The sequence below is a fragment of the Hibiscus syriacus genome, unplaced genomic scaffold (assembly GCF_006381635.1).
Source record: "Hibiscus syriacus cultivar Baekdansim isolate YM2019G1 unplaced genomic scaffold, ASM638163v2 tig00111022_pilon, whole genome shotgun sequence".
NCBI classification, from domain to species: Eukaryota; Viridiplantae; Streptophyta; class Magnoliopsida; order Malvales; family Malvaceae; genus Hibiscus; species Hibiscus syriacus.
The window spans coordinates 3,440,399-3,512,487 of NW_024062956.1; the positions used below are offsets into that span (position 1 = coordinate 3,440,399).

Genomic DNA, 72,089 nt, shown 5'->3' on the forward strand with positions numbered 1-72,089 from the left:
GTTTTAATCCATTTTAATACTTAAACTATATTTTTTTCTTTAAAATACTACTTAAAGTTTAGTTTTTTATTTAATTTTAGTATCCATCATTAAAAACTTAACAGACGAACTAACGTGACATAAATCCGGTGGACGGACTACTAGGGAAGTATTTCTAACAAGTAAGAGGTGATGGGTGTTGACTGCAGCGGAGTGGGCACGTTAGTTCGGTTCTGTCGGTGGGATGCACATGATGTGAGGCAGACACTGGGTTTAATGACCAAGGTCACGCGACCACTCCAAAGGTGGTTGGTGAGCATGTGTGGAAAGAATGATGTGGTTGGAGTTAGAACTTGGCATGGGTGCGAAACTTGGCTGTCGGATTATGCTTCCGTTCAAAGACATGAGTGGCCGCACGGGTTATGAGGAGAATGATGTGGTTGTTGGATTAACACATTTCAGCATTAGTCATTAAAGTCCATATATTTTTAGTTTTTTTAGAAAAAAGCATGCCTTTGATGTTCAATATCAGAGAGTAAATTGTTAGAACTAAAACCTAGTTGATATAAAATCAAGAATTCAATATTTATCCTACTAAATCATCAAAAATAATAAATTAAAAGCATAAGCGTGTCCAAATTAATTGATAGATTAAAATATTTGAATCTTCTTTAAATGTAAACTCTCTGACATAATAAGAGTTATAAAAATCCACCTATTTCTTATAGACCACTACCTCTTTCTATTGAATGAATATTAGGTGAATCTATTAAGTATTTATAATTTTGTCCCTCATCAAACTATAAATACAATTTATGATATCTACACTTTAATTTCATGATACTTTAATATCTATGACACATGTAACATAATTGGTCACTTAATTTTTTATGTCATACTTTATGATAATATTGTACATTATACATGTGTGCCCACAATTATGGATTTTAATCCAACGTCAATTTCTTTGAACATAGACCAATTAAGGCATGTTTTTGTGTGTGTGTGGAAATAGAAGGAGTTAATTTTATTAATAAAGAAAAAAGTATATAAAATTATAATGAGTGTTTACAACTAGAATCATAAACCAAACACATAATTAAGATATTTTTTTATTATCATTAACACAAAAAATTAGTAACTGAGGATCATATAATGACCATATAAGGAAAAGGTGAAAAACTCATCTTAAAAACTCGAACAATGGATAGATACGAACATATCTGATTGTTACAACAAATGAACCACAAAAGGAGATTAAACTAATGAAATACCATAAAAAATTGCAAATCAAAGCCAAACATCATTAGAAAATTATCTATGAATGCATGTTACGTATTTAAATTCAATTCGAGGTTGCAAAAATACGAAAGATCAGCAAGATAATAAATAAACGTTATTTTTATCAATTATAGTGACGTCAAATCCAATCATGAGAAAAACAAAAGATAAAAACAGCTCAACGACTAAAAAATTCAAACAATATATCAAAATTTTTAAAAAAAAGTATGACATAAATACATATAGAATAACAAATCAGTCAAAGAAAGAGATGTTATAAAAAACGAAATTGTATTCTGTTCATCACATAAAATCTTAAAACTACTGTTACGGGTCAAATTAGGTAATTGACCCTTAATGGTAGTTTAGTAAATAGATTTCTAAATTTACTATATAAGTGTAGATCGGCATATATGTAAATGAAGTCTCTCACTTGCTTCTCTAAATACTCTCTCCCTCATCTCTTCTCTTCTGCCTCCTACCTTCTTCTTCTTCTTCTCTTACAGACTTTAAGTTTTGGGATCATATCTACTACACACCATCTTATAATCGCCGTCATCACCACCGCCACCGTTCTCCATTTCTTGAATTGTTTGTGTTCATGTTAGTTGATCGAAGATTTAATGAGAAATAATTGTTTTTGAAATATTTGTTCATTACAGAGAAGAGAAGAAGGGATAAAGTTCTGCAAGAAATACAAATAATACATGCAGAGACGAGAGAGGACACTACTTGGAATTGGTTCAAGAAGCTCAAGATTCAATAAACTTTTGAAAACTGTGAGAGGGATACTAAATCCAAGAAAGGCCTTCAAGGGGACCTATTACTATGTCGTTCAGTGCAGGTAGTTTCTTCTCTTGTCCCTGTCAAGAAACTACTGGGACACCTTTCTTGGACTGAGTATCTCCCCGACAGTTCTTCAAAATTTTCGAGCTTCTTGAAACCAACCTCAGGTAGTTTCTTCTCTTGTCCATGCATTTGTATTCTTTGATATTTCTCGCAGAACTTCATCACTCCCTCTCTAACATGAACAAATATGTGAAAATAATTAGTTCCCATTAAATCTTTTAATCTACTAACATGGTCACAGAAGACAATTCAAAAAAACAATATGGTATGTCAGAAAGCTGCAAGTGTTCTTACACGCACCGTTTATCAGCTAGAGAAACTTCAGAATGCATGCAATTATGGAATGTGCATATGACAGGTGTATCATTATCTCTCCGTTAAGCTTTTATTGATGGACATTGATTTTTCCTTATTATAGAGGATTTCTTGGACAGAAGGGGCGGGGGGGGGGGGTCTTCATGAAAGACACAGATGGCGGGGGGGGGGGCTTCATGAAAGACACAGATGGTTCCATTGGATTAGCATTAGACTTGGCAAGACTGTCAGCAGCTGAGTTTACTTTGCGTTTCATCAGTTTCAAATCCTGCTTAAACGATATCAAAATATTTACCACTTGAACCATCCCATTAATAATTAAATTTTAACTTTTTAGCATCCGCGGGGTGACTTGAATAATTGAAAACAATTAGTTGCAATTAGTTGAATGATAAAAAATATAACTTCTCCTAATAAAATCACCAAAATGTAAACTTATTAATGGTAAGATGACTGTAAGTGTATTTTGTAAAGTGGATTATAAGATATATATACTATTCCGGCATCAAAGAATAACATAATTTGATAACACTATACTTTATTAGAAGAATTACATAATTTGGTAACAATTACCATATATTTCAATAAGCTTTCTTAAGACAATAAACTTGCAGAGGATGTCACACCATCTTCGTCCTGAAAATCGACTCAAACTTAAAAATAGATGTAAATCAACCAATATATTTACATATATACTATATATATAGAGATGTATATATTACGTTACACACATATATGTATGTATATATGTAGTAATTGACATAATCTTCCAGTTCTTACAAGAAAAAGGTGTTTCCTCTGTATTCACAATCCTTGTCTGCTACGTTGCCGATGTACCAATTTCTTTCCTCATTTTCTGCATTATTAAAACATAGTCATATTTCAACGAATTAATCCTACATTAACAGATAGGATTTATATAAACAATGGAGGGATTGAATGTAGAAGTGATCAAACCATTTCAGCTTCGGTGTTTTTCCAAGCTTTATCTAACTCATCGAAAACAACATCGATAGGCGGTCGGCCTCGACTTGATTTCGCAACACAAAGTACTGCAATATGCAAAATGGATTCGAAATCCTTCCTGTTGAGATCCCCATGAAGCCTCGGATCTTCAAAATCTGTAAGTGGACGTTTTCCCATGCTCACATCCGTTGCCTACATCAAATTCGTATTGGTTAACATTTCCGGATTCGAATGACCATTACTATCACAATCAAATATCGGACTGCATACTTTTCGTGTAAGTTGTTCGCTGGCATCGAGATCCAACTCGATAACTTTCTGTCCAGATAGAATTTGCAAGGCTACAATGCCAAAGCTGTATATGTCACTGGCACAGGTTAGCTTTGCATTGGTCATGTATTCTGGATCCATATAACCTATAGTTCCTCTCACATCTGTGAATACTTTGCTTTCCTCCATTCCAAGCATCTTTGCCAGCCCGAAATCCGAGAGTTTGGGATCCAAATCTTCAGTTAAGAGGATGTTTGTGAGCTACAACACATGCATTCAGAATTAGGAATAATTATATGAATAATCAGTTGCTTGCAGAGATGGATCACTAGGTTATGATCAATGTTACCTTAATATCTCTATGAACAATGCATCCATCAATGTAACTATGGAGATACCTCAGCCCAAGTGCACAATCTCTTAGGATCTTAACTCTTCTATCCCATGTTAAGACGCGGTCTTTCCCTGAAAATAGAACATAGTAAGGTTAGTTCATAAATCCTCGATCTTAAAAGGCGAAATTGAATAGATTTTTGACTCGAAACCAAGCATATGTAATACCACAACCCTTCTTAAAGCTTGGACGCTGCAATTTGGGGTGGAAAAATAGCACATTACTGAAAGAACAAGCAACATGTAATGGTTTCAAGAAAAAATTACTTAGGAGATGCTGAGCAAGATTCCCCGCATGACAATACTCCAAGACCAAGTACTGCTTATCACCTTCGATACAGCAACCAAGCAAAGAAACGAGGTTCGGATGTCGAATCCGGGAAAGACTTGCAACTTCCCTAGCGAAAGTATCCAAAGAGTTACCTTTATTTATCTGCTTAATGGCCACAATTTGACCGCTAGGCAACCTGCCTTCGTAAACTTCACCGGCACTCCCTTGGCCTAAACTCTTCCTTACATTGTTAATGATTATAGCTTTCTCAATCTCAGACTTTGAAAATCTGTAGAGACCAGACCAGGCATTGCTGTCCTTTGGTGGCATTGGTTTTGGAAGCTTTCTTTCGCTCTTTCCCTTCTTCAAGGCCACAAATTTTACCAAGAATAGGATCAAAAACAGCACCATGACTGCTACAGAGAGCGCAATAAGTGCTTTTTCCAGGGACCCTAAACATGATTTCAGTGAGCATTTTATAAGTTTTTCAATGCAGCTCAAACCAGGGGTTGAAAGTAGACACAATTTTACGATTTCAGCTTTCTCCAGTGACATTCATTGTGGATATTCACTGAAACCGCGACCAAAATTTAAATCTCCGGCTCAAACAGCAGAAAGACATGGAGATAAGCAATTCAACTTACTTTTGAGTTTGATGTAGCCAGGATCTGTTAGACAAACAAAGGCTCAAAGTCAGGATTAGTGAAACTTGAAGTTATATTTACTCAAACTAGGGTGTGAGTGTCGGATACGGGTATGTATCCGAAACATGTATGTTTCAGAGTTTTTTCATGTATTTGGTGAGTCATTGGAGGATTTCTCTCCGTACACATGTCCAAAAATGTTTCTCACAGATGATGGACGAGGAAACTTCAAGAAAAATGAAAAGTCGGAGTAACATAGACCTGAACTAGGCAAAAAAAGACTTCTAAGTTATGGTTCTTACCAAAAACATCTAAAGAAGACATGCAGCTAAACAAATTTGCACCAAAAGAGCTCTCAGTGGCATTTGAAGCAGCAACAGACAGAACAGCAGCTAAATTACATAATGCACTTTCAGTACCATTAGTCTGCGCTTGAAATATTTGCAATAGAAACGAAGCTACCCTTGCTATGGCATCAGTGCAGTTTCTGCAGGAGCTTTGAAATGAAGAACTCAAGTTAGAACATAATTTTACTGCTTCCAGGTAAGGTGGACTGCCTTGAATTTGTGACAGAGATAAACTTGTACACTTGGAACTGCCAGAGTAAAAATTGCTGAATCCACAAGATTCTATGGAAACCAACTGTTGTGTTGGAAAGGGAGAATTGCATTGTTTCCATGAATCTTGCCCAATGAAGATGGTACTGTCTGGTGTTTGAATGGCTCGAACTGATAGAACTTGAGCGAAGGCATTCAGGGCATTTCGACAGCAAAGGTGTGAAGATATCATACCCCACAAGATAACTTTCTCATTGTCACCAATGCAGTCACCACTTGGTAGGTAAGGGTGTGAAGTGAAATTCAAGGTACAGTCTGCATACCATAGCAAAAATTGTTAAGCTGCAGCCACAGACGTGTTTTCAATCGCATCTACCATGGTCGATTACGATTAATATAGACAGTTGAAAAGGAATAGAAAAAAGGTTTCTAAAATGTCCAATTCAAAGCCGAACTGTTATCTAGAAACATAGTTAACATAGAGTTCACTGTATAACTCCAAGAGAAAAACAAGGTGATCTTTGAGGTTTCATTAATTAGCATAATTGGGTTTTAATTCAAGTGTATCTGCAACTCTTTTCCTATCCCCTGGCAACTATTTCCTTTATAAAAACAAGTGATCCAAGTGGACTTAAATTGTTATCTAATTATTAATATTATGTTGATAATTTCATACTCAAAATCACTTTTTCCAATAGTCAAGAACACTTTTTTAACTTTTGTATTTGGGTTGAAAAGTACATTTCTTAAAAGCACCTCCTCCTTTTTTGTTTACCGTAACAAAAGTACTTTTAAGAGATGTTATCCAATCAATCTAGCTTTGAATTCCAAATTCTACAATTTGCGGCGAGTTTTAACCTAAAAAATTATATAATAGGTAATGTTTTCAGTTACAATTGAAAATGTTACATTACGATGAGTTTTAACCTAAAGTATTATATGTCTACTCTAAAAAGTTACACAATCGATAATAATTTTGGTTACAACCGAACATGTCTTAACAGTAACCTTTTAGATTCTAATCGGAGTAGTTGTGTAATTTACATGGATTGTTATGAAAAACACAATATTTTCAGTTTCAACCTAAAATATTACACATTTTACTCTAAAAAGTTACGCTATTAATAAATTTTTCGGTTACAATCGATTTTTGTCATTTTTTAATTTTATATTAACCGGTTGTATTTTGGACTTATCTTATATTACTATGCACGAACCAAGTTACCTTAGTTTGTTATTCCTTGAGGTTCCGGTTCGAGCACCATATATACAAGAATATGAACATTCAAATGGTTGAGAGTATTTGAACATATACTACTTTGTATTTACTAAAAGATTTACCCCGAATAGTGTTAAACCCAGCACCAAACCAAAAGGTGAACATTGTCGTTCAAACAAAAAAACAAATACATGGATTACATCAAATAGAAAAGAGAAGTTAACCTGCCAGTGAAGGAGTAGAAGCAAAGGCCATGAAAAGGAAGCAATTAGTGCAGCAGAAGGTGGCAAGTTTTAGCCATGGATGAAGTGTTCTCATCTCCTTTTTCCTTCTATGGTATACCCTTTAAAGCTTTACACCATGGAGAAAGAGGAAATTCAAATATTTACAATATGAAAGAGAGCCAAGAGCTGAAAATTTTCCATCGGAGAACACCCGATTCTTCATTTATACGCATATTGTTGTCCTAGTGATTATCATTTAAAAAGCTGGATATTCTTTAAGGTAGCTGGATTCATTCGGCTAACTTTACAAACCTTGAAATTTTCACCATTTAAGCATCTTATCAGTATCCCTTCCTTGCAAATTTCAATACAGTTCAAATCCCTATAAATTTGTGTTTAAGGTGAAGTGATAACTAAATTTTCATTGAAATTAACTCCCATTTAAAGATTATATATATATATATATATATATATATATATATATATATTCAACACAGTAAATCCAAGCATAGAATCTTAAATTATATCGCCGCATTTGTTGATGCAATGGCTATATGGTTTTGTTAACAGATTCCGGGGTTACTATCGTATACAAAATTATTATGGGATAAACTATAAAACATTAGTACCTAAATTATCACTTTTGTTCCGTTTAGTATCTATGATTTATATTTTTTTCAAAACATACCTAATGTTTAGTTTAAGTTTCAATTTGGTGCTCCATCGTTAAAAACTTAACGGCGTCTATGATGTTTATTGTAAGACGCGTGGAATATCAAAAAAGGGAAAATAATTTCACGCCATCGTTGCCGCTAAGTTTTTAAGGGTGGGTACCAAATTGAATTATAAACTAAACATTAAGTATGGTTTTTAAAAAATTAAATTAGGTTCTAAAATGGAACAAAAATCATAACTTAGGCAGTAAAAGTATAATTTACTAATAGTTATGATAGGTAGGGTGAGTAAAAATCGATTGGGTTAAAAAAATCGTTTTTCTTTTAATTTTAAACTATTGGAGTGAAGTTGTTAAAATCAACTTAAATTAATGAATTGATTTTTGAGTTCAGATTTTATCAATTTCGAAAATTGAAATATATATATGTATATATATATATATAATGTTTTATGATTATTAAAAGTAGTATTTGTTCAACATATATTTTAACTATTAATAATACACACATACACTATAGAAATTATTGCTCGAACTCGAAACTTCAAAGAAGAATAACAATACTTTAATCACTTAGATCATTTAATATGATATCGGAATATTTTAACATATAAAACTAAAATAAAATAATACTAAAATATTTTAGAGAATAAAAACTCACATTGCATTACCTTATTTATTTCATTTAGTTTGAATGTTTCTTTAAGGGGTCGTTTGGTTCATGGAATATAAGATTATCATTAGGGGATATTGGATCAAGGAAGAGATTATTAGTAGGGGAACGATCTTTTCCGGAATCACATTATCATATTTGGTTCAAGAATATTCCTTTAAGGGGGTAATGAAACATTACCTACAATAGCTATTTTGACTTGGATTCCAGGAATCTATTCCCTCCAATATTTTATGCATTTGTCAATTCCCGTCTGGTTGGACAAAATTATCCCTAAACGAATTAACTATTTCAAAACTATCATCTCCTTTATTCCTTTGAATCGTATAATAATCCGTAGTTTTATATTTTACTTTCTCCTTAAGTCGTTGATTTAGGTTAAATATTATATAATTTTAAATATTATAAAGTAAAAATATTTTTATTTTGGTATAATTTTTTATTTTTTACTGTGATTCTAATTTTTTTAATATTTATTATAAAATAATATGATGTACATGATAAAAGGTTTTTCTATATTATATTTTTTATGTTTTCTATTATTTTTATCAAATAATTTATTATGATATTTCGATGTACAACTCATACATGTTGCATGAATAAAATAAAAAAGTGGAGCACTTAACATATATTTACATCAAGCTAAGTATGTACATATCTCAATATCTTAGTACTTAAAATTAAACACATAATTATATTGGTGTGAGTATGTTTCTCTATTTTTGAAGAACAAAAAGTTATATATATATATATATATATATTGATCCCCAAATTTTTTTAAACATTATAATTTCATCTCAAACTACATGCATACACTAATCTCATCCTTATTAATAAAATTGTTAGACCAAGTTATATTATTATATATTTGGAAAAAATTAGTTTAAATTATAATTGAAACTAATTACGTACTTGGATGAATTTGAGAATGAAATTAGAATATTCAAAAGTTTAGGGACCAATTTAAAAAGAAGGTCATAATTCGGGAATGAAATTAGAATGATAAAAAGTTTAAGGACCAAATTAAAATGAGGGTGGATGCAATTAACTCCACAAAACATCATTCCAGTGATGTAAAGCTTATTTCTACGACACTTGCAAGTTACAAACAACAGTTTTAAAGTAAAGCTTACATTTAGAGTGATGTATGAAAGTAGTTATGTTCCTCCTAAAAGAAAAGTAACATACACAAAAGGTAAACACAGATGTTCTCAGATTTACATGGCGGTTAGTTTTTCTCCAATGAAAAATACCAAAAATACCCCAACCCAACAGCTTTAGGTATATCAAGACTAGCAATACAAGCATAACACCAGTGAGATAGAAGGGATTGTGTGTCCGAAAGCATCATCGCGGGTTGTAATACATAAACTGATAGATGAGTTTTCCTACGGTATAGCTCAGTTCTGTAATACCCCGACCTAGGACGATGACAACGATCTAGCAGAAGAATATTCTCCCAAAGAGACAGATGCTAGTGAAGAAGCCCAAACATGGGCACTCTTCGCACCTTGCTGAAAATTACAGGTCTTGCATAGCCTCAGTTTGGCCCAAACTCTCCGAACATCGACCATGTGAAGGGCTCTCACAAACAGTTGACTCGTCTCACCGAATATTTCCAAGTTTAACTGTGGAGCGTAGGAAACCCACACAGCCTTGAGACGAGAAAGTACTTCCGGGAGTACAAGTAAAAATACTCTTAGACAGAGAAATAACAAAGCAAAAGCCAAGTAGGGCTCCTGTTTTACCATCTCCATTGCTGACGACTCATTCCGGGACATTATTATATATTTATCCTGGTCTCCAGATACATTGGGTTCTTTTTCAGCAACATATTGAACGGGTTCAAATCCTGAAATCCAGACACTAGTGTTAGCAGAAATGTGATAATGCTCAACTCACAAATTCAGGCTAGTTTTATCAAGCAGAAGTGGATATATATTCGGCATCAGGGAATGAATACCTGTAGTTTTCTCGTAAAATTGAGCAATTAAGAGGAGATCTTTTGGTCCACTGTATTGTGCCCTTGATGTTCGGTTCACAATTAAAATTGAAGGCAAGCTATGAATTCCGTACCTTGAAAATATACTGTGATACAACATGTATAAAAGGTATTAGTTTAAAAGGTGTCACAAATGTCTCATTCCATCATGGATAGAATAAAACAACAGCAGAACTATATAATCGATAGGAAATTACTTCAAAAGGCATAACTACTTTGTAAGTAATGGAATTAGGACATAGATGTGTTTCCTTGACTAACTGATTCGCCAAATGTCATTAGCAGCTATGTTGCTCCGACTCATCATTTTTCGTCAACTACCCATATCCAACATTTATGTCTGATAACATGGATATAGTGCTATAACCTCCAAAGACTCCAATTACACATGAAAAACCTTAGACAGAATGATACATACCCGAGTCCGAGTAACAAAGATAAACAGACTAAGCAATTCAAAACCGTGAAACTGAGTTTGACCATAAGGATGCAATATAAAAGAGATCAATTAATAGCATATTTAAAGTCGTGTCAAACACTGTAAGTAGCACAAACCAACACTTCAAAAACTTCTCTCTCTCCTTGTACAATTCATATAAGAATATCACCGCTTTTTCTTAAGTTGAAACAGTCATTTTAGTAGAGAACAAAAGAAAAGAAAAGAAAAGAAAAAGCCAGATAAGTAGCTACACACCTTGGTGAAGCCAAAGACTGTTCAACTGCCAGATGCTCTAATTGAGGGAACATGAAACTCAGAATGTCGAATTTTGGTTGCAAACTACGAGAAAATGGGCACCACGAAGCATAAAAGAGCACAGAAGTGTAACCATTTTGCTGTTTGGAAGACAACGCTCTGTCAAGGAAATCTCCATTAACCTGCAAATAGGTTGAGAAACATAAACAACATGTTATCAGAATGTTTGTCTCCAAGAAATTGCAAGTCATGCAAAATTGGTAATACTAAAAACATATCTTACAATCACATGAAACAGTGATGTAAGCTAAATAACGGGAAGAATGGCAAATTTACTAAACATAAATGTGATGACTAGGGAGAAACATCAAGAAAACAGCATGAACCCTAATTGTTGACGATTTGGAAATATAAGTTGAATGATGCTCAAGATAATGGTATTTAAAAAAAATTATTTTAAACTCTCGTGGAGAATGGATAAGTAGAAAATAAAGAATGCCCTTCAAGAAAGAAAGGGAACAGGTACAGAATGAAGAGGTAGGTATATCTTATCCCTCATTCGGCTTGAGTTTCTAGCCACATCAACAACATTTAGAGCATCTTTGTCTTATAAAATCAGTCCCATTTGAAAATGAAAAATCATCATAGCATCACAAAGTAGACAAGCCTACAATCAAACACTTCAAGTTAAGAAACATAAGGCTATGACTTCGTGCATAGATTACTCAAATTGCAAAAACACCAGCTGCATCATTTAAGAAGGTTCAACTTAAGAAACTTGGATCAAATCAATACATGCTTGGCTGTAATATTTTACGGATATTAATTATCATTGATCAGGTGAAGGACATCAAGTACCAGCCTCTCCCATACATCCTAAAAAGGTACTTGGGAAAGAAAAATTGTTCTGTTACTTGCTTACTATTGCATTGGACAGAGGAAAAAAGTGGATATATACTATGATTTCAGCTATGGACATCGACATACACCTCTTTCAAACCAACTTATAGAGAAAAGAGGCCTAACCTAAGGATTCTTATGATTCGTAAACCAACTGATATGGGAATCTTCTACGAACAAATTCAATGTCATATCTTCAATAAAGCTTTGCAATACAGATGACATATTTCACTAATCCCGCTTATACTACTGTTGAATTGCAGAAGGCTTAAATCCCAGAATATAAGCGTATGTAGTACAACATGGCTCAAATAGCCTATGTTTCTATAACTCTCCATTTTGCTTTAAGTACTCGAGTCTAATACATATCTGGACATGGATATGGGAATATGATCCTCTAAGGACCCTCCAAATATATGAACAAACATAGAAGGAAATGTTTCAAATAACTAGGTGCTCTTGGTTTCAAATGCATACAATAGCATTTCAATTCAAAATCTTCAAGAAGATAATAGATATATTCAAATTCCTTAAGCAATCTAAATTTTGTAGCTTCCTTTCTATTTTCTCTCCTTTATTTAATTTCTGCATATTAAATAACACCATTAAAACCCAATACCCCTAACCATTTTAAAAGTCAACCGTAAACCTTTCTTCTGATTCTTCAAATTTTTACTACTACGAAAATTTCCACAATAATACCCTAACATTTCAGGCTAAAAATCCAAAAATTTAATAAAAAAAATCTCTTCTTTTAGCAGAATTAGGCAAAATCACAAACAATTAGAATCAGATTTTAAAAATAAATAAATATATAATAAAACTCATCCAATGAAAATTTGAATAAAATGCCAAGGACCCGTTGTTCCTATACCAATTAACAAATCAATAAATACATAAAAAGTATAAATTCCACCAAAACTGAGCTGAAAATTACCTTAAGAGGGGGAATTGGAGAGATCGAAGGAGAGCATTGAAAGTTAATATTTTGAATGAACACGTCAGCTCCATGTGAGCAAATAGAAGAGCCCAGAACGCAGCGTATAGAACAGAGGGCTGTTATATAGAAGAACAGAAGAAGAGAGGAAGAATATGAAGAACCCGTTTTGGATTTCATTTATAAAAGAACAAAAAAAAGAGCAATCACAAGAAGAAGAAGATGAAGCAGAAGAAATGGGAAAATTGAAACCCGAAAAAGAAATTAAAATCAAAAGACAATAATACAAATTTTGTGAGAAAGGAATGGGAAGGTGGTAGCTGTGGGCTATTTTTCCGGTTGTGGGTAACAAAATCTGATCTTCGGCCAGCCTTGGTTGGCTGTTAATTTTTTTTATAAAAAAAAAACAATGTAAAATTTCTTCTTTTTTTGGGACATTGGAAACTAAGAAATTTGAGCAGTTTTATTACTAATAACAGATAGGGTTAATTACTGGAATGCTCATTTTTATTCAGTTTTATTCACTTTTGATCACTAATTTTCAAATAATTACATTTCAGTCATTTATGTTATGATTTATTAAATTTTGGTCACTAACGATTTTACAACCTTTTCTAATTAAAAAATAAATCAAAGAACCCTAATGAAACCATATTTGAATTTACAAATCAGAGCATATGAAAGTCTCTTTGACAACCATGACTTTACAACCCTTGTCATTTCGGATTTGATTTTAGATCTCTGTATTTTTCGAACTCGATTCTCTTGTAATAGACTTAACATGTGCTCAAGAAAACCCTTAATCCCTTATTAATGAAAGATCCCTAAAGGCTGAAGCTAAGCCGTAGCAAAAGACCTTTTCATTTCTTTAGAGATGGGCTACACTGTTTAGATTAAACATAAAATTAGGATGAGTAAAATTTGATTTAAAATTACTTTTTTAATTGAAATTATTCGAATCATCAAGTCTATTTTTGAGTTTGGATTTATTTGAAACTTCAAATTTTTGAGTCAACCGAAAATGTAGTTTAAATATTCTGATAATTTTACGATTTAGTCTCTAATTTGTTTATTTCTATCATTATTCCTTCATTTTAAGTTTATTTTTTTTATCAAATTTGAACCACATGCTCTTAAATTATTATAGAATACATATGTATCTTCAATTCCTCTATTTGATAGTAAATTTTCTATTTTTTTCAATTTATCCCTCAATATTCCTTAAATTCATCATTTTAAATCCATGTTTTATTGCATTTAAACCACGTACTCCAATACCACTACAAAATATTTATCTAACTTCAATTCCTATTTCTAAATACAAATTTACTTTTTTACAATTTAATCTCTTAACATCATATTTTATTTAATTATAATTTATTTTTACAAATTCTTTCTTTTCATCAATTCATTAACTCCTTTATACTTATTTTGATATTTTATCTTTTAAAAACAATACTACAAATATATTTTATAATTTTAGATTGTATTTGATTTATTAAATAATATTACAATATAAAAAAAATATGAAAAAATATGAGCATATCTTATATGATTATAAAAAGTCAATAAATTGAAATCAATTTGTCTCATGATATTATAAATATTTTATAGTTAAATTTGTATAGAAATTCAAACAACTCAACTAAAAATAACATCAAATAAAATTTGAATCATAAAATATGATTTGTCAATTCGAATAATTCAAAAAAATTTTGACTCAACTTGATCGAATGATCAACCCCTAGCAAAGTCCCTCTCAAAGTGTGGTCCAAGACCGAGACTCCTCAAACCCCTTCACACTCGTTTTACCTAACAACACCTTAGTTAGCCTGATCTACAAGCCACCGTTAAATACCTAATCCATCTCTGTTGCAAGTACCACAACTTAATAAACAAAACACATAAATTAACACGCTCTAAGATACGGAAGATCCAAATTTGTCAATTGAAATTCAACGTTTGATTTACATTAAAAATGAATATTGAAACCAAGCTGTATAAACATCAGCCAAGTCCTTATTAAGTTCTTTTTTTTTTGGTTATCGAAAGAACATAATCTTTTCAAACTTCAATCATAACAGCATTCAAACCAAACAAAGACGAGCAGCAATAAGACGGGAGTTTGTAATATAGACGTCAAATTATTCACACCAAGAGCCGACAAAGGATCGGTGGAATTCCTATAATGCGAGTGTGTATATATTGATTATATATAACAAATTAAAGACAGAATCTAAGCACCTTTGTTGTTGCTCCACGGTTTGATCACGGCAACGACGATAATTACAACGATTAGGAGAAGGATGATGATAGCAATGCACATCCACTTCCTGGAGTTCTTCTGTAAACTTTTCGCTCTTTGGAGGGCTGTATTCCCAGACTGCACATGATCCACTGCACTTGAAACCTGAGGTTTTGAAATGATAAGTGGAACGGCTTTGCTGCTTGTCAGATATAGAGTCGATTAAGCATTCATTTACCTGAGATTCTATGTTGTCAAGCATGTCTCCTTGCGCATCAACCAGCACCGCCATGTCCAAAAATATCTGCATTACTTGCATTATTAATTATTGATTCTAATAATGTCCTCTGCATATGATCTTCAATGCAATTTCATTCATGTTTCTGCTTGTATTTGCATAAATGCACATAAGTGGGATGATTCTTTGTTCACAACATTTATGAATGGGACTCGATCCAAAAGCATTTAACGATTCAATTAGTTATTAAAGTTCGTATGGTAGTAATGAAGCTTAGGAATAAGCTTTAAGAAGTTTGAAAAGGAGACAGGGCAAAGCCCTGAATTAAATTTTTCATATTTTGATTATCTTGATCAAAATGGTGAAACCTCAAGGCAACAAACTGATTCGGTACCTGTTGTAGATCAAGAAGCTTTTTCTCCAAGTCTCTAACAGCTTCATGGCGCTCATGAATTTCAGAAACGGTATCCATTATCTACAAGCACACCAAACATTAATTTAATCATAGCAAATTTCTAATAACATATCCTCCACCAAATCAAAGTACCACTATTAACAAATATCACTGGCTTAAAATGGAGTAGAAGAAAATAATGAAAATCAAAACTCAAGCAATTCAACAAAATTTCAATTTTGAAAATTGAAATAGCTTATATCATATTCTTAGAATAAATTCTATCAAAAAAAAAATTCTACCAAAAAAAAAAGTAGGTCCTAGGTATGAATGGCAAATATAAGATTCCTGAAATTACAGAAGAAAATTCTATTAATTAAGGGGGAAAAAAGGAAATTTAAGACAAACCCGGCCTCGTCCCTGCTCCTGAATTGCTTTCTCGAATATTTGTTCACTATCTCCAGTATCAATCAAATTTTCAATTGTCTGTACATTGCTGAACAATCAGATATGTGCCACATATGATGGAGAATTATTCATAATATCAGGAGTGAAGTAAATCATACCTCTTCATCCGGCCTTGTGCCTGTCACTGGAAATCATAATAACCAGTAAAGAAGAATATTAGCTCCCTATAATACCATATCATATCAATTAACAAAGAAGTATAGAGTGAGACCTCAACCTGTGAAAACACGTCTCTCGACAACATCCCGATACTCTTGATGGATGGTTTCCCTCAGAGTCTGCAATAATTAATACAAATAACATAGTGGGGTTATGAAGTTATGAGAGTACATACTGAGCAACCATGTAACATCTTAAAATATCTATATCTGACCTACCAGAAATTCAGCCATTTTGTCTTTCAACTTCTTTTTCAGGGAACTGCAACAAAAAGGTTGTTACAAGAAGAATAACAAAAATATGATAAGATACCATCATGCCAAAAAGCTTGAAAAGGATTTCAATAGAGGTGGATCAAAATCAGCCACATAAAATTAAGATCATTCCTAAACTTACATTTTCTTTAGGGGCTGGGGAGGGACGGGTGGTGCATTTCAATCATTAACACATTGGATAACACAACGCTAAACCATGGGTTAAGAATTAAATACTGTCCTAATCATGAACCAAAACCACAACCAATGTGATCTTCAAGAAATATAGTACAAAAACAAGCTTTATAAACTTGTAGCCAGCATTCAACCATATGCCCCTTGCAAGCAAAGATATAAAAACACTTTTAGATATAAAATGCTAAACACATGCTCCAATACTGTAGAAAGGAAGAATATACAATTTTTTTGAAGTATCAAGGGAAAAAAAGGTAGCATCCCTGGATCCTTAAAACCTATCAGATTTTGTCAAACTAAATACAGCAAGGAAAATAAAATATAGCTGACTTCTGCCAAGTTTAGTTTAGACTTCAGATCGACATCAAATAGTAATCAATTATAACAGCTTAGTTGTATTTTAAAACGGAATATGGAACAATAGAAAAGGATGGTAATATTACAGAGTAGTTGAAGTCCTTGACCGGTCTACACCTGTTCCTTTTCCGCACCCAGGCTTCTGCCTATTGGCTAAATTCTACGCAGCATCAAGAAAAAGAAATAAGAAACCTATGAGCTACAAATAACCAAAATAAAAGCATTAAGTAGCTTACCTCTCTATCCAATTCCTCAATTTTCCCCTTTATAAAACGAGAGATTTTTCCAACTTCATCGACATCTTTTTCCATTCGCTGTTTAATAGCTACAGACATTAATAAAATCCATCATAAAAACTAATTTCAAAACAATGTACCCAAATTGAAGCACATAAAGAATAGGATGTATATAAACTTCAATAGCAAAGTCATTAAAAAAGATACTAAAGCAGGCTTCATCATGCTTTTCCTTTTCCTACATGCTGCATCTTTAGTGAAACTAAGAATGTAAGAAACATATGAAAAACTATTGCTTACATTTCATGGCAGGAGCCTTGGTCACTGCCTTTGACTCCTCATGTGCATCCTGCATAGAAAATGCATCATAAGGACTTCTTAATCAAATACTCATTAATGTTACTTACAAGATTCATCATTACCAAATCATCTGTCGAATTATGTTATGCAAGTTTCAACTGATAACATCAACCACAACTTCATAATATGAGATGAAAATACTATGCAAAATTGCACCAGAATTCAACCAGCTAGCATAGACTCCTTCACAATCTCATGCTTTAGGTCTTATGCCTAGAGAGAGAGAGAGTACGATCCTAGTGCTTCTGAATGAAGACTTTGAAAATCAAGGAAACAAAACAAAAGCTGAACAACTTTAAAATCTGGAGGGAATAAGACTAACTCTGTTAATATTCTAAAAAGGTCCAACAGAAAACTAGCTTTTCTTTCTTTTAGTCTAGAGCTTCCATAAGGAGGAGTAAAAAGGTAAGAAATTGTCAAAGTTTTCAGTCAGATTAGTGAACAAAACAGTAAAGATAGAAAACCCGAAGATTCATGCAGCATTGGTGTTACAAGGAGTAGGAAAAGGTATTTGATCAGATACCTGAAGCTTTTTGAGTAGCTTATCAAGCTTCTCATATTGTTTATCTATCTCTTGAACCTGGTCAATACAAAGGATTGTATGAGAATAGTTATTCAAGCTGCATTATACCAAAACAAAGATTTTAAATCCACCCACAGAAAAAATATTATGAGAAGAAACAGGAGGGACAAATAAAAGTCGAAATTATGTTTATATACTTGGCATACAAAGAACAATTACACTTTACATCAAGAAATCTAGAGCACCTTTTTAAAGAAGTTTTGAAGGCCTAGTTCATCTGCATTCGTTTGAGCTCCTAATTCGATATCCCCACCTTGAGATCCTTGACCTCGAGGGATCTCAAATGATTCCTGCAACAATTGCACATCAAGTAAGAAAAACTAAATTCAACCAAGCTAATCCAAATTCTAATTGATACTATGCATAATTCAAGAAAGATTAAATTATTTGGTCATTCCAAACAAACCAAGAAAGCACAGAGATAGCCATCTTAAAATACCCTAATTATAACTAAAAGCAAATTTATAGACAGCGAAGTAAAATTACATAGGGACTGAAAGTAGGTTTAAATATAATAGGAGTCCCTATACTATTTCAAATTCAAAATTTAGTCCCTATACTTTATTTTTGCAAAATTGAGTCAATGTACTATTTTTTTACTTGAATATCTTCGTCTCACCCCTAATTTCTATTCAATTTTACCGTATCTGTTGACCTGGTAGCTATAACAGGTACAATAACCTTTTTAGTCCCATGCATTTACAGTTTTTATCATTTAGACCCTTAATCATTAAAAATAAATAAAAATTATCATTTGTTGAACAATACAGTTTTTCAATCTTCCAAGTTTAAAACTTTTAAAGGGTCGGTTTGATATGTAAATGTAGAGGATTAAAAAAGTTATTTTTCAATTTTTATAGTTGTCAGGTTAGCTATTAACAGTAAAATTGAACATAAGTTAGAGAGGGAACAATATTTTAAAATAAAAAATAGTAAAAGGACTAAATATGAAAAATTAATATTGGGACTAAAATTTAAAAATTCAAATAGTTCAATGACCTTTGGCATGTTTAAGCCCTGAAAGTTTATTTAAAAAAAAAAGATAAAATACTTTCTTTTTTACAACCTTAAGCTATAAGTTATAGTAATCTAGTCTTACAATCCTACAACTAATTTTTAAATAATTTAAAAACATTTCTAAATAGATCTGAATTCTTATTGATTAAATTACTAGAGTAATAAGCTCACCAGTATCCTAAATAATAAGATTCAACATTCAAAAATTCTAAATCTGCTTAATTTTCCTCCAATTTCACATTATCCAAACAGAAGAAACAAAACTAAAATCCCCAAATTATAATTTCGTTATCCACATTAATCACGATCCAAACAAAGCTTTGCAAAATGCAGCAATCGTAGCAATCATTACAATAATAATAAAACTTAGATCCAAACAAAAACAAATACAGCCAAAATAAACAAATAAACTCCGATATCAAAGCAGAAAAAAACATAGATGAAAGGGATGAAAACGTTACCGATAGTAGGTCGTTCATTGCGTAAAGATGAATGAGGCTTAACGAAGCTTCAAGGAGAAGAAACCAAAAACCGAAAGAATTTTTTTTTAAAAAAAAAAAGAGAAGGAAACTAAAGAAAGCAGATAATGAAGAGATCTAACATAAAATGTGAATAATTGATACAACAAATTTCACTATAAAAAAGACCTGGTTTCAAATTAAAACCAGGTCTTTTCTAGGGTTTCAGGAATATCTTCAGTGATTGTTTTGGCAGAGAGGAAACGAAGAAAACTAGAGGGAGATCTGTTGGGGAGTTGGGAAAGTGTGAAAAGCAGCTATACACAGAAACGTGAAAGGGGAGTTATTGAGTGTAGTGAGTTGTAGGGAATTTGTTTAATCATGGGCGATGGATTTGTGGGTCCCGGTTGATAACGGTAACTATTGTTGCTGCCTTTACCTTATGCTGTCTTTGTCTTTTGGCTTCTTTAGGCGGAAACTGGAAACCTTTACCTTACCTTTACTTGTCTGAAAATTTACAAATCTGCCCTTATCTCTAAGGGTGCTCGCGGTCGGTTTGGATCGGTTTTTGGCTAAAAATTCATCCGATCCAAAAGTATAAATGTTTATTGGATAGGTTTGGATGTTTCTAAAAAAAATTTGATATGATCCGATCCAATTAAACGCGGCTTAATTCGGTTTGGATTTGTGCGGTTTTTGGATTCTAATTTTTCAAAATAATTTAAAACAATAACACTGCCTAAGGGGCCAAACAGTTTCACCATTTCACATCCTAAGCTAACATCGATCGAATAAACAACATTGATGAACATAAAAGAAACAATATCAGCTCCCAACCAGAATGCAACTCATCAAAATTACTAAATCCATCAAATTTCAATTCAATTCTCAACTAATCTACATAGATCAACAAAACAAATAGTAGAAAAAAACAAAAAACAAAAAACAAAAAGTAACAAGAACCTATATTCAAATTGATGACATCAACTCAAATTCATTCCAATAGCACATTGTTCAAATTATAAACTCTAAATACACTACTAAAAGTTGTGCAATTATTCAAATTTAAAGCATTCCAGAACAACAACCCCAGCCACAAGCACACTAAATCGGTTCGGTTCGATTTGGATCGGTTCTGAATTTTTAAACTGAAACCGAACCGAACCGATCGGTTTAAACAAATCAAACATACTAAATCAGTTTCGGTTTTTTTCGGTTATCGGTTTTTTTATCGGATTGGATCTGAACACTCATACTTACCTCAAAGACAAGGATTTAATATAGGGTAAACAACATTGGTGCTTCCTTATGTTTTTGATCTACTTGTTTTGGTCACTAGTTTACAAAAAGTAATGATTTGGTCACTTCCGATATTGGTTCAATACAATTTGATCCCAATAATGGAAGTTTTGGGATTAAAAGTCTTAACACTCATTTGCTAAAGGCTTGATATAAAAAAGTGATCAAACTATATATTTTTTTTTCATTTGGGTACTTAAACTTTTTTCGGTCAATGTAGGTGTCTAACGTTATAATTGTTACCATTTTAAGTGTCAATCCGTCATTGCCTTTAAAAAATTAGTTATCTAACATGTGTTACGTTTTTAAAATTTAAAAATTTTACATTTTTAGAAAAAATTAAAAATATTTTATTTAAAAAACCCCATTCTTTACTAAAATGTCAAAAAAAATCAAACTCCTTAAATCTCTAATTCCACCCCATATTGATATCAAGGAGCTTTTTGGTTGTCTGAAGTCATTCTCGAAGAGTATGACAGCGACGAAAAAAGTAGTGAGGGAGATTTCTTCAGCAAATGGATTTTCTAAGATTTGTATCTAACTTTATTAGCGACATCACGATTTCCTTAAAGACGGGTAGTTCTGTTGTGCGGCGCTTAAAAAACAGTTAATATATGGCGTGATCGGTTAAACAAGTGACCGGTTAAAATTTAGATCGGTTATGTTATATTATTTAACCAGAAATATTATCAAGTATAATAACATATTAGGTAACGCTTATATAATGTAATAGATAGCGCTTATATAATAAAATAAGTATTTAACCAGAAATATTATCAAGTACAATAACATATTAGGTAGCGCTTATATAATGTAATAGGTAGCGCTTATATTGACCTATTTTATAAGTAAATCGGTATATTTATACCGGTAACATTGCAAATTTACCTATTACATTATAATTATCGGTTTCGATATTTTTTGGATCGATACTTTTTATAAATGTATCGACACTATATGCGTTCACCTTTTGTCATTTATAGACCGCTTTTATCATATTTTTACATGTTATATTATTATGGATCGATACATTTTTATAAAGTATCGACACTTTATTGGCGCTATAACTTCTTCTCTTTTAAATTCCAAAAAGTGTCGATACTTATAATAAATTATCGACACTTTCAACATATCCGGTAGCGCTTTACCTGTTTGGTCATTTTGAGACCGGTTTTGTCATATTTTTACCTGTTATATTGTTATGGATTGATACATTTTTATAAAATATCGACACTTTATTGGCGCTATAACTTCTTCTCTTTTAAATTCCAAAAGTGTCGATACTTATAATAAATTATCGACACTTTCAACATAACCGGTAGCGCTTTACCTGTTTTGTCATTTCGAGACCGGTTTTGTCATATTTTTACATGTTATATTGTTATGGATCGATACATTTTTATAAAGTATCGACACGTTATTGGCGCTATAACTTCTTCTCTTATTAATTCCAAAAGTCGATACTTATAATAAATTATCGACACTTTCAACATAACTGGTAGCGCTTTACATGTTTTGTCATTTCGAGACCGGTATATGTCATATTTTTACATGTTATATTGTTATGGATCGATACATTTTTATAATGTATCGACACTTTATTGGCGCTATAACACTTCTCTTTTAAATTCCAAAAGTGTCGATACCTATAATAAATTATCGACACTTTCAACATAACCGGTAGCGCTTTACCTGTTTTGTCATTTCGAGACCAGTTTTGTCATATTTTTACCTGTTATATTGTTATGGATCGATACATTTTTATAAAGTATCGACACTTTATTGACGATATAACTTCTTCTCTTTTAAAAAAGGTAAAATTTACCTGATATGTTGAAAGTGTCCATACTTTTTATAAAAAGGATCCATACTTTTTTTAAAGTTATGTAATTTATGTTTCAATTTTTTTAATAGTGTTTCATATTTTCCACCAACAATATTAATTTAATAATTTCATTTACACAAAAAATTATTTGATTGTTTTGATATTTTATAAAATATTATTTAGAATTTAAATTTAACAATATGTTTAGGTAGAAAATGTATTGACACATATTTAGGTAGTTATTGTACATACCTAAATATGTACTGCGAATTTAATGTTGTACTCACCCTTTAACTACCATTACCAATATCACATCCTATTGAAAGCAGCACGACTGAAACATGTTCAAAATGAACCTTTGCTTACATCTCTATCAACTCCGGGACCACTGAACTTGTACAACAAAATTTTTGCCATGGATCATATTGATGTAGACAATGTTAAGCCAACAGAGAAATGCCATGAAGTACATAATGTTGATGAATCTGACAGATTGGTTGGTCAGCTCTTCTGTTCACGTGATCAAGCTTGGTACTTTTACAAGGGATTCACACGGGAACATAGGTTTAGTGCACGTAAGGGAACAACACGGCTTGACGTGGAAGGGAATGTGAAGACACAAGAATTTTGTTGTTCCAAAGAAGGGTTTCGAGGATCAAAAGTCAATACTGTTGATCGTCAACGTGCTCATACGCCACTCACAAGAACAGGATGTAAGGCTAGAGTCTTAGTTACAACAACAAATACAAACGATCAGTGGGTTATAAGTAAGTCTGATCAGAAACATAATCATGCATTGTGCACACCTGCTATGACACCATTTATGCGTTCTAATAGAGCTGTAAGTAAGGCTGATATCGATGAGGCAACAACATTGAAAGAGGTCGGTGTTGGCACATCACAAGTAATAAACTATTTAACGCAGCAGGCAGGGGGCTATCATAATGTTGGATTTACACTTAAAGACCTCTACAATGCACTTCAAAGAGGTAAAGCAAAGGAAATCGTCGATGGGGATGTGAATACGCTTATTTCCTACTTTGATTATAAGAAACATGATGATCCTGGGTTTTTTATGACATACTCGGTAGACGAATCGGGGGCATTGTATAATCTTATTTGGTCGGATTCTACATCGAGATCGGATTACACATGCTTCAGTGATGTAATTGCGTTCGACACAACGTACAAAGATAACCATAACACAATTGTGTTTGCCACTGCCATAATCGCTGACGAGACGTCTCAATCTTTCGAGTGGGTGCTACAGAATTTTTTAGAAGCCATGATGAATAAATCACCTATTTCAGTTGTCACCGATGAGGATAGGGCAATGCAGAGGGCTATCAGATCTGTTATCCCTTATGCTAAGCACATATTATGTTCTTGGCATCTTTCTCGCAATACACAAGCTAACATTGGTGACCCAAAGTTTACAGCAGCATTCATAAAATGCATGGCTTCCTGGTGGACAATCGAGGAATTTGATATTCAATGGCGTTCGGTTGTTTCAGAATTCAACGTCCAAAAGCATCCATGGGTGATTGAGAAGGGAAATACACGACACTTATGGGCACAAGCATACCTATCTGGTCATTTTTTTGCCAATATTCGCTCAGCACAAAGGTGCGAGTCTATGAATGCTTCACTAGCGATTACATTGAAACACAAGAAGACATATTTAGATGTTGTTTGTGCAATTGAAGATGGAATTAGTAGAATGCGTATGAACGAGTTGAAAGCGGATTACTTAAGTTCCCATACGAAGCCCTTCCAGATCACAAAACTGGTCGACCTTGAAAGCCATGCCACTGCGATTTTTACCCGCGAATCTTTTCGTGCGTTCCAAGATGAACTTATACGGGAGATATTGTACCGAATTGAGGCAGAGATTAAGTCCTTATCAGATGAATGTCAACATTATATTTTGTCAAAGTACGCAGAAAAAAATAGGAAATTTGAAATTAGTTTTGATTCTCGTACGAAAACTCTAATTTGCTCCTGCAAAAAATTCGAGACCGTTGGACTTCTGTGTCGCCGTCAACTTCACATTTTGAAGCACTTGGATTATACATATTTGCCCGGGACTTTGATTCAAAGTAGGTGAACTAATGATGCGAAGGCTTCTACACCCAGTTATGTTGACATGAATGTTTCTCCAGAAGTGATGCAGATGGCAAGATTCGCTGCTCTACGTTCAACGTCAAGTAGGTTATGCTACATTGCATCAAAGACAGACGAGTCTTTCAAAACGCAAGAGATGAGATGAAAAAACTAATAGAAGAATTAGAAAACTCTTTTGGTTTGAATGATTTAGTCAACCAGAGCATTGTAGTAAACAATGTTTGTGACCCTCAACGAAAACAACGCAAGCGAAAAGAAGTGCCGAAGAACAAGGTCGAGAAGACAATTAGGCGATGTGGGTACTGCAACGGTGAGGGACATAACAAACTAACATGTCCTCAAGTCAAGCTCAGTTTGAGTACAGGCACACAGCCTACATCAACTGATTTTTTCGAAGACGGAATGGAATGACAACGATCTCCATATATCGTAAGTATCAACATGACTCATCTCCTATTGTGTATAAGTTGTACATATAAATATTGAATGAAGGAAGAAAAGCCGCGTTACTTAAACGTATGGACACAATATTAAAAAGTGTCGATATAGGTTGTAGACCTATTCTCTCATAAAACCGGTATATTTATATCGATTATATTAAAAAATTACCTATTACATTATAATTGTGGGTTTCGATGTTTTTTCAATCAACACTTTTTGAAAAGGTATCGACATTTTTTTCATCCATTCTGGACATAAAATTGCGACACAATATTAAAAAATGTCGATATAGGTTTTATACCTATTCTCTCATAAAACCGGTATATTTATACCGGTTATATTACAAAATTACCTATTACATTATAATTATGGGTTCCGATGTTTTTTCAATCGGCACTTTTTGAAAAGGTATCGACACTTTATGTTGATATTTTTTTTGGGTATAATGAAAATTTACCCATTACAATATAATTATCGGTTTCGATGTTTTTGGGGTCGTTACTTTTTATATATTGATCGACACTTTATGGGAGACTTTAAGTTTGGATACATTTGTAAGCAGATGTAAAATACATTAATAACTAGTATTGATATTTCAACAATCCTCAAATGTATATGTATACAGAGAAGTAAATATGGAATAATTAATGAAAATATACATACAATATAATCAAACCAAAAGATACATACACAACAATGTTCAAATAATGTATCGACAAATGAAATTAATCCGATAAAAAAGGGTTATTTCTAACGAAGTCCGGAACATTAGGGGTCTTCAACAAATTTTCCAAATACTCTCATATGTTTCCGCCTTTTTCTGAGGACATACATAAATAATTTCAATTATCAAACTAATGAGGTGCAATTTTACTAACAATTAACTAAATTCGCATAAGCATGAATAAATTGAATGTCATACCTAGAGCATTGTCGTTCGAATGGGAAGCAGCGTGAAAGGTATGTGGACATATGTAATTGTATTTCTATATAAACACATAAGTTGTTAAAATAATCAATGTCTGAACACCTGTTCAACTGGAAAAACATATTGCTTAAATGCAACTTACCGGATTATAAATCATTTTTTCTGCTGAATCATCGACCAAAAGTGTATTTAGCTCGTTAAAATCAAGACACGCATTCCAAACATCATTGAGATCTTTACAGTAGGTAACATTATCGTATGTTTTGCATTTTGCTTGATCCTGTTCACAAACAGTCGCACATAAATATGTAGGAATCATAGACAACGAAAAGTCCGTAAACTGTAATGACATTCATCTTACCCAAACGAATAGAAAATGCTCAGAAAATAAAGGTAGTTTCTCAAGTACACGGTCGACGTTATGCCTGAGATTGTAATCAAGTTTGAATGTTAACATTCAAATGTATATTAACGATTTTGACTACAGTAATTCAATTGATCCAAACATGTTCTAACCTCATCTTTGAAGACCAAAAAGCAACAACAAAATTGTCGACACAAAATTGCATAAATTCAAATAATCCTGTTCTGAGGACAACATCTACAACATGAAGAAAATGAGATTAAAGTTATACGCTTATATGTTAAAATAATGGATACAAAAGAATAGAATTAAAACCTGCAGGAAGTCTTGGGATGTAGGCAAGGACACCATTGAGATCAAAAATTAAAAGTTTTCTTGAAGGCGGCGTTGCAGACACGATATAATTGTTTGGATCATCATCATCATCGTCGTCATCTTCATCGTCATCTTCATCGTCAGCTTCATTGTCAGCTTCATCTTCATTGACAGCTTGGTTGTCCACACCTGTTAAAAGAAAATACAATACAGTTCAGAATGTGTAAATGCTTAGAAACATAAATAATGAATTAGGGTTGAATCACCTAACTCGTTTGATGTCGTTGACGTAATTCGTCACGCAACATGGAGACTTCATCGCGCAATGATGAAATATCAGCTCGCATTCCACTCACAAGGGAATCAATATGCTCCCGAAAATTGACCATGTATTCTATCACGGTTTTAATTGTGACATCCTCTGCAACTGGAGCTTCTTCCATTATTGCGTCTCCAATTGGTTGCTCTTCTTCATGGCCAATGGGGTCCATTTCCTCCCTCTCTTGATCTAATCTGTCCTCCTTGACACGCTTCTAACCGAGTTTTTCAACAAAATCATATTCCACTTTTTTAATAAATAACATGTCAATCTTGCGGGTTAATCGAACAGGGGCGTCATGCGAAAAATCAACTTCTTTCTTCTTCAATAGATGGGTGATGACACATCCATATGGTAGTGAAGTTGAAATTATTGCTCCCTTTGTGACCATATATACAATTGTATTAAATATGAGTTTAGCAATGTTTGGAGCCATTTTGGATTTGGATTTATACTTTGTTATCCACCAATAATCGCTGTCTCGAAGCGTTGAATGTTTTCCCCCACTAGGCCGGATACACCATGTGAGCATTTTGTGAAACACTCTCGCCTCTACATCTAGGTGAATTGGGCTATTTCTAGCAACCCGTTTAATTGTAAACCAATCTACATCATTTTCATCTGAATCCCCTTTATTCGCTACACCTAAACCCTCCGCAATAGTTTCCGGATATATATATATATCCTTCCCCATGACATGTGTATTAATTCCTATTATATTAGTCTTATTAGGCTCGTGCTGTAAGGAAGCATTGTTGTAGAAGACTCTAACTAGGTTGGGGTAATATTTTGGTTCTACACCAAGGAATTCAAGCCAACCCCAAGATTTAAATGTGGATTTAAAACTAAATGCATATTTATCATCAAACAAGAATCCCAGGTCAATGACACGTTCGGGACGAATCTTCTTTACTTTAAAACTCGTCTGCCATCTTTGTTTCTCCATATTGGATCTAAAGTTCAGAGTTTCAAAGGACCTGATTTCCTCAGAAGAATCGTTTGTTTCAGGAGGAGGTTGTGGTTGAGAAGAACTGGGTTGAGAAGAGCTTTGAGAAAGACCGCGCTTCTGACGCTGACGTTTTGGAGCCATTTTGGTTGGTTGTTATTACAATTGGAACACAAACATTCAGGAAAAAAACTCCAATATAGAAATCAATCAAACCCATAAAATATCGATACATTTACCTGAATATATGATCGTCACTGTTATGATAACGCTAGTATTCTTCAGATAGGAAGAGTTTTCTTCTGCATGCTTGCCTTTAGTAAAAGTTTAGGGTTTGTCGATTTAGAGTTTGTATACTATATATAATATAATGAACGGGGGAAAAACACTCGATATTTAAAAATAGTATCGACACAAAATTAAAAAGTGTCGATACATATATTACACCTATTCTCTCATAAATCCAGTATACTTATACCGGTTAGATTGAAAAATTACATATTACATTATACTTATGGGTTTCGATGTTTCTGGGATCAACATCTTTTATATATGGATCAACACTTTATGGTTGCACCCTGTTTGCCATTCATTCTGGACCAATAGTATCGACACAAAATTAAAAAGTGTTGATACATATATTACACCTATTCTCTCATAAATCCGGTATACTTATACCAGTTAGATTGAAAAATTACCTATTACATTATACTTACGGGTTTCTATGTTTCTGGGATCGACACTTTATGGTTGCACCCTATTTGCCATATTGTAAATTTACCTTTTGCTTTAAAGTTAATTTTGTAGTTATTGTACATACCCTCAATATGTAATGGCCATTCAGTCTCGCACATGATGACAATTATGATGACATTTGGTATAATACAGACAACAACCGCCATATATAGTAAGTATCAACATGACTCTTAATGTGTATAAGAAACATGTCCTGTACAATAACCTACTGCTAACTTTTCTCATCTCATTCATAATTACATTCATATACAAAATTATAAATCTAATACAAAATTAACCCTACATTTACATCATTGCATCCTTTTGTTATTCTTATGTCTCATGGCAGCTTTTGTTATCACATGTCTTCGTTGAATTTGATTGTGGCTTACTAGATCATTTAATATTCGCGATCGATCCCACTCTCCAACAACCTATATTCAAATTGTCAGAACGTTAAGTATTGTAAACTACAACATTCAATCTACGACATTTAACAATTTTACTACAAACGAATTTTTTCTTTCCACTTACAAAATCACCAGTTGCCCCTGTAGAACCGATCGATTCCATCCACATCATCATATACATGCCGCAATCATGTCTGTTACAAAATTTGAAAACCACACATGTCAATTATGATGAATCCTGCATAAATTAAGCTTTCTATTTATGATAACATCTCATACCTATTCAATTGCTTATTCTTCTTATGCTCCACAAATTTGAAATTTTTCAAGGGAAACTTTCATAGAGATCCACAGTATTCAACCCAAATGCGTTTCTTATTATAAAAATCTAATATTTTAATCTGCATTAAAAAAGAAGAAGTTATGATCCAAAAAAGTTATGCATTATAATTTACATAATGTCCTTTCATACATACATACATACCAATCTCTTAGCATCCTTCACTCTCTGTTTAGCTGCTTCAGATGTAAACATACTATCATATATTGTTGCAACACGATCTACCATATCCAACACCAACAGATACCAATGTGAATTATGGTAGTTTATTGTGATCATGATCTGCAACAAATTTCACACCCAATTTGACAAAATTCAACATTCTATATCCGAAAACAACATTTACAATTGGTATGGTGTCTTACCTTCTCACAGTCGGTGAATTTCACATAGTTATCCAATATGGGACCCCAGAAGGTAGCAATACTCTCAACACTTTCTTTCCTGTTGGCATCCAACGCCTGATGCTGCAATTACGCAACAAACATTATTAATTTACCGTCTATAACACTACTTATCTCCATTTATTAATTTAACTCACCGCTAAGTGGTATGGAAGGTAACCAATCCTCCGGAGTGACTTTTGAGAATCGTAGCATACTGTCCTGGCGAGCAAATCAATAACCTAACAAAATTAATTACACAATCAGAACATATTCAATAAGTTTTAACATTTTATACTTTCTACTTACCACACCGCCAACCCATTCCGTAGGCTTCAACGTTGCAACGTCGTATACAGTAGTGAATTGATTTCCCATTGAGATTATAGAATATCTGTATGAATCATTAGGATTAATATGTTGTCATGAAATATTTAAATATCACTCACAAAGCAATATATTTCACTTACCCCAATTCTAACTCACTATTCCATAAATAATCACAAATTGCAGCTTCGATGTCATCAATTCCGCTTGGAATATCCGCTTTTTCAACCTACAATTTTGCATACAAATTTTTGTCACAACAACATAATAAATATCAAATTAAGTTTTATTTTATTCAACTTACCTTCTGCTTCTTCTTCTGGGGTGCAGGACATTCCGAATCCAAATCTGCTGCCATAACACTCTCCGGTGTATAAATGACATCGACTTCCTTCCTCCTCATTTCTTCCATCTCTTCTTCTTCCTCCTCCCTCTTTTCTTCTTAATATTTTTTCAGTTCATCGTATTTTTTCTCTACATAGCTCTTCATCTCTTTTATTTCACCCTTCAATTGATCTCCTTCATCCAAGTATTTATCAACCACCCCCTTCACCCCCGTAAGTTCACTCCTCAATTCCACAACCTCCTTCACTACTCCCTCAAATTTTTCACCCGTCACCATCTTAAGATCACCCCTTAACACCTCAACTTCTTTCACGACTTCACCCCTCAACACCTCTACTTCTTTCACCACTCCATCTATTTTTCCTTCCACTACCCCCTTATGCCTCTCAAGTGTATCTTCGACTCTATCAAGTTTCTCTTCGACTCTTGATTGTCTTTGCATGATACAAAATTGGATTTTTTTGATATCAGCCAATTCAGACATCAAAATGTCGAAGTTACTCTGTTTTCCCTCACCGTCGTCCCCCTCACCGTCATCCCCCAATACAACCATCTCTCTTTTCTTCTCCTCTACCTCCACTAGCTCCTCTACATTCTTGCCAATAACCTTCAAAATTAAATTACAATATTAAGACATTGATTATATTCTTAATATTATTTAATTACATTTATTACCCTTTCTTGCTTCTTCGCTTTATCCAACTTCAACTTCACCATCACTCTAACCACCTCTTCCTTCCCCCATGCACGGATGTGTGCCACTCCGGTTCTTTCATAAGCCGGCACTGCCTCACAGCCCAACCAAAAATCGAACAGTGCAACCTGCATTTATAATAAAATTTATATTTTTATATAATAACTATACTATCATTTTATATAAAAACACAAAAAAATTATTCAACTCATTTACCTCTAAGATTTCTATGCACCCTTTGAGGTATCTCTGGCTGCCCTTTTTAAAGGTGATTATTGATTCAATCAATCTCGAATGGATATATTCAGCCCAATTGAATTCACCCTTCAAGCCTTCATCGCAAATGAGCTTCATATATTCCTTGTTCGTTGACGCATCACCCGTTGGACAAAGAAAGATACCGACAAGGTATAATAGAACTCTGGCCTTCAACTCATCCCCCCATAAGATCCACTTTTTATTTCCTCTTCAATTTCAGCATATGTCACCTTCTGCTTCAAACCATATTTGGAGGCAAGTGCTTTCCAGTCCTTACTCTTACAGACTTCTACAACACTTTTGCCTTTATTTTCTACTCCCAATACGGCTGCAGCACATGGGATCCCGAGAGGAAATGAAAAATCACCATACTTAGTAATACATTGTCTGACATCAAATTGCGCCATCAAGGATCAACACAATTCCCTCCGAATAGGTCGATCCCTTACTCCTACCAACGATCCAAAACCTATTTCTCCCAGCACATTCAACTGACCCTTCTCCTTAAGATGTTTAATTAATGAATTCACCCTTTTAATGCTGCATATTGTCGACACTTCCTACATTTTTTAACAATATATAATGTTATAGTTCTTATGTATTTTGTATCAACGTATTTACAAGTTTAATGAATACCTTATTTTCATGTGCTTTCCTCCGTTCTTTGTATTATTTACTATCATTCCTTGATTGTGTGATGTAAGGTTCCTTTTCAGCATCACTCATCGAATTCCATTTGGACCTCACATCTTTTGTCACCTAATATTAAACATAAACGTTTCTTAATCAATACATTAACACTAAATAATACTCAATGTCAATTTCATTTTACATACCGAACCGCTCTGTGTGCCATCTTCCTTCATCCTTTTGCATTCGGCCATACTGTCAACATTTAAAATTTGTAATCAATTTAAAGTTTATCGATACTTTAATCCAATTACCATTTCAACAATAATAACAAAAAGACATTGATACTTACTAGAAGTACATATATCCAGCCTTTGGTTGCTTTCGAGTCTCGGCCTCAATTTCAAAGTCATATGCGCCACCAACAATTTTCCAACCCATCGACTCCATTTTTCCTGGCCTATATATATCAGTTTACGTAAATCAAATTATTTTGTTACATACACTTTATTCAATATACAAATATAGATAACTACTCTTGTGGTAAAATGGTTTTCTTCAAAAGAATTTGAATGGCCACTACAAAATGTGTCGGCACATTTATACAACCTATAATATCATTTTCTACCTATAATATTTAATAAAAGTATCGACATTTATATTTTTCTTTGAATATCACTTTCTACCTGCAATCGGTCCCAAATGCTTCTTTACTCCAAAACCCTAAACAACACATAAAAACCCTATCGCGATTACTGTAATAATAAAAATTAGGGATTCGACGACATACTTTTCGATTCGACTGCAGCAACAAATAAACAAACTTTGCTTTAGAAACGCCTTCTAAAATGCAGCAACAATTACGCTTCGATTTCAAAAACTCGTCCGTTCTATCTATTTTCAGAGGATATTTAGCTATGACCTTTATATTTTCATCGGATATGTTATTTATATTTAATCGATACAAATACAAAAGTGTCGATACTTTTATGTCAGGTGTCGATACTTTCGAAAGGATAATTACGTATTTCTTTGAAAGTATCAATAATTTATTACACGTACTTACGAAAGTATCGACATTTTTAATATATCCGGTATCATTTTACCGGTTTTATCATATTTTTACCTGTTATATCGTTGTTTGATCGATACATTTTTTTAAAGTATCGACACTTTATAGGCACTAAAACTGCTTCTCTTTTAAATTCACAAAGTGTCGATCCTTATATAAAGTTTCGACACTTTCAATATATCCGGTAGCATTTTATCGGTTTCATCATTTTGATACCAGTTTTATCATATTTTTACCTGTTATATCGTTGTTGATCGATATAATTTTTGAAAGTATCGACACTTTATAGGCGCTAAAACTGCTTCTCTTTTAAATTAACGAAGTGTCGATCCTTATACTAAAGTACTGACACTTTAAATATATTCGGTACCAATTTACCGGTTTTATCATTTCAATACTGGTTTTGTCATAGTTTTACCTGTTATATCGTTGTGGATCGATACATTTTTAATTTGGATCGACACGAGCCGACAAGTTAAGTTTGCCGGTTGCACAATTTTTTAATATTTCTTCATGACTTAGACCTACTACATTATTATTAGTCAACATTTCCGGTAGCGCTAAATCAAATTTGTTAAATATCTTTTAATATATCCGGTAACACCGTATATTAGCCGTATATTAACCCGCCGTTCCTGAGACATTCCCCTTAAAGACAAATGCGAGATACAACGGAAAACTTGTCATCACATTATTCCATTGGTTGTCATTATCATTTTCGTCATCAAAACTCATCCATCAGTCGTCAGGTTTTACTGTCGGTCACCCCTTTGTCACCGATTAAATAGGAAATTATAATTTAGAGATTTGGAAATTAAGGTATTATGAATTGTGGAGTATTTTGTGTATAATAGAAAAGTTTACAATTTTTTTATTTATTTATGAAATTTATGTTTTAAAAAATAAAGAAAATAAAAAATTTAACCTATGTGTCAAACACTGATTGGATGATTAATTTTTAAAAGATATTTTTAACTTCTATTATGACCAGGAACGGACATAGAATTTTATGTCAGGAGTTGCAACCTTTTATATTTAATAAAACTATAGTGACATAAGTTAATATAAACTAACAACTATAGTAACTAGTAAAAGAAATATGCACACCAAATAATATTCTTCCTCATTCCCCTTTTTTTCCTTTAAAAAAACAATTTACAATTTGTATTAATATACTAGAGTTTTACCTGTTAGAGATGAAAAAAATTACTAACTATAAAAACTAGAGTTATAATATAACTCCTAAAACAACTTCGAGCTTCCACGATACGTAATAATTAGAAAGCTACATAATATCGCAAAGAGTATCTTTTTACGAGTTTATCTAGTAGGATGAAACATTATTTTTCTTAAGCAATGTCAAGAGTTCAAACATCGATGTTTACGAATTAAGAAAACAAGATTAGAAGGGTCACCCTTACCTCTGTAACATCTGACCCGGAATTGTCGATTAATAAATCGGATACGGGTGGTTATACAAAAAAATAATTTAAAATTTGATTAAATTACCATCTATCGGTCTAACCGGATATAATATTAAATATTTTAATAATATTTGAAGTTCGAATTATAATATTATAAACAAATTACACTAAATTGAAAGACAACTGTATAAAAGATCTAATTTAATTATTGCATATATCAACTTCTATTAGTTCATGTCTTGCAACCTTACCACAATTTACCCCAACTCCCCGACTCAGAATCTCTCAAAGAGTACTCATGCTAGTAGTAAAGGCTTAAGAAGGAACCCAATCTTTCGAAAGCCAAAAAGGAATCATTCTCATATATACTTTTATATATATATATATATTTAAAATATGTTGGTAAAATAAACTGCTGCAAAACGAGGTATTAGCATTGACTGGAAAAATATATATTGAAAAGTATAAATAAAGAACCGATTAACCGTGTCGTGGTATTAACTACTGCCTTAGCAACGAATTCGCCCCGATGTGTGTAATCGCTGCAGTAGGAGGACTGTCCCCCGAGGTTAACACGGTCGCTCCAAATTTCGTACACCTGAAATCAGAGTGGACTGCTGGTGGTATTGCACTTCTGATCGGAAAGCACACAGAGAACAAGTTTAGAAAGCACTTGGAGAGTGAATTCAGAATGTTGAGAGTGAGTTGAGAAGCTGAATTTAGCTCTCTATTTATAGGCTAGAAGTAAAGGTAAATTCGTCCAACAATAAAATCAAATTAAATTTGATTTTAATTCTGAATTTAAACCCTTTTGTAACTCCTAAAATATCTTTATGAATCCATCTCAAAAAGAGTCCAGGTTCATTGCATAAAAACTCAACAATTATAACTCCTGAAATTAAATCATATAACTCCTGTAACTCCTGATATTAACAGCTTGTCTCTCCCATGAACAAAGCTAAAAATCAGTCCAGATACATCTTAAGTTCTGATTTAATTTAGGAAAATAACTTTAAAATTCTCAGTAGCCTATAAATATCAGATGAATCTTTCACATTTTTTCATTTAATCTTTCAGAGAAAAATTCCTTACGAATTTTCTCTAAAAATATATTATTCGTGTGGACGTGTCAAAGACACGAATTACCACGCCTTGTTATCTATCACTCAACAAGGGAATGGAGAATGTAAACCTTAAATACCATTCCCACTAGTATTTCCAACTTTATGTGGGATTGAGCATTACCAACAATCCCCCACTAATGCGAAAGAATTCTTCTAAAACTTGAAAACAATCTTTCCAGAAGAGCAATAGCGAGATTAGTTGCTTAAGCACTAGTGAACGTATCTGGAACTAGTACATAGTGATGATGAGCATTCCTTCTCTTAGATAAGTGAAACTAGTCTAGAACTTTCTAAGATGGGGGTAAACTCATAACACACAACTAACCCCTTCATCCACCTGAGTCCTCGATGTGTAAGATATATAAATATATACAAAAGTATATATTTGGCCATCTTACCTCAGGATTCTAGTAAGTGTGCTAGAAAACTGGCCCAACATTTTTCATAGAAGGCGGCTAACCCTTCTCACTTACATAGGTTATTTCATCAAGTTTATCTCAACATAAACCACCCTTAAAATGGATATGAAATAATTAAGAGCTTTTATAATAGCTCAACCTCATAAAGGGTATGATGACTTTTTTCAAGTTCATTATTAATGAACCACCCAAACTCTGGGCTAAGAAGTCATTAAGAATAAATATTCATCCTCAATTATCAGTAAATTCAATAAGTCCTTCTCACTAGAACCATCCAAATACTTGGATTTGAATTTATTAAGAGTTTAACAAACTCAACCTTTCTGTCGGTAAGTTCATCATTTCCTTTTCATTTAGGACTACCCACTCACTTTGGGTTATGAACTTATTAAGAATATATATTCAGCCAAAATCAGTAAATTCATCAAGTCTTTCTCACTAAGACCACCCAAAGCCTGGGCTATGAATTTATTAAAAGCACTTAAGCTCATCCTGGGCATGCATATTATTTGTCATAGGGATAGGCAGTAGGAATGTGCACTATGAGTCTTTCCATGGTTTCGTTTGACCACATGGAACATAGATAACTAAGTTGGGTATCCACCATGAATTTCTCAACCAATGAGCTTTAGACCCATCCCCCTCGACGAATCTAGGACCAGCTTCCAACTTAACCCTTTGGTAAGTGGATCTGCTAGGTTCCTTTCCGACTTTACATACTCTAAAGAGAGCACTCCATTCTTTATTAAGTGTCTAACTGATTCATGTCTTATGTGAATGTGTCTGTTCTTACCATTGTAAGCTTGGTTCTTAACCACACATATCGCAGCTTGTGAATCACACAACAATGAAACTGGAGGAGTCGCTCTTCCCCACAACAGAATATTTGCTAACAAGCTTCTAAGTCACTCGACTTCTTGCCCAGCTAGGTCAAGAGCTATAAACTCTGACTCCATGGTAGAACGAGCAATACATGTCTGCTTTGATGATTTTTCACAAGATTGCTGCTCCATCTAAAGTAAAAACATACCCACTCGTAGAGCTTACCTCATCATTATCAGAAACCCAGTTGGCATCATAATATCCTTTCAGTACCGCAGGATAGCCAACAAACTCAAGTTTCCAATCCAAAGTACACTTAAGATACTTCAGTAAGCGTCTAAGAGTAATCCAATGTTCACTACTCGGATTATGAGTATATCTACTTAGTCTACTCACAGCATAAGCAATATCAGGACGAGTATAGTTCTTTAAGAACATTAAAATTCTGATTAATTTAGCATATTCTGTTTGGGAAACGTTACTTCTTTTATTCTTAAAGAGATATATGCTAGTGTCACAAGAGTTCGAACAGGGACGACATCAAAACTGTCAAATTTCTTTAACACTTTCTCAAGATAGTGTGCTTGACATAAAGAAAATCCATTTCCAGTAATTTTGACTCTTAAGTTTACATCAACTTCTCCCATATCCATCATCTCAAATTTAGTGGACAAGAAACCGTTTGTTGTGTTAATGGACTCAATGTTAGAACTGAAAATCAACATGTCATCAACATACAAAACTTATGATGACGCAATCAGTATCAAACATCCTCGAATACACACAAGCATCCAAACCATTCACAACAAAACCAAAACTAAGTATAGTTTTATGAAATTTTTTGTACCATTGTTCTCATATAGATCTCCTCATCTAGATCTCCTTTCAAAAATGCAGTCTTAACATCTATTTGATGTACTTGCAACTTATGAATGGAGACTAGTGCAAATAATGCACGGATCATTGAGATGTTCATAACGAGAGAGTAAGGATCAAAGTAGTCTAAAACAAACTTTTGAGTGAACCCTTTGACAACTAGTCTTGCCTTATACCACTGGATCAAACCATCTGGTCTCATTTTCTTCCAGAAGATTCATTTGTTACATATTGGTTTAAATCCTCTAGGCAAGTCAACTAATTCTCAAGTATGATTAGACATTATCGATTCTAGTTCATCATTAATAGCGCTTTTCTAGAACTAGTATCGATAGATCTTATAACCTTTTAGGATCCTCTTATAATATTTAAGTTATATGATCACAAAGAGAGTCTAAATCATTTATCTCAGAAATAAAGGAAGTGATAAAATTTGGTCCAAATAGCCTTTTACTTCTTCTAGTCTCGAAATCAATTTCTTGAGAAGACCTAGCAGGAATACTAGAAGAAGTTGATAGAATATTTTCTATTTAAGTTTATGCATTTAATCTACATTTTAAGACACTCCCACATTTCTAACATTTTAGGATATCCATAAGTGTCTTGTAAAACGTGTAAACAAATACTCACTCATACTAGAGTAAAGTTTGTTATGAGTTTTAGCCATAAAACTATATTTTAACAAACTCAAGTTTTGTTTACACATAATTCTCAAAGTTTTGAGAAGTTACAAATCATTAAGATTAAAATGCATAAACCATTATGAATTAGATAATCTCTTTTCTTTCCTCTACTTAGGAAAATCACTTAGAGATTTAATAGCTACAACACACTTTTAGTAGCAATAGAGTCTATCGTCATTCATGATATTCAACATATTAGCCTTAAAGAGATCATCATATATTTTATTTACTATGACTAAATTTAGTATTCCACTCAACCAAATTAATCTCTACTCTTTTAACTTCTGCACTAAGTTTTAAGAGTTTTTATCTTGTCATAGTATTTTATAAATTGGAATAGTGAGCATAGTAATGAACAATGCACCAGGTAGGTTTCTATGAAAGAGAGGTGGTGCACTAGGCACGCTTAAGTACCAAGTCTTCATAGAACCAATCCTAGACATGCACTTTCATACTCATCACACTATTTTCCAATAAATTATTTATAGATTTTCTCTTTCTTAAGGCTTTCTTAAAGAATTATGCTTGATACTTTTACTCACAATAGTATCTTATTAAGCATATATATTTTTGGCCTCACACTAGCACCTGAGCCTTAGTAGTACTACCTTAGCCTTTACTAGTGGTTTTATCTCATTTCATAGCATCCACTGAGTTTTAAAGAATATCTTAAAGGCTCATGCAATCTAATTTATGCATCATTATAAACATACATTAATAAGTAACAAATTTAAATAGTCTGACCTCGCAGGTAGAATCATAATTTCCAAATAGACTTGTTCATTCTCACCATGCATGCAACTTCATTCTTTGCATCATCATTTGAAGATTTTTCTCGTTCAAAAATCATCATCTTCATGATTCTTCAAAATTGCTACCGTTTTGTTATCTTTATAAATTTCTCAAAAGAAATTATTAGTATGACAAGAGAGTTGACATTTATTTCAACTTAGTTTTCAGGAACAATATAATATTACCCCACGCGGGAATAAATAATTTCATATTTCCACATGAAACAAATATCATACATGCATTATCTCTCATATCAAAATGTCAATGTTCATAACATTATAGTTATGTCACTTCTTGATTATACCATGCAAGTTTCAAAAATAAACGTTTAAAAATACTAACATTTATATAGCTATTAACTAATATTTATATAGCTATTTAATAAATCGTTCAATCTACTATTGAAACTTAAAACATATCATATAATGACTACAATCAACATTCAAGTATAAGATTAAATGTCATGAAACCCCCATCAATAAATGTGTAATCATGCATAACTTTAAAGTATTTTAACCAACAAATTTTAAAGTCATAACCGTTACAATTGATTTAAATAACCATAAAACTACTTCAAATGCTATAATTTAATATCATATTAATGATTTTTTTTAAATCAAAAAATTCAAAATCCTTCCTTATCATTACAAAAACCGTTATGGCTAAAACAAATAAATCAATTGCATTTTATAATTAATCTACTACGATAACATCTCCAAATAGTGAAACAGTTATTAATTTTTCCACAAAATTAACCGTCCAAAGAATTTATTATTTCAATTAAGCATGCAATAAGTTTTTACCATTGTCATAAAGCTAAAAACAATTCAAAGAATATGAATTGTCTACTCAAATATTTTACTAGTTAACCGAATCAAAAAAAAATATTTGATATTTGTAAGGGAAAACGTTCTATACGTTTTGTAACCTTCCTAAAGCATTAGTAATTATAATTGCATCAATTAATGGCCCCATGAAACATATTAAATCATATTTGCAATTCAAATACCAAAAAACCGTAAGTAATCATTTCCATTGTTTTAATGTTTTAAAAGCAATTCCATGTGGTTAAACATTTATCAAATTGCTTTAAAGAACATTATAACATTAAATTAAAACTAGGAAACATATACTTAATTATAAAGGATATAATATTATTACCTTTAATAATAGCATCCTTTGTAACTTACGAATTTTTCCAGCCTGCCAATGAGACTTCTCATTTTCTTTCAACCATTTTGAAATTCATGACTATTTCTGAACACCATCAGTATTCTCAATCAAGTTCAACAACTTCTTCATTAGTTGTTCGAATGAGTTTTGCAACAATATTTGGAATGAGTTTCTAAATTCTTGGTAAAATAGACTGCTGCAAAACGATGCATTAACATTGACTGGAAAAATATATATTGAAAAATATAAATAAAGAACCGATTAACCATGTCGTGGTATTAACGACTGCCTTAGAAACGAATTCCTCCCGATGTGTGTAATCGTTGCAGTAGGCGGACCGTCCCCCGAAGTTAACACGGTCGCTCCAAATTTCGTACACCCAAAATCAGAGTGGACTGCTGGTGGTATTGCACTTCTGATCGGAAAGCACACAGAGAACAAGTTTAGAAAACACTTGGAGAGTGAATTCAGAATGTTGAGAGTGAGTTGAGAAGCTGAATTTAGCTCTCTATTTATAGGCTAGAAGTAAGGGTAAATTCGTCCAACAATAAAATCAAATTAAATTTGATTTTAATTATGAATTTAAACCCTTTTGTAACTCCTAAAATATTTTTTATGAATCCATCTCAAAAAGAGTCCAGGTTCATTGCATAAAAACTCAACAATTATAACTCCTGAAATTAAATCATATAACTCCTGTAACTCCTGATATTAACAGTTTGTCTCTCCCATGAACAAAGCTGGAAATCAGTCCAGATACATCTTAAGTTCTGATTTAATTTAGGAAAATAACTTTAAAATTCTCAGTAGCCTATAAATACCAGATGAATCTTTCACATTTTTTCATTTAATCTTTCAGAGAAAAATTCCTTACGAATTTTCTCTAAAAATATATTATTCGTGTGGACGTGTCAAAGACACGTATTACCATGCCTTGTTCTCTATCACTCAACAATGGAATGGAGAATGTAAACCTTAAATATCATTTCCACTAGTATTTCCAACTTTATGTGGGATTGAGCATTACCAACAAAATATTCATAGCTCTAAATAATTCTAAAAGGGAGCAAAAGGAGAAGAAGAAAGATGCAGGCTTCCATGGAAACAATTTATGAAGATTTTGAGCCTTTGTGCAAGTGGAAAAGGGATCAAAAGAATGCTGCCCTTGAAGTCCATCTTCCCTGTAAATAGTTACATATTTGTATTATATTTCGGCATATTGATAAAATTAGTATCCAACGTTTGCACAAATAATCACTTTGTTTTCTATATATTTAGAACATTTTAGTCCCAAATATTTTAATTTTTTTATCAAAATAACCCATGTTCGATAGAAACTGTTAGTTGACTAATAATAACACAGATTGTTGACATGACATTTTCACATTTGTTTAACTGATTACGTGACACGTGACGTATCATCTGAAGTGATGATCGTCAGTCAACTAAATATTTCCATCCAACGAAGGCTATTTGACAAAAACTTGAAACGTTGGAGGCTAAAATGCTCTAAAAAATAAGGGGCAAAGTGATATTTATGCAAACGTGGGATACAAATTTTGTCATTATTACGCCATATATTTCCATCAATGGCCTTCAAATGATCAAAATTTAGTGTGATAATTATTGTAGGATTCAAAAGACAGCAACTGAAAGTTCAAATTAGAAGTTCTGGGATGTTAGTAATTATTGGTGGACGTCGAATGGATGAAGATAGATTAAAAAGAATAAGAATTTCCGGTTTCAGAAGATTGTCAACCAAACCAGATTCATGCAAGGTTCTCTAATGGTGTTCTTTACCTGGTGATGCATAAACAGATAATTTCTTTAGGTGATTCGACTGCAATATCATATGTAGCTTCTTTAACGATCCTGAATAAAAGGATAACTCTGGAAATCATGATATTAGCGATTTCTTTGGCAATCGTTGGAGCTTATGTAAAGAAGTGTTGTCATTGTCCTCCTTGAGAGTAAGTTGTACTTAATTTGTGAAATAAGACTCTCCTTCAAATGATCAAACTCTTGTTTGATCCTATCTCTCGCATAAGGAAGAATGTGAAAAAAGACAATGTCTCGTGTAACATCCCGGATTTTGGGTTAATAGAATTAAGTCTGCAATCAGGTAAATACATGTAATTTCTGGAAAATAAAAAAATTGAGATAATGTAAAATAAACATTTTATAAACGATAATAAATAATCTTGAAATTTTAAATATGGTTTTATGAAGTGTAATTGATTTTTTAATTAAAGGACTAAATCGAATTTTATCAAAATTTCAATTATTTGTAAAACCTATTAGAGGTCAAGTCTAAGCTTTGGATTTAAGTGATCTAAGTTTCATCCTCGTGAAGAGTAATTTAACTTTAACCTTTTTGTTCAATAAAACGATGTTGTGTTGAGCATCAAAATAACCATATCAAAATTACTTCATTTTGATACGGTGTCTACGATAGCAGTCATCAGTCACATTATCATGTCGTTAACGAATTAACGACCCAATAATATAACTGAAACGAAAATCAAAGTTCAATACTATAATTTTAAAATTGAAAGTTTAATGGCATAAACAAAACACCTAAAGTTCAATGGTATCTTATGCAGTTTACCCTTTTTAACCAAATTTAAACCACATTCTTTCACTGCTTTAAAACACTTCATTTATTATTTTTGACAATAAGTTTTCTCTTTTTTTTATAATTTATTCTCCCAACTTCTTATGTTATTCAATTCGATCATCTGACTACATCTCTTTATATATTCTTCATTTTTATCAATTTTTCAACTCTTTCTACTCTCATCAATATTGTTCTTAAAATACATTCTTAAAAAAATAACATATAATGTATAATTTGAAAGGAAATTATAGTTAGAGGGGGTTGTTTAAATTAGAATCAATTAGTGCTATAGCATTATAAATATATCACATTTAAATTTTAAATTTGATTTAAAACTCAAACAAATATATATGATTCATTCTACTCAAATTTCATAAACTTTATTCAACTTGAAAGATTTTCAAATAAAATTTATATAATAAAATGGTACTCATAAACTCGACTAAGTCGATTTTTTTCCGTCCAACTCGACTCGATTCGATTGAATACTCTTCCCGTTTTTCACCTTCATCTTTATTGCAATCCAAGTGAAGTTTCACAAACATTTCATAACGCCAAATCATCACCTGATAGCTCCAAGCAAGTTAGCACCATCAAGCTTTGCACCTTCCAAATGCTGATGAAAACCAAATTTATATAACAAATGAGAATATACTTTCACTTTGATCCATGTCAAAAATGAATTCTAAAGATTCACTTACTGTATCACGAAGATTAACATGTCGTAAATAAGCCCTTTGGAGGTTCGCACCCTTCAGATTAGCATTGCTTAATTTTGCACCCTGACAAACATATACTGATCGTTCGTCAATGGAAAGAACAAAAGAATTAACCATTATTCAAATTCCCTTATCAATCATCAAGCTTGCTCGAGTTAATGGGATTCGAGACAAGAATGAATGAACATGCATTAACTAAATCCCGGAATTTCCCGTCGAGTTACCTTCAGATTGGCTCTTTCAAGATTAGCTCCCTCTAAGTTGGCATCAGTAAGATCAGCAGACTAAATGATCCAGTGATTAAGCATAGGCCAGGCAGAAAACAGCAATTAGTCAAGAAACTAGCGTATAATAGAAAAAACCAGCGAAGCAAGAAATTCCTTTTCTTCTTTGACATTACATGAATTTAACTCACTTGAATCATCAGTGTCATTCAAAATTATCAACTATATTACGCAAATTTCACCAGATATTCTGTTACCGCATATAATATTAAAAAGATGGGTTAATCATCCATCCTTACTCAAGAAGAATTAATGGTATTATATGTAAATCTACTTTAATCATTCAATCCAAAGGATGCCATTCTAAGTCAAACTTATGTTACAGACTTTCATTTTCCCTAAGGTACTTATGTCTGACACTAGGAGTGTTGCAGTCGGTTAACCGTTATAGTGACCATTGAATTTTGCTAATCGTAACCTAACGGTTAAGAAACGATTAACCGCTAACAGTTAACTGTTATTAAGGTTGGGTTACAGAGTAACCTATAACTTATTACAGATTTCTTTTTCACATGTTCATTGGTTTTTTAGGCATAATGAAACTACCTCTCCAATAAATATTATATTAAAATTTTCAGAAATAAACACTTCAATAAGGAAATTCTAAACAGAAACTCCATAATTAGTTCAAAAAAAGTACATAGTAATCAGTACATCTACATACTACATACTAATGTATTAGTTCAAAGTTCCAACACAATACAAAATACATCATCATTAATCATACAACAAAGTTCAGCAAATAACAGTAGTTTTTTACACCTTCAACGTTTAAAAGACAAATGTTTATCAAACAGTAAACAACCATTATACTTCTATTTTCCCTTAAAAATATATATATAATTTAATAATGGATAACCAATTGTTACCCGTTTATCAAGATCCATAACCGTTAACTGTTATTTTTAGCAGTTCGATAACCCAAACTGTTTAGCCTTAACGGTTCAGTTAATTAACCTGTAAAATGTAACAATTATACCAATTAACTGTTACAGGTTAATCTGCACACCCCTATTTGACACTAATCTGGGACACATTTGGACATGAGCATGAAAACTATATGAAAAAGAAAACTTAGAAAAAATTGAATGTATCCATATCTGACATTCTTTAGTCCAGTAACTTGGGCTCAAACAATCAAAATATTTCAAGAAAATATTCCAACAAGGCTATGAATAATAAGATAAGATATGCACATTATATTCAATTTAATGGTCACCTGTAAGTGTGCAGAACGGAGATCCGCTCCACAGAAGCTACAAGCTATCAAACAAGCATCTACATCATTGAAATCGATGAAGATATATCAATATTTCAAATCACAGAAATAAGCAGTAACAAATTTACAAACTGTAAAACGGTGGTAAGGATTTGCCTTGAAGGTTTGCACTCTGAAGATTAGCCCCAGCTAGTAAAGCCCCACGAAAATTTGCCCCAGTAAATTCACACCTTCCCCAGGCGAAAATAAAACCATTGAGAACACAGTTCACAAGACAATGCAAACAGTCGAAAAAAAGCTGAGTATCTTACTCACGCAAGGTTGCATTGTGAAAGATGGAACCCTCGGCATCCACATCCTGTGACGAGAATGGAGCGAATAAACATAATCCATCAATCAGGTAAAAAGGATAGAGTACCAAGGATACGAATGGACCATGTAATTGAAATATGGCGAAATGTAATTAAGACTTACCCGAAATTTTACACATTGAAGATTTGCTCACGAGAAGAAGACATTTTTAAGGCAGGCAAAGCTGAAATCCACATATGAAAGATCCTGTGCAAATAAAAATAACTAAATAATAATATTAAAAAAAGATTATAAATCTGAAATGCTATATCTAGCAGGTCTGTCTCACATCCTGAAAGATTCTGCTCGGTAGAAAACCAAGAGTTTTGACACAAAAATTTGGGATCAGAAATAATTACCAACTTAGAAAGATCAAGGCCAGAAAGATTAACTCCTCGAAATCTAAATCTTTCAGATTGTATGCACTTGATGATATCAATACGCATCAATTCCGCACACAAGTCTTCTTCCTTCCTCTTATTAAGAACAGAATTGATTCCTTCTATCAGTCCCTGACATTATATACACGAAAATAATGTTATTGAACAAAATTTCGAGAATTTTCATTTTATTCTGCCTGAAACAAGCAACACACTTAAACAACAACTTAGGACACAAACTATAAGGGGGTGTTCGGTTTAGGTAATCTAAGATTACATTCCGGCTTAGGATTACAGTGTTTGGTTTGCCAACATTAAAGGCACTTCGTAATCTCACATTATGAATAGAGTGTAATAAAAGGTGTAATCTCCTAACCACATATTCCTTAGGTAATTTAGATTACCAACAGAATTATATATTTTAGACCAATTTATCATTTAATCGATTTAGTTATTTTTTCTCAAAGGATTTTCTTGAAGAGTAATAAGACACGAACTATCAGTAAATTAAGCTTCTAGGTAATCTTACATTCACTCAATCAAACACTGTGATCTTACACTCCCTCAACCAAGCACCGTAATCTTACATTCCAACTAAGTGAACCAAACAAAGTAACGTTACTTTCACCATAATCCTATTCCGTAGTCTTATTTCCGTAGATAATCTTACATTCTGAACAAAACGTATACGAAGGGTAAGAGACTGGAAGAGTAATGTTTCACGTGGCCATTACTGAAAGCCAAGATAATTGATCACAAGTAGAAGCACGGTATATAATATATTACCATGTATGTGTTTTACTTTGCTGAAAAATATATCACTATGTATGTGTTCATGAAAGTGATCCGCGCAGCATTTTCTTCTTCTTTTTTCCGTTTTTTCTTTGTTTTTGTTATTTTTTTATTTATCATGATTCATGCAGAGTATCAAAGCAATAGCCGAGACGGTTGACTTAGAAAAGACTTGAAACCTTGAAATCCGCAATGCATGGAATCAGGTTTTTCATTACAGGTTGTATATTAAACTGAGCTTCACTAGACTAAATATCACTAAACCCTTCTATGAATATAACTAAAATGAAACAAATATCACAACCTTTAAAAATAAAACTTAAATATCATAATCAGAGCCTTTTGAACAAAAAAAGACAACAAACTAAATGCATGCAGTATAAGAAAACAAAATTTCTTCAACCTCATTGAATTCGGTCTCAAGTCTCAACCACCTGACTACCCTAACTTTTAAGGTTTCTTGTTACACTCCACAAACTATTGACATAAGAACATTAGCAATGAAACGTTAATTGTAATATTTAATCCTGTGCATAGGACAATCCACATCCCAAACCATACATCGTTTGAGCTAATGCTTAAAAGCAGCAACAGAAATCAAATAACCTCAATGCACTATAATGCTTCACCAGGTAATTTAAATTGCAGTTAGGATATATCTTTATGTGATACGAAATGGCAAGAAAAAAGTAATGAAATGACAAACAAAAGTACAAGTGAATACTTGAAGTAGCAATTTCAGTATGACTTACAAGTAACTGGTATCGACAAAGACATATCCCTGCAACAGTATTGAGAGATACGATTATTTGTAAAGAAACAATATTGTTTCACATAGAGAACTCCAATATATAAAAAATGTAGACAGCTTCTTTACTTTGTCCTCCTTTGTGGTTTTAAGTGAATAAATAATGTTATAGGGTAAATGGAACAAAGTATCATTACTCTCTCAAAGTATACGGAAATGATACTTAAGATGTAGTTCATCAAAATCTACAATTTCAGCTTCAAAATCTATACTCAAAGCCTTTTGGAAAGTGGGAATGAAAACAAGAATTCGAGAAAAATCACAATGCACATTAGATAAAAAACATATATGATAAATTTAACATTAACAAAACCTTCACCTAATCAACAGAAATGAATGTGAAAATCAAATCTTCCCATAAACAAAAACATTTATTTGGAAAGTAGAAAAACTATATGGCACCAAACAAATGGATTGCATCATTCACACACCATAATAGGATTATAAAACCCCCCAAAAAAATTCAAATTAAGAAAACCAAACATCATTAAAATAGCATCTTCTTACATTCTTAAACGTGAGTACATAATTGGAAAATTATCTCAACACTAAACAAATAGAAAATGCAAAACTTCCTGTTTTGGACCACAATCACAATATACATAGAAAAATGCAGAATACAAAACCCAAAGTCTACGAAGCTAACTAAACAAGAAAACGTATTTGGCCAGGGAAAAGAACAGTACATATACCTTCTCAGCATCATAACACACTGTATGTCGACCACTAAACATAGCAGCCAGCATGGAATCAGGCTCACGGCGGGTCAATATATCAATAGTAGTAAAATATTTCTTCCCTCCTGACCACAAATTTGTGTTGAACAAAAGAAATTGAATTTTAAAGTAACGGAACTAAATCAGCTACAAAAAAATTATATTAAATATTTAAAAAACTGCATAGCAAAAAAAAAACATTTTTAAAACTATAACTTGGACACCCAGGAAGACACAGCAAGTTCCCATACACAGACATTACTTCCATCCGTTTTCTCAGCAACCAAACAGAAAATAAAATTAGTGAAATGCCCAATTCAGAAAATTAATCAAAGTGTTTGAAATTTGAATTAAACCAATACATAAGATAAAGGTGCAATTGAAGAAATGGGTTTTTGTTTAGCGATGAATCCATGAGAAAAAGTCAGAGCAACTGGCACAGAATTGACATGAATAAGTAAAACACACAACATACATACGACGAAGAGGTTGAAAACCAAAATTCTGTGCGTAAGAGCGATTACCGATGTTGAGTCGAATAAGAGAAGACAAATCGGAATCTTTCATCGTTAGAGACTGAAGCTTAAAAGGCAAAAGAGAAGCTTCAACGAGCAACCTGACTTTGGAATTTATACGATTCGTGAAGAGAAAACTGAACTGGTTCCGTTGACAACCCCATTATATTGAATTATTAAACGAAACGAATTTTAATTTTTAAGATTAAATTTAAGTAGTTTCTAATTAAATTTCTTTATTTTTTATTTAATAATTAATAAGTGTAAGGGTAAATTACACCATTTTTCATTTAACTTTACTCTCTTTCCTATTTCACTCACTTTACTTTTAAGTTTTCCAATTTACTCACTCAACTTGCGAATTGCTCCTATTTTGGTCACTCTGAATTATTTTATTATTATTTTGATATGACATGTAATTTTTTATGATTATTAAAATATAAAAGAACTTAAAATAAATAATAAAATAATAACAAAAATTGTCACATTATACAAAAATGATAATAAAATAATTTATAGTGACCAAAACATGAACAACTCAAAAGTTGAGTGAGTAAATTGAAAATATAAAAAATATAGCGAGTAAAATATGAGAGAGAGAAAGTTCATCGAGGAATGTGTATTTTACCCTAATTATAGTTCAAAATTTTAGTCTGAATTTAAATATAAATGATTGAGTTTGAAATTAGATACCATAATTGGGTTTATATTTTTTTTTAATAATCAAGTTTATTAAATAAACTTAAGTAATTTATTTATAGAAAAATTAAACACAAGGGGAAGTTCTTGTTGAATCCGACAGTAAAGAGGTTGTTTCTATCCTTGTTCAAGCGGATTCACTTTTAGTTCGGGATGGGCACGTGCGCTCAATTAGTTATTTATTTTATTAATTGTGTTTATTTTAAGATTTTATTTATATTTATTCTATACGAAAATTTTGTATTATTAATATATATGTGTTCATTCTAAGTAAATTTTCGATACGTGTCATGAGAAAGAAATGATAAAATGTCTAAGTTAGCGTGGTCTTTGCCTTTTGGTACACGACTTTTTCAACGATCACCGGATGAGCTTGATCGTCTGCTGCATGAGGAATGACCAAACCTGTCGATGGTGGATACTGCTGCACAGTATTCTCTGCTATAGTTTAGTTAGATAGCTCTCCTTTCTTTTCTATTAAAAAAAGGGCATAAAATTTGAATCGAACTTGAGCTATTTATAACTTAGAACTAGGGTAGCAAAGAGTTAGAATATGAATTCATATATAGGGATGTAAAAAATTGACCCGACGTGAAAATTGATTGAAATTAATTTGAGTCTAAATTATTTGTGATTTGAGGTGGCGATGAATCGAAATCGATTCTAGTTTAAATCGATGTTGATTTGTATTCGAGTTGGAACTATTATTTTGGATCTGAACGCGACATACACCCAAACTGAGAACGATCTGGATCTGAATTACAATGACAATGTGATGATCGAACTTGACCTGCATCAAACCTGATATGAAGTTAAACTCGAGATTAGTTTGGTAAATAATTAATATAATCCGACTTGAAACGGTCTGAGATCTGATTTTACCCGGTCTGTAATTGACTCAAATTGTAAATGATTCGATTTATTATTGAACCGATCTATATTGATTCAACTTGAAATTTATCTGACTTGTAAGTTGTAAACTTTTAATTGATAATTGATATTATAATGTGAAACTGACACACTAATTCTTTATTATTTAAGGCACATGATTAATTCTAATAATTAAATTAATAATTTATTTTTTTATAATATAAATATATTCAAAATTTTAATTAAATTAATAATTTATGATCGATAAATATAATAAAAATAAATTTTTAATCATTTAAGGTACATAACTAATTATGACTGAAGTAATTATTATAATATTATTTTATTATTTATATTATTTTTGAATAAATTAAGTATAGTTTTTATTTATATGGGTTTAGTGTGCTATATTGTACAACTGAAGCGAGCACTGCTAAGAACATTTTTTCAAAACATCTCAATTCATTATAAATAAAAGGGAAAATCATTACAGATATCACTAAAATTTGTTCGTCATGTTTCTCATCAGCATGACCCCAGATAAAATTCTTGATTAAATGTTCCATTTCATCACATATCCCCTTAGGAAGGTAACACGTCTTCAATTAAGTAGTTGAACTTTGATTTCAAAGTTCAATTTAGTACGTAACCCAAACTTAGTTTTTTAGTCCAAATAAGGTATTTAAATTTGACTTTTTGTTCAAATTGATACTTACTATAATCAATTGAACCAAGAAATCATATTTATTATCAATTTTAAACAAAAAAACCAAGTTCAAGTACCTAATTGGACCGAAAAGGTTTAGGTATCAAATTGAATGTTAAAATCAAGTTTATGTACGTAATTGAACAAAAAAAATAGGTACATAGCAATATATATATCAACCTATTCCAATATAATAGAATGTTGTATGCATGCTTAACTAAAAAAAATAAGTATCTAAAGTATAGCACAATTCTTTTTATCTAAAGAATGAATTAGGGACCTAAAGTATTCATCTTTTCTTATTTAGTTACCTGAAGTATTCATCTTTTTCATCTAGGTACTTAAAGTGTCTTTTGATCAAAGCAGGTATATAAAATATACCACATTTTTCATTTAAGTACTTAAAGTATTTTTCAATCAATGACAGAAGTCAATTTTTAGGTACCTAAATAAAAAATATGGTGGACTTTAGATACTTAGTTTGACAAAAAAAACTACTTTAAGTTCTTGGATGAAAAAAGTGAATACTTTAGGTACCTACTTTGATAAAAAAAATACTTTAAGTACTTAGATAAAAAATATGACATGCTTCTAGAACTTATTTTCGCAATAAACCTTTTACATAGTCATATATACAAGAATATATTTCTTTATTCTCAAGGATGAATCGAAAGGGGCGGATGAGGGTAAACGCCTCTTGAAAAATTTCAAATTCTAATATATTATAGATATTATTTTGGTATTTTCCACTGATAATCTATTTTTGTCCCCTAAAGTTTTATAAATTCATCCCCTCCTAACATAAAATCATAAGTCTGTTTCAAGTTAACCTATATATATTTGAAGACTGATATAGAGCAAGTGGTTAAAAACTCTCGGTTTACACTTCTCATCTCTCTTTGGTTGTGGGTTCAACATCCAATAAGAACAAAATTTATCTTCCTTCCCCATGTAAAAATTGTTAAATAAAAAATGGGGTTTAGCCATTTTTATAAATAAAAACACAGTTATGCCATATTATATGTAGTCTTTTAGATTAATGAGAACTCTTCTTTGTATCACTACCACCAAGTTGTTTTTGGATTGGATCTAATCCTCACCAATAACCAGTTTCAATAATCCATTCATCTCGCTTTCATATTTATTTAAGAGAGAATCGCCTCAGTGACCAAAAAAAAGTTATAATATACGATTTTAACCAACTTTTTTTGGATTTGCCAAAATGACCAACAAAATCGCAACGCGAAATAAAAATCGCAACGCGATCCCCAGAATCGCAAATCAGTTTCCAAAATCGCAACGCGATTCTTGAAAATCGCGATGCGATAGTACAAATTCGCATTGCGATTTTCCATAATCGCAACGCGAATATGAAAATCGCAACGCGAACACATAAATCGCAACGCGTATCCGTAAATCGCAACGTGTATCCGTAAATCACAACGCGTATGGGTAAATCGCAATGCGTATCCGTATATCGCAACGCGTATCCGTAAATCGCAACGCGTATCCGTAAACTGCAACGTGTATCCGTAAATCGCAACGCGTATCCGTAAATCGCAATGCGTATCCGTAAATCGCAACGCGTATCCGTAAATCGCAACGATAATCCGTAAATCGCAACGCGTATCCGTAAATCGCAACGATAATCCGTAAATCGCAACGAGAATCTGTAAATCGCAACGATAATCCGTAAATCGCAACGAGAATCTGTAAATCACAACACTTAAATTTTGGGTATATAACACTGAAATCATAAACTAAATCCCTAAATCGCAACTCATTCCATCTCCATCTATCACTCTCTCCGGCGACATCCGTTCCTATATCCAACGACATCCTTCCCAATCCGGCAACAGGTTTTAGTTTCGCAGCTCGTCTGTTTAGTAAATTAATTTACAACCATGAAATCATCTAATGTTGATCATGTTTGGATAGATTTGTGTTTTGGAGGGTCATGGGATAATGTTCATGGTGTTTTACAATATATGCCTTTACCCATGAATCTTCAACTAAAATTGTCTTTACAAAAGTTAACTTATGAAACTCTAATGCTACGTGTTTCAAATAAATTGAATTTAGAGCCCCTAAGTGGATTTAGGCTATCTTATCAGAGAAATGGTAAAGTTTATTTGTTAACCGACAATGAAGATGTTGAACGATTCATTGCTTACATTAGTGTTTCACAAGATGATGTTACATTGTATGTTGTTGAACCTAGAAGTAGTATTGTTGGGTCAGTAGCGGGTAGTAATCAACTAAGTTTTTCTCAAAACCCACAACCTTTCTCTAATCCAAATCCCAATCAACTTTCAGCACCAAATTCCGGTTTTCGTATTGACCAGTTAGACGATGATGAGCCAACAGAAAAAATTGTGAGTACTAGTCAGTATTCGAAATTTGGTCTTGGTCAATATCCGGACTTTGATATTGGTCAATACACGGATTTTGATGATGTTTCAGAAGAAGAAACAGACCATGCGTGTAATGATATTGATATTGGTCAATACCCGAATTTTGATGATGAAACAGCCGTTGCCGAAGAATGTAATGTTGATGATAATGAGGAGGAAGTTACGACTGTGAATGAACATGTTGAACATCCATTCTGTAATTCATATAATCCTGAAGAAGAAAAAGAAGAAGAAAAAGTCCCCGAAGAAAGAAAATGCCACGGGCGTATAACTGGAATATGCCAGAATTACTTCAGATACCGGAAGAAGAGTTGATAAAGAAAGCAGTTGATTGTTACACAAAAGTTATTCGTATCAAGAAAGATGATTGTTTTGATACAAAGGAAGACTTGAAGATAGCTTTATATACGAAATGTGTGGAAGATGGCTATCAACTAAAAGTTAACAAATCAAGCAAAGATCGTTTCGAAACAAGGTGTATGATTGACAAAAACTGTACGTGGCGTATGATTGCAAAGAGAATAAAAGATTGCAAAATGTTTCAAGTTAGGACTTTTATTGATAAACATACATGTTCAAGAACCCAAGTTTTTCCTCACCATAGACAGGCAAACAAAAAGGTGTTGGGTGGTTTTCTGGCTGAGTTAATGTTTTTGAATGGCAGGGTATATCGGGGACATGAAATTATGACTGACATGAATGCTCGGTTCAAGATTAGTATATCATATTCTCAAGCTTGGAGAGCCAAATGTTATGCCTTGGAATTGTTGAGGGGGTCGCCAGAAGCATCGTTTGCCCAACTGCCGGCTTATTGTCACAATTTAAAGCTGAAAAATCCTGGGTCGGTAACTCATATCAAAACAGATAGAGATGGACGCTTTGAGTTGCTGTTTATCGCCATTGGTGCTACGGTTAGTAAATCAATATAATTTTGTTGACTCATTTTTGTTAGTTACATGCATTTCACATTTAAATGATTATATTTCTTGTGTATATTATTTTATAGATTCGTTCGTTTATTACTTGCATGCGCCCAGTTATTATAGTTGACGGAGCACATTTGAAAGGTCGATACCTTGGAGTAAACTTATTAGCAGTAGCCATGGATGCTAACAATGGGATATTGCCAATAGCTTACGGGGTTGGCAAATCTGAAACCTCTGATTCATGGACATGGTTTATGGGGCATCTTAGGGATTGCATAGGTCCTATTAGCAATCTGACAATCATATCCGATAGGGCAAACTCAATTGACAACGCTGTTAGAAGGTGTTTCCCAGATGCTTTTCATGGACTTTGTGGTGTTCATTTGTATAGAAATCTAAAATCAAGGTCTGCTGGTATAAAAAAGCACAAATGGACATACTGGAAGGCTGTAAAAGCTTATCGGGAAGTGGATTTCAATAAGCATATAAATTGTTTAAGACGTGTTTTGCCTCAGTGTGCTCAAACACTAGAAGATGTCGGGTTTGAAAGATGGTCAAGAGTACATCAACTTGGAGCAAGATATGGTTTCATGACGTCTAATAGTGCAGAATCAATCAACGCTCTAAGTCGTCATTCCCGGAAATTACCCATTACTATGTTAATGGAGTTTTTTCGAGCCTCTATTCAACAGTGGTACTACAAGAAAAGAAACCATGCAGGTATTATTTCTTTGAATTCGTAACTTATCATATTTATATATTTTACTAAGTATTGTTTATTTAAATTTACAGGAACATTGGAACATCGTGTTACACCATGGACTGAAAAAAAGATAACGAAACGTGTTGTGAAGTCAACGTCATGGAGAGTTGAACCATGTTCAAACACTTTGTTTCAAGTACTGGATAATAACTTAAATGGGCTAGTCGATCTAAATGCAAAGACGTGTAGTTGTATGAAATGGCAAACATCTGGTTATCCGTGTGGCCATGTTATAAAAGTTGCTCTTCATTTAAACCAAGATGATTCAAGCGCATACGCTATGGATTGCTACACTACAGAAGTTTATCGACAGACTTATGCCGAGATTGTCTACCCTATTCCACATCCTTCTGAGTGGGACATACCAGATGACTTACAAACAGTTTTGCCACCAGCCATGGACAGAAGGCTACCTGGCCGACCAAAAAGTCACGATCGTATACCGTCTAAGGGTGAAGAGAAGAAGAGATCGACATGTAGTCGGTGCAAGGAAAGTGGTCATACAAGGTTGACATGTGGATCACCAGTGCCATCAAAATCATCTTTTCCTCTACCAAAATATGGATCCTCATCAAAATCCAAAGCTCATATGGTGTCAAGCAAAAGGCAATCATCTTTAAAATCCCAATCACGATTGGCTTCACCTTTTGAGACTGTTAACTTAGGTGATTTTTAAATGCAAACGTTGTATTATGTGGATTTTATGTGTGAACTTTTAACATTTTCAGTTGAATTAATGACTCAGGCCAACCATTTTGACTTAACCAACTCTTGTTATTCAGTTGTTATCACTATTAGGCATGCATTTGACTATCGCAACACGGAAAATACAATCGCAACGCGAAATGAAAATCCCAACATGAAAATCGCAATGCGGAAATGAAAATCGCAACGAGAGAATCGCAATGCGAAATGAAAATCGCAATGCGAAATGAAAATCGCAACGACAGAATCGCAATGCGAAATTAAAATCGCAATGCGAAATGAAAATCGCAATGCGAAATGAAAATCGCAATGCGAAATGAAAATCGCAATGCGAAATGAAAATCGCAATGCGAAATGAAAATCGCAACGAAAGAATCGCAATGCGAAATGAAAATCGCAATGCGAAATGAAAATCGCAACGAGATAATCGCAATGCGAAATTATAAACGCATTGCGATTTTCATTTCCGCATTGCGATTTTCATTTCGCATTGCGATTCTCTCGTTGCGATTTTCATTTCGCATTGCGATTTTCATTTCGCATTGCGATAGTCATTTTTGCCTTCAACATAATGCAGATTGAAATCAACAAAATCAACCATTACATTTCAATCAATTAAACAAGCACAAATAAGAATTATGTTCGCATCAATTACACAAATCAACTTTTACAAATCATCTTTTACAAATCAATTAAACAATCAAAAAATAAGCAATAATTCTTATTTCCGATCATCTACTATTGAATCAACTTTTACAAATCAATTAAACAATCAAAAAACAATCAATTAAACTATTGAATCAACTTTTGCAGCTCGACATCATTTTCACGCAGTTCACTTCTGAGATTAACCTGCAGAAACCAAACATTTGTTCAAACAACACTTTCTACGCAAATTATTGAATTCTAGTTAATTAACCAAACATTTTCATTTATAAGTATATAAACTTACCAATTGTTTATGGACATTTTTATAACGCGGATGCAGGTAGGCAGCGTCTCGTATATATCGATTTAGCCATATAATGCCGAAACCACAAGCCTACTGCAGCTTTATCTCTATCGGTGGGAGGTAGATACTTGATGCTTCCCGTCGTCAAACGCTCCAACGCCAAGCATACGAGAGGACCACAATCTCCTCTGGCTCCGCTCGTTTGTTGTGGCGCGGTCTCGTCTCTAATAACTGTAATATTGAGCTTCTTTGGCTTCTTGTTTCCAGAACGAGTCCAATAATTGATCGCATCCAAGAATTTAGCCAAATGAGAGCTCCATCCCTTAATAACATCTCTTAAATCAGCCAATGATATGTAATTTATCATGCTGTCATACACTATTGTCTTAAGGGATGGGAGCTGAAGCTCGACGAGAATCCAATGTTTACGTTCCAAAACAGGGATAAACACCTGCAATCATAAGTAATAATTCATTCATTTGCGCACTTATTTCATAAAACCTTTAAACTCAATCTAAAATAAATACTAACCTTATCGACCTCCCACCATGCAGGATAAAGTTTAGCTTGTCCATTGCCCAAATCAAATGATTCATCTCGTGCATTCTTCAAGTGAACGGCGTGAAAAGACGTCGGCATTATTGTATATCGTATATTTTTATTTTTCTTAAGTTTTCTTATTATTAGAAGACGTGTCACCCACGCATCGATATGCTGTTTTACAAAAAAGACATATATTAGTGACTTACATAAATTTTAAAAAAAATTAATCAAATTGAAATATAAGAAAAATATAAGACTTACCCCCCCATCGAAATAGCCATTGTCTTCGACCCCTAATAATACGCCCCACCAAGGCCGTTCAAGCAACAAAAAGATATCATCGGTGAGCTTGCATATGTCAGTGAAACACCCCTTGCTCCGCTCATGTAGATAAAAATCAACTGCGGTCTTAGCCCAAAGGGTGTTATCCAAAATTGTGTCCGGTAGTTGTTCCCTCTCCTCTTCAGATACCGGTATGGTACTGGCCGGTAACTCATACGAGAGCCAACTTGAATCCATCATGTCCGGCACGACAGAGGGTTTCTCAAGAAGCCTACATATGACGCCATGTGAATCGGGCTCTTGAATGGTGGGAGGGACCTCTTCAATGATGACAGTGGCCTCTTGAACGGTGGGAGGGGACTCTCGAGGAATGATATGGGGGGCCTCTTCAACGATAGGAGTGGACTCTTGAGGGATGACAGGCGAGTCGGGCTTCTTCTTGCGGTGTCTTCGCACTATTGGGGTGTACGGAGACTTAATAGCACGTGCACGCTGTCTGATGCGTGAACTCCGTCGTGCAAGCATAACCCGACGTAAAGCATCCACTCTATCGGGCCGCTAAATAATTAAATACAAAAATCAGTAAATAAACAGACATGATATTTAAACAGTGAAAACAAAGACAAATATGTTTCAAACTTGCATTGTATTCACCCAAGTCATTATTCTATCATAGTTCACAAAATGCATCAGATAACAAAGAAAAATATGTTTCAAACTAATACCCTGAAGTTAGTATTTGTCTTTGTTTTGTCTATTGGTTGAAGTAATGCAATCCATTCAAGTTTCAATTTGCAGAAGAAGAAATAGTTTACTTTCGCAACACGAAACTTAAAATCGCAACGCGAAACCAAAATCGCAACGCGAAATGAAAATCGCAACGACAGAATCGCAATGCGAAATGAAAATCGCAACGAAAGATCGCAACGCGAAATGAAATCGCAATGCGATTTTTTCGCGTTGCGATCTTGTCGTTGCGATTTTGGTTTCGCGTTGCGATTCTGTCGTTGCGATTTTCATTTCGCGTTGCGATTTTGGTTTCGCGTTGCGATTTTAAGTTTCGTGTTGCGAAAGTAAACTATTTCTTCTTCTGCAAATTGAAACTTGAATGGATAAATTTACTTTCAACCAAAAGACAAAACAAAGACAAATACTATTTCACAGTGTTAATGAATACACAGTTTAGCAGAATTGGCAGCAACCGAACAAATTTACTTTCAACCAAAAGACAAAACAAAGACAAATATATTTCACAGTGTTAAAGAATACACAGTTTAGCAGAATTGGCAGCAACCGAACAAATTTACTTTCAACCAAAAGACAAAACAAAGACAAATATATTTCACAGTGTTAAAGAATACACAGTTTAGCAGAATTGGCAGCAACCGAACAAATTTACTTTCAACCAAAAGACAAAACAAAGACAAATATATTTCACAGTGTTAAAGAATATACAGTTTAGCAGAATTGGCAGCAACCGAACAAATTTACTTTCAACCAAAAGACAAAACAAAGACAAATACTATTTCACAGTGTTAAAGAATACACAGTTTAGCAGAATTGGCAGCAACCGAATAAATTTACTAAGCAATCTAAGTGAAATGGCTAATCTAAGTGAAATTACGAGTAAATTTATCATTAAGTTAAATATGGAAAATCTTAAACTTACCTCGTTGCGTAGAGTATGAACCTCATTCTGCAACGATACTATCATCTCACGTAGAGCGGCAACCTCACCACGTAAAGTTGACACCTCCACACGCCATGCACCATCGTTATCGCGTAGAGTACCGATCTCCTCACGCAAGGCATTGACCTCATCACGTAACTCCCTTGACTCATCCCGTTGAGGTGGAGGTGGAGAACAGGGAGATAGGAGTCGTGGCATCTTTGCCGGTCGCCTATCATGAGGTGATGGTGGAGAAGAGGCTCGATGATGTGACGGGATAGGTGATGGCTCTCGTTCTAGAGATGTATAGTCGGGTCGATCGGGTGATGGCTCTAGGTGAGGTGATGGCTCTCGAATTGGAGGAAGTGGATGCTGCTCATCATCCGTGCCATCAAAAAAATTCTGACTAGCTTGCCACCAATCAGTGGCAAGCTCTTCCTCCGTGGGTGTCAGTCTTTGTAATGGAATGTTGGCCTCCTAAAATATAAAAACTCAAACAAAGTTAAACGTCTACTATTAATAACTTGTTTATATATTATATGAAAGTATTTGTGTTAACTTACATTATTTATTGTGGCATATGGTATTAAGTCTTCCCAATCCAACAGAGTTTTCCTCTTCCAGGAAATAGCCCTGGGAATATCATTTGACGTTTTTATTGCATATGTACGCATGCTGGGGAAAGCCTCGAATATCCAAATCTACAAACAATATAATAACAAAATTAGTAATTGTTAAATAATTAATTATAATTTTAGAAACATTATATAGAAATTCTTACCTTAAAGGCCCAAACAAAGCCTGACAAAGTGTATTTGGACCCATCGCCCCGCAAACTTTTGCGGTCATCAAAGGCAGACGACAACTTAGTCCAGGTAGCTTTCCATATATACGAACCCCACGGAAACAGATTCCATGCATTCAGGTCCTCTACCAATATTATTAGCTCCCGATGAATAGGTTGTCTGGCCTCTCTGCCTAAAAAGCCGGCATACACAAGTAGTAGAAGGCATACTCGGACAACATCGACGTCTTCCATCCGAGTGAAACCAGCTTTCTTATTAAATAATTTCTTCAGGTCGTCGACATGTAGGTTCGGCTTCTCCATTGACTCATCCGGAAAAACCCGGGATAACCATGATGGGCGGGCGATATGACGAGTGTACCGGCCTACATCATCGTGTCCGAATCGTAGACCAGTGATTAAGCAGAACTCCTTCCGCCCAAAGCAAGTATACGCTGGTGGAAAATGAAACCATATCTCTTCCTCACCACGTTGTATACTGTCGGGTAGATTTGATGTCATGGTCTGAAGCCACAAATGGGTCAAATTAGCATCTCCACCCGGATGCTGTACTCTCAGCCATGGCCCGAAGCAGGTTTCTTCAAACAATTGTCTTTGAGCAGGTGAAAGCTTCTTTGCAATTGTAGTGGCCAGGCTGACTTTATTTCTCAAGGTCAATTGAGCCGAAAAAAATTTCTACAAAAACAATAAACATACCAAGTTAGATATACCAAAAACTACACTGTGAAGATATACCAAAAACAATAAACATAAAAGTAGTAGTTTATTCTTGAAACTAAAATTTGCAACACTGTTTTGTCTTTTGGTTGAAATGAAAATCGCAACGAGAGAATCGCAACGCGAGATGACAATCGCAACGAGAGAATCGCAACGCGAAATGAAAATCGCAACGAGAGAATCGCAACGCGAAATGAAAATCGCAATGCGATTTTGGTTTCGCGTTGCGATTCTCTCGTTGCGATTTTCATTTCGCGTTGCGATTCTCTCGTTGCGACAGTCATTCTCTCGTTGCGATTTTCATTTATCTCGTTGCGACTCTTCTGCAAATTGAAACTTGAATGGATTGCATTACTTCAACCAAAAGACAGAACAAAGACAAAGACAAATACTAACTTGAAAATCGCAACGAGAGAATAGCAACGCGAAATGAAAATCGCAACGACAGAATCGTAACGCGAAATGAAATCTAAGTGAAATGGTTAATCTATTATTGAAATGACCAGTAAACTTATCATCAGTTTCAATATGAAAAACCTACAATAATGCAAACATTTCAAAATAAAATAATTAAAAAAACTAACCCTCGGAGGTTGATTTTCCATTTCTGAATATTGTGAGGGATTTCTGACCGTGAATGGTTGTGAGGGATTTCGCCGGAGATGGGGACGGAAATCTTCGGAGATGGGGACGGATTTCTTCGCCGTAGAGAGTGAGAGATGGAGATGGGACTGAGTTGTGATTTTAGGTTTTAGGTTATGAGTTGCGATTACGGGATTTTGTCTTAATATTCTTTTTGTAATTTGAAAATAAAATACGCGTAGCGATTATAATGGCGCTTTAAATATCGCGTTGCGATTTACGGATACGCGTTGCAATTTTATGTATTATCGTTGCGATTTACGGATACGCGTTGCGATATACGGATACGCATTGCGATTTACCCATACGCGTTGCGATTTACGGATACACGTTGCGATTTACGGATACGCGTTGCGATTTATGTGTTCGCGTTGCGATTTTCATATTCGCGTTGCGATTATGGAAAATCGCAATGCGAATTTGTACTATCGCATCGCGATTTTCAAGAATCGCGTTGCGATTTTAGAAACTGATTTGCGATTCTGGAAACTGATTTGCGATTCTGGGGATCGCGTTGCGATTTTTATTTCGCGTTGCGATTTTGTTGGTCATTTTGGCAAATCCAAAAAAAATTGGTTAAAATCGTATATTATAACTTTTTTTTGGTCACTGAGGCGGTTTTCTCTTTATTTAACAACTAATTTCTCACGAATCCTTATCTGTTGGCAAGATAGTTGATTCTCTATTGGTTGACGGCCTTTGTACTTGCTTATATTAGTACTTTTGTGTTTTGGTGGACAGTCAATTCACAATCAACATGTTTAGTAACGTTACATGATAAAGTTAAGGGTGTAATTAAAAGAAGAAAAAATATTTATAAAATATAAAAAAAAAACATAATTAAAATAAAACTTAAACTAAAATAAGTGCGAGATTATAAATAATAAAATTAAGAATGGATTAAAATAAGTACAAGACTGTAGTATTCTTTCAATTTTATATATTTTGATAGAAACACAAATTAAGTGATTTCAGTGGTTAAAGAACCTGTTGTTATTCCTAAAGGTCTTGAGTTTGAGCACTTATGACTATATGGTATTTGAGTATTCTTTTTCAAATGGTTGAGAGTCTTTAGAACAAATACTATCATTTTTTATAGAAAAATAATTTTTGAAGATGTTTATCATTAACCGACTATTAAATCCAAAAATGGTTTGTTTGAAAAATATTAAAACTTTAAGGTTTAAATTGTCAAAGAATAAACATAAAAGGTTCAATTGAAAAAAATTGGCGAACTTTGAAGATTTTTGCTATATATCAATATATTTGTACAAAAGCATAAATTCTAACATTATTAATTAAGTTTAATATTATATGATTGTTTATTGTTTTTAAATGTGATTGTAAAAAAAATTACTGGTTTAAAGTAGTGAATCATTGGATAGGCCGGTGTCAATCTTGACTAAACTAGATCAAAATACAACCAAATTCTGATGGAAATAAAACTTAAATAATTTAGTACTAATTGTGAATAGGTTAAAAAATATTAAATAGATATTATTTTATAATTATTGTAGACTATTCAAAAGAATAAATGAATAAAAATCTTATATTTAGGAAATATTAGAGATTTAAATCTTAATATTATAAATAAAAAAAATTGTATTGAAAAAGTCAATCTCATAATAATCAATACTTAATTTGAATCAATTGAGGAGTGAAATATAAATGATTATATTAAAAATATATTTTATATTTTTGTCATAAAGTTTATGTAGTAATAAAATATAAATGATATGATTGTGTATTTAGAATGTAAAAAACATGAAATTCCAGATCACAAAATTATATAGGCGTTTAAGAGGAAGCTTCTCTCAAGTCAATAAACTTTAAAATAATTATGAATATTACAAGTATCCTGTTTGATTACACAATTATTGGTATTTAAGCACGAACTAAATGATCTTAATAGTTAAGAAATTTATTTAGAATAAAATGGTATTATATGATTCATGGAGTGTATAAATATAAAAACAAATAAATGGGATTATAAAAGGTAGAGATAAATGTCAAAACAACACATTAATTTCTTTGATTGAATATGTAATTTAGTACGTAACCTTTCTGGTTTAATGTAATTAATAATGTTTGAACATGTTTCTTTATTTTCCATGTTGGTTTTAGAATCTATTTTTGCATTTGACAATTATTTTTCTAAAAAATATATATTCTTTAAGATTCGAAAATAAATTCATTTTAGAATGTAATATATTACACCGGTACATCTAATTCTTGTTGTTTGTCTAGAAATGTTATTTTTTTTACCATCCAGGTTCTCAAGACATTACTTTTATTAATTTGAATCGACTTATGTCACACACCTAGTTTTGATAGACGAGTCTCCCAACGGAGGTTTTCTACGTACATAAGGCCTCAAACTCGAAACATACTTAAGTGATATCAAGTTGCTTACCACTTAAACCAATATTAATGTCTGATTTATCGAGCTATTTTACGTAATAATACACATATATGTGTGTAAGACTCTTTTTGCATTATATGAATATCATCATTTGTAAAGAGGAAATTAAGAGGGGGAAATTGAGAATTTATGTCTTACTTATTTTGGGAGGATGTATGTGTATACATAGATAGGGACGAATGGAAAATTTTATATTATGATGGTGAATTTATAAAATTTTAAGGGAGAGCGTGTAAACAGTTTATTAAATCTGTTAAGCAATTTTGAAAACCACATTTTATGTTTCATGCCTCACGTTTCTATTTCATGTACGTGGGATATGGATGGGTAGTTTTTGGGTGGTTTTGATAGGGAGCCACACCTATAAATACTCAGCTAACCAAGGTCACTAAGCACCACAATCATTCATTCCAAAGCATTTCATTCGAGAGTATTTGGAAATTTATTTTATCTAAGTAAGGTTGTGAGTGCTTAGAAGATCCTTGGCGGTTCGAGTTTTGTGCATCCAAATTTGATGTGGCCAAAGGTGGTCGACGGTGGTTTGACGATTTTGACGGTGGTGCAAGCACATGCACGATTTCGACATACAGTGTAGGCAATGGTTGAAGGTATTTATAAATGATCTTTTTCGTTGCATTTATCTCGATGTACGCTTATATCTGATATCATGAGCATGGTTAAAATCTCTATCTTGTCGATTTTAAAAAGTTTGCATGTTTATCAAAATTGATGACATGTTTTTTAAAGTAGTGAAGTTTCAAAATATGATGCCATGTTTATTTTGATTTTAACATTTTGAGATTTTGTGTTGCAAACTATGTTATTAAAATAGTTGGATTTTATTAAAAAAATCTAAAATTAATTATGTTTATATTAATTATATATAAAAAAAATTAGAAAAGTAGTATGATTTTTATGTTCCAATATTATATTTTTATGTATGTGAATTATATGGTTTTTAATAACATACATTTTAGGTGCATGAAAACTTTAGTATTATTGTATAAAAAATTTAGCAATAAAACTTTAGGTTATATGTCTAGAGATCAAAATAATTTTATTTAATTAGAGAATTAGCCACAACAACTTTGGTTAAATAAAATTATTTATTTTAGTAATGATCTCATCATGATTATAGACATAAAATGTTGCATAGCGAATTAGTAACAAATTTTTGAATAGAATTTAAGGTTAATATCTAGTTAAGTGATTTTCATAATTTTATTTAGTTAAAGACTAGCCACAGCATCTTTAGTTAAATAAAATTACTAAAGTTAAAAATCACATACAGAAAGCTTAGGTATTAAATTCTCTTACATAATTTACTAAGGTAAAATTATTATATGCCTTTACATGGTTAACCAACAGGAATTATGAAAGTGAATTTAATAAATTTATCAAAGGGATAGAAAATAATTCTATCTTAAGATGGATCTAATCGAATTAAATTTAATTCACATGCAATTGTTATGTCACTAGATTCATTATTTACATAATTTGCATTGGTAAATTATGATTATGTTTGCCTTAAATTTTGATTAAGCATATATGTTCATTATTTTTTTCTGTTTTACAACCCGTGAATATGTCTGATAATAGAGTAAATATCTCTCAATTAACCTGTGAGAACTTTAAGTTCTGGAAGGAGAGTATTCTTATTCAACTGGGGTGTCTGGATATTGATTATGCCATAAGGAAAAATGTTCCATAAGGAAAAATGTGCCATAAATTCAATTGGGGTGTCTGGATACTAATTATGCCATAAGGAAAAATGAGCCACAAATCACTGACACCAGCACTCAAGTTGATATTACCTTGTATGAAAGGTGGGAGCGATCTAAGCCTCAATATTATGTTCAATAAGAGAAAGATTCTTGCTGATTTTTGTGGCTTAAATGAGCGTTATGAGAATGTGCTAGAACTATTAACGGCTATTGAAAAACAATTCAAAACTTTAAAAAAATTCTTGGCTAACACCTCAATCATGAAGTTCACGTCCATGAGGCTTACTACTATGAAAGGCATACGTGATCACATCAATAAGATGCGAGATTTAGTAGCTCGACTTAAAGCATTGGAGGTTGAAATGTTAGATTCTTTCCTAGTGCACTTTATACTTAACACTCTTCCACTACTTTCCTGGTGCACTTTATACTTAACACTCTTCTACCTCAGTATGAGCCATTTAAGATCTCCTATAACACACATAAGGATAAGTGGTCTATTGATGAACTTTTGACCATATGTGATTAGAAGGAGGCTAGGCTTACTCTTGAAACAGGAGAGAATGCATTGACAGTTACTCATGGAAAGAGATCAATCCAAGCTAAGCCAAATGGGAAGGTTAAAATCCAACCCCAACCTGACATTAAGAAAGAGTACAAGTGTTTCTCTTGTAAAAAAAAGGGACACCCAAAAAAATATTGTGTCAAGTTTAGGAGTTGCCTTGAGAAGAAAGGTAAATCAATCTCACTTATTTGCTTTGAGTCAAATATCTCAAGTACAATCGAGGTGTTGAACAAACAATCAATAAAATTCATCAACCTGTAGAAAATATTCCAGTAGATCAAGTTGTTCAAGAAACTCCAGAAATTATTGAACAACCAGTTGAACAACATGATCTACAAGAAAATTTTGATTCGACATTAAAAAGATCTACTAGAGAAAGAAAATCAGCGATTTCTAGTGATTACATTGTGTATCTACAAGAGGCCAACTTTAATGATGGAGTTGAAAATGATCCTGAATCATTTTCACATGCCATGAGCTTCGATGAATCAAAATTATTGTACAATGCTATGGAAGCTGAGATGAATTCTATGAAAAGCAATGCTGTTTAAGATTTTGTACCATTTCCTGATGGTGTAAAAGTCATTGGATGTAAATAGGTATTTAAAATCGAAAGAGACTCAATGGGAAACATTAAAAGATATAAAACAAGACTCATTGCGAAATGATTCATTCAACGGTATGCAAGTTGAAGAGATCTATATATGGATTGAAACAAGCCTCCCGACAGTGGTATTTAAAATTTCATGAAATAATCTATTGGTTTAATTTTGTTGAGAATATCATGGATCAGTGTATATACTAGAATGTCAGTGAGAGTAAAATTTATTTCCTTATACGTGGATGACATTTTACTTGCAATAAATGACATGGGCATGCTCATGAGTTGAAACAATTTCTTCCTAAAAATTTTGATATGAAAGATATGGGTGATGCATCTTATGTCATTGGCATTAAGATTTATCGTGATATACATCAAGGTATCTTAGGTCTATCTCAAGAAACCTATATCAACAAAGTTTTAAAATAATTCAGATGCAAAATTGTTCACTTTGTGTTACTTTTATCGTGAATGGTGAAAAGTTCCATTTAAACCAATATCCAAAGAACGATTTTGAGAGGGAGCAAATGAAAAACATTCCATATGATTATGTTATTGGAAACCTGAAGTATGCTCAAGTCTGTACAAGATCTGATGTTGCATTTGTAGTTGATGTTGGGAAAATATTAGAGTAATCCGGGTATTGACCACTGGAAAGCTGCAAAGAAAGTTTTAAGGTACCTAAAAGGGATAAAGGACTACATGCTTACGTACAAATGATCAGATAGTTTGGAGGTGGTTGGTGTAATATCCCAAATTTTGGATTGGTGATTGAAAAGTAAATTTTGAAAGTTTGGGGATCAAAATGTAAATTTAACTTAGGGACTAAAAATGTAAATTTTTAAAAGTTATATTTTGGGTATGTAAATGAGTGGTTCAGCCCAAGAATGGAATTATAATGGGCTTCAGATTTTTTATTTGAAGTTGGTATAAAAGTTTATTAAGCGATAAAGATCGGAAAAATATTCGAAAATCGGATCGAATCAAAAGTATTCAAAATTTTGAAGAAGGTAGTTTGGGGCTAGAAATATTATAATTTTATTTTTAATTAGAGAAATTTGATGTGAATTAGTGAAATTTGGAGGAATTTCCATGTTAAAGTAAAATAGTGAAATTTAGTGATTAAATTGATTTTTTGGAAAATTAGAAGAATGAAGATGGAAATTGATATATGATATTTTTATATTTATTTAATGATATTAAAACGGAGATAAAATGATGGCATGGTGGTAAAAATTAGAATTCATTAAGGGTAATTTGGACTTTAGGGATTAAAATGAATTTTAAATTCATTAAATACAAGTGTCCATGAGATTTTTGTGTGGAAACTTCAAGAAATTTTTTTCTCTTCTTCAAGCTGCTGCCGTGAGATCAAGGTGAGGAGGAAAAAAATTTATTTTCCATTTTGAGCAATTTTATTAGGATTTAGGACTAAATTGTGAAATGAGAAAATCATATACATTAGATTATATTTCTTTGGCGTAAATATTTTCATGTTTCGTTCTTGAATTTGTGAGTTCATGAAATATTTGGATGAAGGGAAAGTCTAGTTTCAATGATTTAAAGTTGGTTCTTGATGTTAAAAGTGTTATGGAATGATAATCAAGCATGGAAATTTATTTGGAATCAAGTAGAAGTACATGAATAAGGTTTGACCACTAGGGTTTCTCATGAAGAAATGTTGGTTTGAAGTGTATTTGATATGAAAATAAATTGGAATGGTTGAAATTGATGTGTAGGTGTTGAAAGTGAGATTGAAACAAATTTAGGGACTATTTAGTAAAAATTCAAAGCATTCGGCCTACAAGGAAAATTGTTGGAAATTTTTTCAAAAATTTCTTAAGGGCTTATAATGATTATGGAAGTGATCTTATGTGCTTGAAATCATGTTTTGGATTGAATTGAAGCTTGAATAAATTAGAGGATCATTTTGTAAATTATGGAAATTAGAAGGATCCATGAGAAAAAATGAGAAAGTTATGGTCCCATACTGAAATTTATTATTAGTATGATGTGATGATACATTGAACTTAGGATTGATTTAGAATGGTTGGACTTGATTAAAAATGAATATTGGATGGTGATTCAAGCTTGAAAACAAATTGGAGACATTAGGGGACTACTTTGTAATTTTTGACAATAAGGAGGAATAATTGGAAAATTTTAATAAAAATGTCATAGGGATTAGATTGGATTTAAGGATGATTTTCATGCCTTGGAATTGAGTTTTGGATCATTATGGAACCATGATAAGTTAGGAGACCATTTTCAAAAGTTTGGAATAATGGAAGGATCAAGTTGTAAGCATTTGAAAATTTAAAACACTATGCTGGAAAATTAGTGATGGAATGTGGATTTTGGATTGAAATGAAAAGTTGTGTATTTTAGGGGCTCTATTCAGGAGTTTCGAAAAGTTAGTGGTGAAAATTGCAAAATTATAATACTAGTGTATTAATTGAGAAATGTTGGATACAGAAGGAAAATGATAATTGATATGGTAGGAAAATGATAATTGATATGGATTAAAGTGAATTATTAAAGGGTTTGGAAAGATAATTTTATAGAGTTATGGTCAATTTCAGTTTAGAAATAAATTAGTATCTAACGTACATGAATAGTTTTTTTAGAATTTTGATTTGGATTAGAATTTATTATATTAGTACGAATATTAATATATGTTTTAAATTATATATGTTGGGAAATCGATTGAATATTAGACTGCTACCGAAACCAATCCCAAAGTGAATTAAGAAAAGGATAAATCCCGAGAGTGAAATGATCGTACTATTAAAGCTAGTGAGGCAACAGGTGAGTGCAACTAATTTTTTTATATAAAACGATATGAGGACGACTTGCGATGAGCCAACCTCAATCAATCTGGAAAATAAATGTTTTCAAATCATATTTTAAAAATACACATTTTATTATTGTTGATTTTATAGCATGTGAATATTTTGGGATTGAACTGCCCAAAACTGGTTTTTATGATATTTTTATTTATATTCAATTACATGGATGTTTTATATGGAGAATAATATATGATTTTGAATTACGCCCATTGTATGAGATTGAGAGTTAGTGGTACAAATGGCATGTCATGAGGTAGAGTGATTATTGATTACTGATACTGGCACTATATGTGCACTGTGGGTTCACGATGTTGTGACATTGTGAAATCCATATCGGATTACTGGTACAATGATGTTGTGTTTTACAGTACCTGTACATTACTGTTACTGGCACTGAAAGTGCAAACTGTTACTGATAATAAAACTGCAAATAGCGTGCTCACTCGTTTACTAACTCACGTACCATATATTCTCATGATGATACAATGGGCAATAATACGAATTGAAATAGAGTAGTACATAATTGATTTTACACAATATTGTTGAATGTCAAATTGTTTACGTAAAAATTTTATTACGGGTTTTGAACTTACAGTTAAATTTATAATTGTCAGTATATGCAAATAATTTTATTGATTGCAATTGGATTTATACATGTTTAATTTTAATAATATTTTTATATGATATCACATGTTCTATATGTTAAAAGTTTTATTTATTTTATTATGTTACCTCACTAAGTGGAAAACTTAGCCTGTGATTGGTTCACACGTAGGTATTAAGCTAGCGAGCAAGGTAGAACCTGTACCAACGTCATTCCGGGAAATCAAGTCTAATACCAGAATCAGTAAGGACATCATGTTTTGTTATATTTGTAGTTAGTGACATGTATATTAATGAGGTTTTAGTTGATTTAATATTTATATTAGTCATATAACGATTTATAACATAATATCTAAAATTGTTTTAAAATAGGTAATATTAAGTACTATAAATAAAATAAATGAATAGTACAATATTAAATTATGTTTTTAAATATTTCATTATGATTTTATGTGATTATTAGTTTTAAAAATAAAAAAATACATTTTAAGATTTTAAAGAACCAAAATTTTAACATTTTAAAACAAATGTTTTATACGATTGGTGTGACATATTTAACTCGTATGCGATGACGTATACGGATTAAGGGTGTTACAGTTGACTGCTTCGATTCAGACTTTGTTGGTTGTGTTGATTCATGTAAATCAACATCATGTTACATATTTATGTAAATCAACATATTTACATACAAACCTTAATCGCTACTTCCACTATAGAGGCTAAGTTCGTTTCTTGTTTTGAGGCTACCTCACATGGAGTATGGTTGAAGAGTTTCATTTCTTGGCTTAGACTTGTGGACTCGATTTCTAGGCCATTAATAATATATTGTGACAATTCAACTGATGTCTTTATGGCTAAGAATAACAAAAGTGGAAGTCGAAGTAAACATACCGACATTAAGTATCTGGCCATAAGAAAACGTGTTAAAGAAAAGAAAGTGGTCATTGAGCACATTAACATTGAGCATATGTTAGCTGACCCTTTAAAAAAAGACATGCCACCACATAAATTTAAGGATTATGTTGTCATTATGAGACGTGTTTCCACTTTCCACTTTGTAAATTTTCGTTGTAAGAACGATTTTAATGAAGCTCTATTAAGTTTGATGTTTCTCATTTTGTTGTGTGCACATTAATTTAATTATTTTGAAAAATATCATTACAGTTTGGACCTAGAATAAACATTTAATTTATTCATTAAGAAATTTGGCTAAGTGTTGAGACATGGTACATTGTGATACATGGAAGATATTACTCAACTATAAGAGGAAATATCACTATGATTTGTGCATTATGTTTTGACTTTAAGTTATGTTGGGCAATATGAACCAAGTGGAAGAATGTAAACAGTTC

General features: G+C 32.7%; 3 protein-coding genes and 1 pseudogene across 3 annotated transcripts; all 4 read right to left on the reverse strand.

Moving 5' to 3' along the window:
- Positions 1–3,244: 3,244 nt before the first annotated feature.
- LOC120150604 (serine/threonine-protein kinase PBS1-like) lies at positions 3,245–7,062 on the reverse strand. The gene is made up of 8 exons (XM_039163255.1): positions 6,969–7,062; positions 5,271–5,840; positions 4,969–4,992; positions 4,321–4,776; positions 4,010–4,125; positions 3,661–3,921; positions 3,382–3,582; positions 3,245–3,280 (listed from the first exon to the last, which is right to left on the reverse strand). The coding sequence occupies exons 1-8, from the start codon at positions 7,060–7,062 to the stop codon at positions 3,245–3,247; spliced, it is 1,758 nt and encodes a 585-aa protein (XP_039019186.1).
- Positions 7,063–9,436: 2,374 nt separating this feature from the next.
- On the reverse strand, positions 9,437–13,196 carry LOC120150405 (5'-adenylylsulfate reductase-like 5). The gene is made up of 4 exons (XM_039163085.1): positions 12,848–13,196; positions 11,011–11,192; positions 10,278–10,402; positions 9,437–10,166 (listed from the first exon to the last, which is right to left on the reverse strand). The coding sequence occupies exons 1-4, from the start codon at positions 13,025–13,027 to the stop codon at positions 9,736–9,738; spliced, it is 918 nt and encodes a 305-aa protein (XP_039019016.1). The 5' UTR covers positions 13,028–13,196; the 3' UTR covers positions 9,437–9,735.
- A 1,695-nt stretch (positions 13,197–14,891) lies between these two features.
- LOC120150239 (syntaxin-132-like) lies at positions 14,892–20,067 on the reverse strand. Its single transcript, XM_039162927.1, has 14 exons — positions 20,001–20,067; positions 19,815–19,883; positions 18,522–18,626; positions 18,277–18,333; positions 17,694–17,742; positions 17,394–17,482; positions 17,244–17,317; positions 16,570–16,612; positions 16,410–16,470; positions 16,291–16,316; positions 16,133–16,210; positions 15,725–15,805; positions 15,331–15,396; positions 14,892–15,257 (listed from the first exon to the last, which is right to left on the reverse strand). Exons 2-14 carry the CDS (start codon positions 19,830–19,832, stop codon positions 15,084–15,086), a joined length of 921 nt encoding a protein of 306 aa, XP_039018858.1. The 5' UTR covers positions 19,833–19,883; positions 20,001–20,067; the 3' UTR covers positions 14,892–15,083.
- Positions 20,068–43,968: 23,901 nt separating this feature from the next.
- Positions 43,969–49,419, reverse strand: LOC120150605 (annotated as a pseudogene).
- Between the last annotated feature and the right edge of the window lie 22,670 nt (positions 49,420–72,089).

Coding starts and splice junctions, on each gene's coding strand:
- LOC120150604 (XM_039163255.1), bottom strand. CDS start 7,062: ATGAGAACACTTCATCCATGGCTAAAACTTGCCACCTTCTGCTGCACT. Junction 4,777..4,968: donor TGGCTACATCAAACTCAAAA/GTAAGTTGAATT, acceptor AATCATGTTTAG/GGTCCCTGGAAAAAGCACTT. Junction 4,126..4,320: donor TCTTGCTCAGCATCTCCTAA/GTAATTTTTTCT, acceptor TTCTATTTTCAG/GGAAAGACCGCGTCTTAACA.
- LOC120150239 (XM_039162927.1), bottom strand. Junction 17,483..17,693: donor CAAGGCTCCTGCCATGAAAT/GTAAGCAATAGT, acceptor TAATGTCTGTAG/CTATTAAACAGCGAATGGAA. Junction 15,806..16,132: donor AGGAGCAGGGACGAGGCCGG/GTTTGTCTTAAA, acceptor GTGTGCTTGTAG/ATAATGGATACCGTTTCTGA.
- LOC120150405 (XM_039163085.1), bottom strand. CDS start 13,027: ATGAAATCCAAAACGGGTTCTTCATATTCTTCCTCTCTTCTTCTGTTC. Junction 11,193..12,847: donor CTCCAATTCCCCCTCTTAAG/GTAATTTTCAGC, acceptor ACCTATTTGCAG/GTTAATGGAGATTTCCTTGA. Junction 10,167..10,277: donor ATTTTACGAGAAAACTACAG/GTATTCATTCCC, acceptor TCTGGATTTCAG/GATTTGAACCCGTTCAATAT.